This window comes from Cololabis saira, chromosome 4 (assembly GCF_033807715.1).
Source record: "Cololabis saira isolate AMF1-May2022 chromosome 4, fColSai1.1, whole genome shotgun sequence".
In the NCBI taxonomy this organism is placed as follows: Eukaryota; Metazoa; Chordata; class Actinopteri; order Beloniformes; family Belonidae; genus Cololabis; species Cololabis saira.
In genome coordinates this window covers 31,081,915-31,152,805 of record NC_084590.1, presented here as the reverse complement: position 1 = coordinate 31,152,805, position 70,891 = coordinate 31,081,915, and the positions used below count along the sequence as shown (strand labels likewise).

Genomic DNA, 70,891 nt, shown 5'->3' with positions numbered 1-70,891 from the left:
ATGTTTCGGACGCACTAAAAAATCTCACATACTGTTTTTGCATACTCATTAGGGTGGAAGTATGCAATTTCGGACGCAATAGATCTCATATTACACCTTTTTTTCCTACGATTCTTTTCTACAGTCGGTGACGTCACCCTGTATCCATCCGCGTCACTAATTAGTCTTGCTTATTTTTATGATTTTTATCATCAGTGGTGCTTGAGAACAACTTTTTTGAGACATGAGAGGGATTAATAAAATGCAATGGTCTGTTCCTGTCCTGTCACTGACCTGGTTGCATCCGTTGCTCGGTCTCTTTGGCGGCGGTTCTTGAACCAGTTGCTGACCTGGGTGGTGGTGAGGCCGGTGGCCGCGGAGAGCGCCCGCTTCTCCCGCGTGGAAGGATACGGATCACGGTGGTACGACTTCCGGAGTAAACCTCGAGATTTCTCCTGTTTAGTTCAATCAAATGAGTTAAATCAGAAGCAATCCGAGTACCAGAGACATCTCTCGCCCCAAACAACAAAGTCATAGGCCTACTGTGCTGTCAAAACACCTTTGGCCTTATCTGATGACATTTTAAAAAATAATACTAAGAATTTATATGAAGTTTTGCAGTTTCATGTCCCTAAAATACTGAAATATCATTCAAGATTATGTTTGAAGTAGCTTTTAACATGTAATAAAAAGAAGTGGTGCCCATTGTTGGGGTCCTCTAGAGTAACCATGTGCAAATGTTTGTCTTGCAAATTATAGATAGATAGATTTATTTATTGTACCCTTGGGTAAATTTGGTTTACAGTGAGTGCTTCCTCATACAATCCAAAACCATACACTCAACAACACAGGACAAGATAAAGTGACGACAGTGCTTTGGCTTAACGAACAAAGAACAAAAAGGACGGCCCCAAGATAAGAAGCAAGATAAGTTAAAACATCAGTAGATAAAAACACTAAAATATTAAAACCAAGCCAAAGGATAAAAAATGTGTCTTTTCATGAAAACAAGATAAAGGAAACAATACTAAACATAAATACAAGGTTATGTTGCAGTTTCTCTCACTTGTTAATAGCTTATAGTCCCCTCTTTCATATAATTGTTCTTTGGGTGCAAGTATTGTGGGTTGTTTTTATATATATATATATATATATATATATATATATATATATATATATATTACTATAACTAGGCCCGATATTCAAGCAGAATTAAAAGTGCTGATGTTATAGTGATGTTAGTGCACAGATGGGCAAAATAAAGCCCGAGGGCAGGGTGTAGCCACCAAACCATTAGTCCAGGTCCTACCTTATAGAGTGGATATAACAATCATAAAAAAGACAGACATTTTGTTATAGATTCTTTATGACAAAAAAGTCTACAATTCATATGGCCATTTAAGGTGACATACGCAAATTACAGAAAATGGACTAATAACTGTCTCTGCAGTGAAGCTCGGTAATGCTTGGAAAGGCAGAACTCCAGCAGGGATGAATGCTTTAGAAAAGAAACAATATTTACGCAGCAGGTTGCAACGTTATTCACTATTTGTCATAAGCAAACCTTCATCTGACTGAACTTTATAAATAACAGATGACAATCAGCTGGTTAAATGAGCCCCATTCGGGATGCATGACCATTTGTCTACTTTAATTGTGGAAATGGTGTGAACAAGTCGAGCAAAGGACCTGCACCTGAAGAACATCTGATGTAAAAGTACAGCTCAAGTTCTCTGAAAGCACCAACCAAGATATTATTTTACGGTTCCTGACTGACTTTTTTTTTGAAGAAGATGATCATTTTAAAAAGGAGCAATTTCAAAGATATAGCCTAAAATAAGTTCTATAAAAAGTTTAAGCAATGTATTATATATATTGAAGTCATAAAGAAGTCAAAAAATCTTAATAAGAAACAATATTTACATACATTATTTGAGAAAAATGCTTAAAGGGGACCTATTATGAAAAATAGGTTTTTTCTTGCTTTAACATATATAAAGTGGTCTCCCCTCAGCCTGACAACTCAGAGAAGGAGGAAAGCAACCAAATCCTGCAGTGTCTGTACAGCCGCCCGGATGAGCCATCCAGTGTGATGTGGATCTACGAGCCGTTCAGATTCTGCTCCCTTTCCTTACGTAACCAAAATGCGATTTACATAGGTTGGTCTCCGATGCGTGAAACCACGCCCACAACTAACTCCACCGGCCGGAGCTTCCGCCATTTTTTCGTAGCGGTGTATCGCGTCATTCAGGCAGCCAATCAGCACAGAGCCTCATTATCATAGCCCCGCCCACTCAGAATCCCTCATAGAGAATGAGGTTAGAGAATGAGATGATAAAGACATGGCTCAGAGGCTGAATTTCTAATTTATTTAGCAAAAACTATCAAAAACTTGTCTTTAAGACATTCAAGGCCTGTTTAAAATAGATATTAGATGCCATAATAGGTCCCCTTTAAGTTAAACAGTAGTGGAGAAGCACATTACTTGCAAAGTGTCCTACCTTGAAGCAGTAACTTGTCTCCTCTCCATCCCAGATGGTCTTCGGTAGAGGAAACTTTCTCCTCACACGATACTTCCCCACAGCTCCCAGGGCTCGGCCCTTCTGCCTCTCGGCCTCTGTGTAGTGGCCTCGCAGCCAGAGCTGCTGCAGGAACGAGTGGCTGCGTGGGGAGAAGGGGAAGCCCTCCAGCAGGGTGTAGAGGTCAGAGAAACGCCCCTGGTGAAAGGCCACTGCGGCCTTAGCTTTCAGCACACTCTCCAATTCCCCAAGGCACGAGGCCGAGGAGCGGGAAGAGGGAGGAAGAGTTTTGAGGAAGCCAGCGAGACGATCCATGTATCCGCCATGCAGAAGGACCTCGCACACACAAATGACCTGCTCCGCTGTGAAGATCATCGCATGGGCAACAAGTCCAAAGAATCCTGAGAAATGTGGAAAAATCTCCTAAAAACGTCTGAGGGTTGTGCAGCAGATGGCTGAAGCCTCTGTGGAGCATTACAGATGAACTACTAAGTGAGCCTGCATGTGTGTTTAGAATTACTCATTATCATATCCTGGCACAGGTAACCTGACACGATCAGGGTTATAATAACACAACTTCCATCCCTCCTTCTCTTGTACAAACACATGTTTGGACACCTTCACTCATGTATTGGGGCTTTGCTAACGAGGCTTTACAGCGTCAGAAGCGAATGTATTTCAATAAAATATTCTTGTCAAATTTAAAAAAGGCAAGATCTTTTGACAAATCATTACCAATGTGTTAAATAACCGCCAGCTACAAAGCATTGATGCATGAGCAAACAAGGTAAACAGTGCATGTATTTGTAAATGTAGTTTATTACAGTATCATGTAATATAAAAAATAAAATGCATTTGAATACAAAATATGAGAAAACAACTTTAACATGACAGATGCAAATGATCCCTTTCAAGACTATTTTAAAAAAAAGTTCATGAACATACAATATCTTTGGTTAAATGTGGAGTCATATATGTTACATGTCGGGTAGGAGAGTAACAAACAAACAAAACAATCCCAAGATGCAAACAAATGTGGGGAACAAATTAAAGGCTTTCACAGGCTTTAATTAACATACTTTGGTAAGAAACATGGACTCCAACCCCAACCTTTAACTGATATAAATGATCAGCAAAACCCAGGTTAACAATCATTTACCTAAAAGCCAGTGAAAACAAAATGTTTACAAAACAATGTTAACAGGTCTTGACCTATTTCAAAAATCTTTTTGGCCTTGATACATAATCAATACCTGGAGGTTGAGACTGTAAAAATTCAGGCTTAACAACAACGTGACCTTTCAAGTGAAAACGAATATTCTTTCCAATCCATTTTCTTTTACTTAAAACCCCAAAAACTAAAATGGTACATGCTTTAAATAGATTAAATGTACAAAAGAGACAAACACACTAGCAAAAACAAACAGACACAGGCCATTACTGAAACTAGATATAACTCTGAAGTGTATATTTGTGTACCATAAATGGTCGATGGTTTGACCGCTGCCCGTGTTATGACCGTACAAAGCGCATACATTTCAGGGTTAACCCGAGATCTCGTTTTTTTTCCAACTTGCATCTTCAACTCATTGAGAAAAAAACATGAACTGAAGACCGTTAAAAGTCCAGCTATGGTCATAACAGCATGGCAGCGCAACGTAAACATAGTGGGAATGAAATGTGCAAAATATACAAAAACATAAGAATGAGCAATGACTACACACCCAAAAAACGTCACATTGTGTTCCACTGAAGATCAAACTGACACAGAAATCCTGTTATCCAATAAAACTCCATAGAAAGTGAGTTCAGGAATTTGGTCAGTTACATAGAAATTTCAAAATAGTGTTAAAAGACCATTTTTGTTTCATTTTGTTTGTTTTTTCTCCACAAACATGACGCATATAAAAGTTTAAAATAAGGCACTTATCAGTATCAATATACTGAGTTTTTGGATACACCGAAAAAGATATACCAATTTGTGGATCACAGCAAATGTTTGAGTGTAACACATGTTTCATTTCAAAAAACTCCTTTTTCATCTCCCAAGTGTGGTGGCCTTTGTAACTCGGCCACTGTGCGATAAAATGTCCTATAAAAAGAGCTAAACACATATTGCATAGAGTTTAAACCCTTTCAAAAACCCTTTTAACTCCTGTTTTTTTTTAAATCATTGGAGGGCAGCATGCTTGCTTGAAAACTGCAGAAAGTCATTAATCAGTTACATTTAAATAAAGTCAGTCTAAATGCTTCAAGATAGACCTTAGTAGCACTTACAGCTTGTTATAAAATATTGTTGTGTTGCCCTTAAAGCTGAGGCCTGTTGTTCTTGTGTTGAATATAATCTTCACTGCATTCTTGGAGTGTTGGTCAGATAACATATTCAGATAAGAGTATGAATAAAGACATTCTGGAGTATCTTGTGTCCTGCCACAACTGTTTTCAGATGTGTCCTCTTTAGCAGGTGCACTAGTGTACGTAGTGCTACTTCCTTTGCCAGCAAAACCTCTAGATGTAATAAAAGGGACTTTGGTTATCAGAACTCAAAGTTACAAAAAACACTGAAACCTGTACATTTGCCAAGCTGGCAAATTCAGGTTTGTGCTTCTGTTTTATTCTTGTGAATCATGTTTTAAAAAAAAAGACAAGAAAACCTAAGAGATGTAAAATTCTCCCTTTAAAAACCCAGAGAAATCATGTTGTATTGACGTAGCAGGTGAATACCTCACGTAACCCTGCTTATTCCTGCGAAATAGAGGTCCAGAGGACTTTTCTCAAAGATGCCCACTAGGACCATAAAGGCTTTAGAAAGAAAGTAGATAGCAGACAATGTGTCAGGTGGTTAAAAGAGATAGCAAAGTCTGGTGTAAATGTTCTCCAGTCCACTTCTTAAAGACACTACAAGCCTAACTCCTCATCCACAGGGACAGACTGGAGCTGGGTGAGGATCTTAGAGTCCCCTTCCATCTCCTCTGGGTTCCCCAGCGGTGAGCCGGCTCCTTCGTCTTGCTCCGGCGATGGACTTGCCAGGAGTAGCGACTCTCCGCCAGGTAAGCCTAACAAAGCTGGGTCTACTGGCAGATCCCCTTTGCTGCGAACGTCGAACAGAGTCAGGCTGGCCGATGTGGAGAGCGGCACGGGGCTCCACGCTGGCTGGGACAGCTGGATGTTTGGTGTCAGCCCACTGTACATGGGACTGAGGGTGAGCAGGCTCTCCGGGGTGAGCGTGCTTGGCGTTGTGGCGGTGACGGACTGGTCCAAGGTGTGAGTGGTGGGAATGGCGAGCGTCTGGCTGGTGGCGATAGCGGTCTCTGGAGCACAATACGTCGGAGACGAGTTGATGAAATTCAAGGGAGATGTAGTGAGGCCACTGGAGGTTGAGCATGAGGTGGCTTGAGGCTGAGAGGCCAATGTAATGGTGGAAGGGTTGAGAGCTGGACTCAAACCATTTGCAGAGATGGGTGTAGCATCTGGAACCGGTTTCAGGGGCAGACTGGTGAGCTGAATGCCCGCTGGGATGGTCAGGATCAGCTTCCCCTGTTGGACACTCAGGTAGGGGCTTCCACCGAGGAGGAGGTTACCTACAGCGTTCAAGCACAAAAGGACCGCAATGAAGATGTTTATCGAACCAAACATTTATAACAATATTTTAAAGCTGGAAAAAAAATAATCAGATGATCAATCAATGTAGTGAAATTTCTACAATCAGTTTATATTTCTGGAGCAAAAGAATGACAAATATTTTCCTTTCCGTCATTTGATCATCAGTCTTCTTTCCATTTGTATAATATGCAAAAAAAGATCTATTCGGAAAATAATCAGCAAAATCAAAAGTCAAAAATTAGAATAATGTTTTCGGTTTAACATAATATTTTTCTGTGAACTGTTCTTATAACATACAGTTCAGGTTCATCTAATTCATTACCATAAAAAAGCAAACTAACCAATCATCACAAATGAGAATCTGCAATAGATTTATTTTGCTTGAATATTATTTAATTAGGTTTCTAGTAGGGCTGGGCGATATATCGAGATTTTAATATATATCGATATATTTTCAAACGTGATATGGTACGAGACAATATCGTTTATATCGATTTAAAAAATAAAAAAAATATTTTTTTTAATGATTTTAATATAGCTTATTTTGTGACAAATTGACTTGAATGTTTTATTTGAGATTTGCACAAATGTTTTGTTATTTGCACAACTGTCAACCTCAGTGGAAAAGTCTGCCTGTTACTGTCTACATTGTATTAATTGCACAGTGTATTTTAATTTAATTGTTATGCAGGAAAGGGATATTTGTTTTATTTTATTCAAGAAGCATTTTTATTCTATATATGCAGGCAGTTTATTTTTATTTCATTTGTTTTATACATTTTGATATTGTGCAGACCTCTGTTAATAAAAGGTACCTGTGTGACATTTGGCACGAGGCTTTGTATTAGTTTTTTTAAGGGTTTGCCTCAGAAAAAAATGAAGCTAACAGAGATGCTATGCTATAATGCTTTGGGGGAAACCCCAATTAAGGCGCAGAAAAAATATCGATATATATTGAGTATCGCCATTCAGCTAGAAAATATCGAGATATGACTTTTGGTCCATATCGCCCAGCCCTAGTTTCTAGCACATTTTCTCCTGGTCAACCAATCTTAAAGGGGACCTATTATGGCATCTAATACCTATTTTAAACAGGCCTTGAATGTCTTAAAAACAAGCTTTTGATTGTATTGATTGTTGTTATATATGTTAAAGCAAGAAAAAAAAACTTGTTTTTCATAATAGGTCCCCTTTAAATCTCAGATAATATAAAAAAGATCATAAAAACCGAGTACCTTGAGGAGCAGAGGGCAGCTGAATGATTCCTGGGTTTAGGAGCTGCATTGTCGGGGCCACGCTGGTTGGGGTGACGCTCTGAAGGGGTCTCACCTGGTTTATCCTGAGAGGGCCCTGCGTGACCCCACCAGTTGCCGAAGTCAGAATTTGCAAAGGTACCCCAGCAGAGGGGATGGACAGAGAAGGGCTGGGAGGAACAACTTGGGGTAAAGAAATGTTGGTGGAAGTCTGGATGGAGGAGACTGGGACCAGCTGAGGCATGGAGAGCGGGACCAGCTGTGCAGCCGTGTTTCCTTTGCCCTGAGGGACTGGAACAACTTGTGTTGGGGAGGATATGGAAATAATCTGGGAACCCTGGATTTTGCTGGGCGTAGAGTTCGAAGTTTGTTCTCCCAGCTGGTGCGCCAATTGCTGCGGGAAGTGACTGTTACCAAGTTGTGAGATTGAAACTATGGTTCTGGCACATTCAGACAGGGTACTGGAAACATCTTGCTGCTGATGTGCAGCCCTGTTTCCTGCGTTCAGAGCTTGGAACTGAGGAGCCGGGGAGGCGAGCGGAGATACTGGGACCAGCTGAGGACACTGGGACGCCTGGACTCCTGAAGAATGCTGGACCAGGTGGGATACTGGCGTGCCCTGGATGGAGGGAACAACCTGGGGCAACGAGATGACCTGAGAAGTGGAGTTGCTGGAGGAAACCACAGAACTAGAGGGGTTGAACTGGGAGCCAAAAGTGGCACTGACAACATACGCGCCATGCTGACTGGGGAGGGACACGGCAGAGCTGGAAATGACCATGCCTGAGCATGACAGAGAGGCTGGAAGTGTCAGGGACTCTTGTTGCTGGGGGTTCTGTGTTAGGACAAGTGAAGGGAGACTGGTTGGGGAGGGTAGAGTTGGAGAAGTAGGGGATAAAGACAAAGAAGAAGGCGATGTTGTCTGGCTGCTGCCTTCTGATTTAGAGACACTGATGAAATCCATTTCATTTCCGCTCTCCGTTTTGGGTTGCAGAACAGGAGAAATTATGGCTGGAGGGTTTGAGGCTTGCATGGCGTTAGTGCTCAAAATAACTGGCTTGTTCTCCACGTGTGAGACCTGCGGTTCTGCCAAAGGAACAGCTTGCTGCGGGTGCTGCACACCAATGCCAGATTTGGTTATTACTTGAGCTCCGTTCAGGATTAAAGAAGAGTTGGTCGCAACCGGACTCAGTGTGACTGTCTGACAGTCACTCAAGCTTAGACCGTTAATTATGACGCCAGCACCGGCACTGGAGATCAGCGAATTTCCATTGAGGAGCAATGGCTGGGATGCTGCAAGGAAACCACTGGACCCGTTGAGGATGAGCTGGCTTCCTGTGTTACAAGGGACTGCAGAGACGGAGATGATGGAAGGGGCGCTGGCGGCCTCCTCTGGTTTGTCAGCGATGTCATCCATCGCACTCGCCTCATCCTCTGTACTGTGGTTCCCGTCAGACTCACTAGAAATCAGAGGAAAACAAATAGATTACAAAAAGATACACATAAGGAAACTATTGGATGGTACTGTTTTTTTTTACCAATTAATTATTATAATTATTATTATCATTATTATTACGACTACTACTACAGGTGGAGTGTAAGACAAGGGAAGTTTATTTGTATAGTACATATAATGTACGAGACAATTGAAAGTGCTTTATATAAAACTTTTTTTTTTAAATGCATTAAAAAATAAAATAGTTTAAAAATAGGATTAGACAGACATAAGTGGGAAAATAATAAAACAAATGAGATGCAAGAAATAGAAGTTACAGTGCATTGTGGGTAGTGTTATGAACTCGAATGAATCTAAGGTTCGAGATGTTACAGCCACTACGGGCATCCAGTCAAGGATGCTGCATTTTGAATCTTTTTTCTTTGATATCTTGAACTTTGCCAAGCATGGTCTGCAGATACAAGAAAGATCAAATCAAACATTATTTCTAGATATCACTTATAGGTCATTGTATGTGTCTGCAATCCAGTAGAGGGCATTAAACGTCACAAATTGCTATTGAAACGCTCTCTCTCTACAGAGTTTCTGAACTACGTTCATTCTTTCTTTATCTTGAAATGTATGAACAACATAACATGGTAGTTGACTGACAACATTATTTACAGCTGCAATTACTTGGTTTACATGCACACAATCTTGGCATGAAGTCAACCAAGTGAAATATTACAAGCAGCCACACCGGACTCCTTTGTTGTTGAGCTAAATTACCCCTATTAACAGGTGGCCGATCATTGGCTGGCAGAGAGATCACATGAAACAATCAGAAAACTTACAACTCTTAAGGGGAACACACTCTAAATATTTGTTGCATTTTCAACAGGTAGATTACTGTTACCGTGCTAATGTGGGTGTTAAAATTCAGGTCTGAGTCCAGATCCCCTCCCTTAATTTACTTGACTATTAGTTTTTAGGTTCATTGCTTGAAGCTGAACGCTAACTTTTAATTTTTCTTCTTTGGCTCCAAACACTATTATTATGATATCACTATGATTTGTGTCATCTGCATTGTTAAGGCATCATATTTTGTTCTGTTTTATAATTTGAGGAAAAACAACAGAGGCCCCAGAACTGAACCTTGAGGACCTCCACATGTCATTTTCGTAAACTCCAACTTGTAATTACCTAAAGACACAAAATAGTCCCTGTATTTTAGATAGGAGTCCAACCAGGTAAGTGCTGTGCCAGAAAGTCCCACTTAGTTCTTCAACTGGTCTATCAAGATGTTATGGTCGACCGTGTCGAATGCAGAACTGAGATCCAGTAAGACCAAGACTGAAATGTTGCAGCTATCTGTATTGGAGCAGATTTTATTAAGGACCTTAACTGGAGCTGTCTCAGTGCTGTGATGTGGCTGGAAACGTGACTGGAAACATCAAAACAGTCCTTTAGTGTCAGGAGATTGTACAGCTGTTTAAAAACAGCCTTTTCTATGATTTTACTAAGAAAGGGGGGGTTTGATACGGGCCTAAAGGTGTTCATGATTGACCTGTCTAGACTATTCTTTTTTTAAAGTAGCTTAATGATGGATGTTTTAGGCACTGAGGAGAGATACCTGAATACCTGAGAGATGTATTTATAATCTCTAAAAGATCTGAGGACATACAATGTGCCACAAAAATAATTTACGTGGTAGAGTATCAAGGCAGCAAGTGGTGAAACTCAGGTGATGAATGACATCATCCAGGTTCTTATGAGTGATTGGACAAAACTGTGACTGGTTTCTCTCAGTGGGCACAGAGGAAGCACATATCCTGCACCTAGTATAGGAGCACTGACTGACTGACTGATTATGTCAGTAAGAAAGAGACAAACTCATTGCAGGCGCAGTTGTTGCAGTAGCTTGTCAACAGTAGTGAACAAAGTGCATTATTGTTGTTTTTGGCAATAATATCAGAAAATATATATATATATATATATATATATATATATATATAGTAGTCATGTAAGTGGAGGAATGCAACACCCTTGCATTCCTCAGCTCCATTTTATATATGCTCAGTCTCTCTTTACGTTTTTACACCGTTACTACCGCGTGGTAGATAGTCTGTACAATATAAATACTTTGGGGTTCAGTGTAGCATGAATAGCTCAAAATATCAATAAATCTATTAAAAAGAAAAAAAAGAAAAAAGTAATCACAGCTCACAAGTTTAGAATGTACAGCTGCAACTGACCACCCAATTATTTATATTAATTGTCTGTGAAATTACTTAAAATACAATAATAACTGCATTAATAGTTGCCCCCCTGATATATACAGCTTTTAATAGATCAAGAAATGTTCCCATCCAAGGAAGAACATATTTGATATTTGTGCACAAAAAAGTAAAGATAATTTGTCATTTTGGTTTTCTGTTATTAAGGCTGTATTATAAGTATTATATGGTGGAAATATACAAAACCCTGAATCTGAACAGGCATCAGCTAATACAGAACCAGAAGCACGACTGACAAATGGATAGATGCACAGATGTAGAGTATTATCATGTACATCTCCTGATATCAGCAAATATAACAACTTTCTCTTTTTGCAGAGATGCTCCAACTACCTTTCCCATGCTTTATATTCCAGCCACACAGAACTCATTCCACCAGAGGGACGTTACGGCTGAGCTGACTGGTGGAGTCAAGGTTTTACACTAACTAATTCTGTGAAATCTCAGAGTAAACTGAAGTGGAAGCAGCATCCTGTTTGTATAGAATATGCATTTTTTTCAACCTAACTATTTGGATATATAATTATTTTTCAAAAAGACCAGCAGCACACTAATCAGAGGAGCTAAATGTAGTTATTTACACCTTATGATGATTAGTTTGAATAAAAATGAATAGACTTATTTTATGCGAAGATAAACTAAATAATTCGTTTTTTACGAGTTTTAACGACGGTTACTGGTGGCCAGATGTTGTATGGTATCACTTCTGAACTGCTTTTATTTTTGACAGTGACTACATCCATCAACCCAAATATCCAGTAGAACCCAGCAGAATATTCATCAGGCCAAATATCTGCGTGACTTAGTGTTTCTATATGGATTTATAACTTTAAATCCATTTTAATGGTAATTTACATCAGAGAAAATAAATACTACACTTAACCATTGATTGGAGGTTTATTATTAATTAATAATAATAATAATAATAATAATAATAATAATAATTCATATTAGCCATTGTCTTATTCTAATTATTTTTTATTAAAGTCCGCTGACAGAAGTTGTCTGTCACCTTTTTTTTTTTCTTTTGGCATTTTAACTTTCACGTCATACTTGAGTCTGAACAGACAATCACAGAACTGCCCAGCATTTGTTTTGTTTGCTGGAAAAACTTTCTGTAATAAACACACTTATTCTCCATCTACACAATCAACGATGTAAAGCTTTTAAAACACCCGCTTAGATTCTTAGAAACTCTTTTTATGGCCTCTGTTACATCATGCGAGAACATCTTACCATAGGAGCCGTCTGCCAGACCACTGCAATCCCTGAAGTGGGATAAAGATAAGATTTTCCTCTTATCACAAACTGCCTCCCTCTGCTTGGAGAATCCATTTGCAAGAAAATCTGATTTCAGCCCGTGTGAAAGCATGTTTCTTGGGCTTTTTTTAGTGAATGCTTTTCGCCCTACCCTCTGTCACCCTGACTCTGCAGCCAGCCGTGCAGGGTTTCACGAAATCTGAGCTGCTGTAGGTTCTCTGATCTCACATTTCACAACAAAGCAACATGATCCTGGTCACAGACATGTGGCTTCACTGTTGTCATAAGTCACAACTGTCCAGCTTATCACCTAAATATTAAACATACATATAATAGTTTTGTTTATATACTTATTCTGGCTATTTGTGCTTTGCCCGTCAGGGTTTGTTTGCCAAGTTTTAATGTTTTACTGATATCAATAAATCTACTAAAAAGACAAAAAAGAAAAAAGTAATCACAGCTCACAAGCTTATAAGGTACAGCTGCAACTGACCACCCAATAATTTATATTAATTGTCTGTTAAATGACTTAAAATACAAAAATAACTGCACTAATAGTTGCCCCCCTGATATTTACAGCTTTAATAGATCCAAGGAAGAACATATTTGATATTTCTGCACAAAAAAGTAAAGATAATTTGTCATTTGGATTTTCTGTTATTAAGGCTGTATGATGAGTATTATATGTGAATGCTTTTCGCCCTAACCTCTGACACCCTGACTCTGCAGCCAGCCGTGCAGGGTTTCACGAAATCTGAGCCACTGTAGGTTCTCTGATCTCACATTTCACAACAAAGCAACATGATCCTGGTCACAGACATGTGGCTTCACTGTTGTCATAAGTCAGCAACTGTCCAGCTTATCACCTAAATATTAAACATACATATAATAGTTTTGTTTATATACTTATTCTGGCTATTTGTGCTTTGCCCGTCAGGGTTTGTTTGCCAAGTTTTAATGTTTTACTGATATCAATAAATCTACTAAAAAGACAAAAAAGAAAAAAGTAATCACAGCTCACAAGCTTATAAGGTACAGCTGCAATTTACCACCCAATAATGTATATTAATTGTCTGTTAAATGATGTAAATTACAAAAATAACTGCACTAATAGTTGCCCCCCTGATATGCAGCTTTAATAGATCCGAGGAAGAACATATTTGATATTTCTGCACAAAAAAGTAAAGATCATTTGTCATTTGGATTTTCTGTTATTAAGGCTGTATTATGAGTATTATATGTGAATGCTTTTCGCCCTAACCTCTGTCACCCTGACTCTGCAGCCAGCAGTGCAGGGTTTCAGGAAATCTGAGCCACTGTAGGTTCTCTGATCTCAGATTTCATAACAAAGCAACATGGTCCTGGTCACAGACATGTGGCTTCACTGCTGTCATAAATCAGCAACTGTCCAGCTTATCACCTAACATTATATATACATAGCATACATATATATATTTTTTATTTTAATTTTTTTAATAATTTTGTTAATTCACTTATTCTGGCTAATTGTGCTTTGCCCGTCAGGGTTTATTTGCCAAGTTTTAATGTTGGCAAAAAAAAAAAAAAAAAATCTGCTTTCAGCTGCAAATGATAACTTTTGAATGTAATCACTTTTGCCGCACACATGTTGGATAAAAGGCTGATTTATGGTTCCGCGTTACACCAACACAAAGCCTACGGCGTACGGTGCGCGTCGCCGCGTAACCCAACGCCGTCGATTTAACGCAGAAGCATAAATCAGCCCTAAGTGTGTGCAGTGCTGGCCGCTCTTGCCTCTTGCTGTGCGTCCCGGACGGCGTCCTGTCCCTCTGCCTGCGGTTCTTGAACCAGTTGCTGACCTGCGTGAGGGACAGCCCGGTCACTTTGGCCAGGTTCTTCTTCTCGTCCGGGGTGGGATACCTGTTGCTCTTGTAGCACTCTTTCAGGGCATTGCGGGACTTCTCCTTGAAGCAGTACACGGTCTCCTCCCCGTCCCAGATGGTCTTGGGCAGGGGGAACTTCTTCCTGAGCCGGTACTTGTCCACGGCGCCCAGGCTGCGGCCCCGGGACCGCTCCGCCTCCCTGTAGCGGGCTCTCAGGTACAGGTCCTGCAGGAAGCCGTGGTTGCACGGCTGGAAGTCGTGGCTCTCCAGGATGCCGTACAGCTCCTTGAACTCCTCCCGGTGGAAGGCCACCAGAGCCCGGGCCTTCAGCAGGGTCTCGTTGCCACGTAGCAGCTCGGACGAAGGAGGAACGGTGGAGAGAAATCTCCACAGGCGATCCACATTGCCCGCCTGCAGAAGGGCCTCGCACAGACACGAGACCTGCTCAGTGGAGAAGCTCAGCGCAGACTTTTGGAAACTTTGGAGTAACTCTTCCGAAACCTGCTGGGACGGATCTCTGTCTTGCTTGGACTCAGCTGCCGATGATGGCTCCTCTGGACTGTTGTCAGACTGCTCTGTAGACTCTAAAGAAAAGGAAGCCATTTTCACTTTAACTTTTTTTTTTCCACTACTAGTTCCTCCTCCCCTGTCCCTCCCTCCCTCTGGTGATTTCCATCCTCCTCCAGCCGTCCAGACCTCCAGCAGCTCCGCCTCTGCTTTAAACACACCTACCTGCAGCTAGACCGGGGTCTGCAACCAACATGTTGAAAGAGCCATGTTGGACCAAAAACACAAAAAACTTATATATATGAAAGTCTTGTACAAGCCTTGGAATGAAGGCAACCAGGGGTGGAAAGTAACAAAGTACATTTACTCACGTTACTGTAATTGAGTACTTTTTAGGAGTAATTTTCTAAGTAGTTTTTTAAATATATGTAATTTTTACTTTTACTCGAGTACATTTTGACCCAAGTATTTTACTTTGCTACATTTGAACCCCCTCACGTTACTGAGTACAAAATGTATGGTGAAAAAATTAAATGCGGGCAGAAACCAGCCACGAAAACAACCAAAACCCTTGGCCAAACTTGGAAGACTTATTCGCATTCAAACGCACAAAAGGCAACAACATTATAATGCAGTGTAAAATGTGCCTGCCCGGCAGAGCGGAGCTTTCAGCATTCAAGACTTCAACATCTAAAAAAATGTACTCGAACAAGTGTGGATGTGTACTTTAATATGCCTCCAAGTTGATTAATTTGATTCGTGACTCATCCTTTTTTTTGCATTAAATAACTGAAAGTAACTTTTACTCAAATTACATTTTAAATGAAGTACTTTAGTACTTTTACTCGAGTAAATTTTTAGATGAGTACTTTTACTTTTACTTTGAGTAGGATTTAAGCAAAGTAAAGATACTTTTACTCAATTACAATTTTTCAGTACTTTTTCAACCTCTGAAGGCAACACATGCTGCATGTATCTATATTAGTATTACAAAGTATATTTATACTCTGCTGAGGCTGCTGCCCCCGCGACCCGGTAACGGATAAAGCGGGAGAAGATGAGTGAGATGAGATGAGTGAGAAGTATATTTATAAGTATATTAAGTATATGTATTAGTATATAGTGTAGTGTAGTATATAGTGTTGTGGCCATTTGTAGACGAGAAAAAAGATAATAGAAAAAGAAGTTTCTTCAAAAGTTACAAAGGGCTACAAATGCACCAGGTCGGTTTGGCTTACTGAGGCAGATAAAAATCCAGTTTCCAGTCAAGATCCAGTTTAAGATGATTTATTTTCCATTGTTAACAGCAAACAAACATGCTTCAAACATGCTGCTGCTGTCCCGCTGCCTCAGGTAAAAAACATTTTCCCTCCCAGTGCATTACCTGTCTTGACACACCTGGGCTGCATTACCTTGCCCTCAATTAAATGATTGAACTACTTAGTGCCCCCTAGTGTTGACCCATAAATGGACAATAATAAACAAACAAAATAAACTAATGAAATAGCTCCTTCATATAGTATGTAGTATATAGTATATTAGTATATAGTATATATACTAGTATATAGTGTATATTAGTATATATATTAGTGTATATTAGTATATTAAGTATATTAGTATTACAAATATATCTAAAAGTCTTGTATAAGCCTTAGAATGAAGGCAACACATGCAAATGCACGTCGAGAAAAAAGTCGAAATTCCGAGAAAAAAGTCGAAATGTTGAGAAAAAAGTCAAAATGTCGAGATTAAAAAGGAAAGGAAAAAGAAGAAAACAAAGAAAAAAGAGACAAAAAGGAAAAAAAAGAAAAAAAGGGAAAAAAAAAAGGTATTTTTTTTACAAACCTCCAGGGAGCCACTAGGGCGGCGCTAAAGAGCCGCATGTGGCTCTAGAGCCAGAGCTAGATCATCAACATACACTGCAAAAACTCAAAATCTTAACAAGAATATTTGTCTTATTTCTATTTAAAATGTCTAATTTTTAGTCAAAAAAATATCTCATTACACTTAAAACGAGACTCATCACTGGAAAAAACAATAATTTTCACCTGTGTCAAGTAGATTTTCCCTTAAAATAAGTAGAAAAATCAGATCTGCCAGTGGAACAAGATTCTTTTGCTTGTAATGAGAAGATAAATCTTGTCCCACTGGCAGATTTTTCTACTTATTTCAAGTGAAAATGTCAAGTGTTATGAGATTTTTTGACTAAAAATTTGATATTTTAACTAGAAATAAGACAAATATTCCGGGTAAGATTTTGAGTTTTTGCAGTGTATACAGTTGTGTGAAAAAGTGTTTGTCCCCCCTCCCGATTTCTTATTTTTTTGCATGTTTGTCACACTTACATTTTTCAGATCATCAAAGATAACACACGTAAACACAAAACTTTTGGTTTATAGACATGCAAAAACAAGGCACGTGTAGGCAAAAATAACCAAATTAAGAAAAAGGCAAAAGTTGAAATGAAACAGCGAAACTCGTAAAACAGGATATCTGAACACATACATAAATTTGACTCTTTTGTGAAATTTTATAGAACTAGAGGTTTAACTACACGTATAGTTTTTTTTTTGTTTTTTTTTAGAGGTCACATTTATGATACAAAAAGTGGGCAACAATTTAATTATGAATAAATGTTTTATTTTTTGGATTCATATTTTATTTTTGTTTATTTTTTCTTTCTATATGAAAGATGCCAGAAATTTGTTTAAAAGAGACTAAAAATTTTGTTTTTTTAGTCCAGCTGTTTGTTTATTGAGTTCAGGAAATATACACAGTACAACTGTACAAACCAGTGATTTTTTTTCCTTTTTGTTTTATATTTAGGTAGATTTTAATTAATAATAGGAAGTAATCTTCGTGGAACATATTTCACGTATATTTAACATTATTTGTAAAAAAAAGTGTCTCCGTGTTTGTTTGTATTTTGTTTGCTGTGTTCTTCCAGTCGAGTCTGAGGTAGTTTATTATGTCAAATGATATTAGTACAAAGATATGCAAATGTCAAGTGCAGCAGGATTCAGTTTGTAATATGCTGAAATGTTCTATACAAATAAACTTGCCTTGCTCAATATGGTATTTTCTGGATATTTTTTTTGCTAAAGTTGTCAATTAGGCCAACTCAACTTGAGTTTTTTCTTTGTCATATGATTAAAAATCAAAGCTTTCATTTTAATGTACATGCCTGAACTAGTCAGAGAGGCCAGGTGTATAGGACAAGTAATCGGATCTGATCTTTGTGATATAATAAGACATGTGACCTGCAGATCAGCTGTAGGAATGTACATTTTCACTGTGAGCTTGCTGATTGAGGGCTTGTCTCGGTTCCCACAGCTTCTCTGCTCTGCCCAGCTGGCCTTTGGCAGGAGGGTCCCCTATTATGAGCCAGGTCCTGCTCAAGGCTTAGGGTTTTTCTCCCACTAGGGGAGTTTTCACCTGCCATTGATTATGTTTATGTAATAATTGCTCATGGGTCATGTTCTGGGTCTCTGGAATGTGCCTAGAGGCAGCTTGTATTGTTATAGACAAGACCTAGAAGAACTCATTACTCCCCAAACCTCTACCCGCACCCTCAGATCTACAAACTGCTGGCTCCTCTGGGTTCCCAACACCAAGCTCCCACCATGGGTATAGGAGGCAAATATGTTGTTGTTCACTCTGGGTGTGTGTGGGTGGCGCTGTGTTGTTACCTGAGCCACAGGTATAAAGGTGATTACGTTACATTTGTTTGACAGATGTTTGGCCCGGAAGGGCAAAAGGTTTTTGACCGCTGTGGCGCTAAAACTTACAAACGATATGCTTTGTCTGATCAATCATAATGAAGTCGCAATAAATTCAGTTCTAATTGCATCAGAAGAAAAGCGTCCTGGCTTGTCCGTCACTGCCGGGGAACGTGGGCAGCAGCAGCCAAAAGCGCGTCGACCAGGTTCTAGGTCAAACATTCTCAGTAGCCAAAAAGCATTAGGCTTGGCTCCTTCAATGGGCGACTGGGCCTTTTGCTCAGTAGCACCCCGCTTATGGAACAGTCTCCCTGACCATCTAAGGGCGGCACAGACACTGGACTCTTTTAAGACTGGCCTAAAAACCTTTTTATTCAGGAAGGTGTTTTTGAGTTGGGTTTTATGACTTATTATTGTTAGTTTTAACTATGTACTGGCTCTGTGGTACTCTGAGATTTCTGGATGAAGAGTGCCTTACAAATTTAATTTATTGTTATTATTATAGATGCATAAATACATACATAAAATCGAATTAAATTTAATTATTTTCTGTATTTGGTCATTTGTTGTTGCACTCATTTTTTTTCTTCTGTTATATTGCATGCGAATAACTGAGGAAGAGTCTTGTCTTGCGAGGTGTGTGTGTGTTTTTAAACTTTATTTTTAAAGATTTTTATATTTTTGACATTACAACTAAAATGTAACAATGACATAAAATTAAAAGCAAAGCAAAATAAAAGAGAGAAAAATAACAAAAGTGCACAGAAAATTGTATCAGGTCAGTGAGCCAATCTGATATCAACCACATAGCCACATAGCAAGCATTGGAAGTGCTCCTCCATCAAAAGTCCCAAACATAAATCCCAGGCCATCAATTACACATATGTATACACCAACACAGAGGGATGTGAAGAACCTGTGCAACTGTCTATCTTCATAAACATCTGCCTCACATTCTCACAAAGATGTACACACAACTCCACACCCTCTTCTTCACCCATCAAAATAAGATGACCACTTCCACCAGTAAGTATTAAATTTACCCATATTGAGGTTCAAGGAGAAGGTTATTTTTGTGATTTATCTTTTCAATCGTACAGTGAAGAAAGCAAATTAAGCGAACTGAGAAATTCACAGTTCCAACTATTTCCAGTCCTCACAAACACATTTACTGTCAAAAAATATTTTCAGCTTGCTTTAACTTAATGACACCTCATCTCTAAAACTAACTATAAACAACAAGCGTCTATTGTTGGCTGGTTTTACAGCCGCTAAAAGGATGATAGCCTGTCGCTGGAAACCACCACATGCACCATTGGTGAGGGAATGGCTTTTTACTTACAGTGTTGTGCCGTATTCAGCACCCCTGCCATGAAAAGCATCCCCTCGTCCCTTGTTACCTCTGCCAAGGAGATTGTGTTTTCACCCACATCTGTTGATTTGTTTGTCTGTTCAAAGGGTGCATTCTGTCATTTTTTTTAAAAACTATTTTTTTTTTTTGCATTTTGTGATAGATATGCAGGTATCAAAACCCTTCTGGTTTTGAAAGTATTTATTATTTTCTTATTATTATTTATTATTTTCTTATTATTATTTATTATTTCCTTCTATTTATGTTATTGGTTATTTTCTATATTATTGTTTGAATATTTAATTTATTATTGATATATTTATTTTATTTATGTTTTTTCTAGCAAGACTCAATTTAAAAAATGTTTTTGTTTCGTGTGATGTTGAGTGTTTTCAACATGTTGGTTTTATGACAATAAATCTGTAAATGCTCTCAATTAATGAGTTTGTATACACATATCCCAAAAGAAGAGTTGATGTGAACAACTTACACTAACCTATTACAAGACAGGGGGTGCTTTTCACGGCAGGGGTGCTGATGAATACGGCACAACACCGGGATATTGCACAGCTTGAGCTTTCTACAGCTCGCCTACATTATGCCAAATCATCAAATATCAATTGCTGGTCAAATCTATTAGAGAAAATGTCTGATAGGTTATGAATGTTTGTGGTCCAACTCGTCCATGCTTTACATGTTCTTTGTCTGTTTGGTTTTATGTTTAGAATGGCTTATTTAGTGAATGGGAATGTCATGGATTCCTGGATGGCAAGGGGAGGGGGTTGGGAATGGTGTACGTGCTTTGTGTTTTGTTGCTGCTGTTGTTTTTGCTTTGTGTGTTCTGTTTTTTTTGTTGTTTTTTTTTGTAAGATATGTATAAGTACTTATTTATTTTTTATGGCTCTCTGCATTGGATCCATTATTTGGGGGGTTATGGGGTATGGAGGATTTTTTTGTGCCAAAATTAAATAAATAAATACATCATTAATTAATTAAAATGGGAATGAAATATATCATTAATTAATTAAATTTGTAATTAATTAATTAAAATACAATTCATTTTAAGTAAAAAAATATATTTATTATTTCAGCATTTAATTAATTAATGACACATTTAATTAATGATTTCGTGTTGTGTGTGGATCATGAAATGTAAAACTGCATTTAATTAATTAATGACACATTTAATTAATGATTTCGTGTTGCTGCGTGTGAATCATGAAATGTAAAACTGGAGGGGGAAGAGGAAAGAGAGGAGAAAAGTTGATCACAAAAAAATAAATAAATAATTCAGTTTTAAAGGTATTGTGACATGAAAAACACATTTTTCTTGATTTTTTGTGTTTTGTTGGGTGTCTTGACATCAATTACACCCAAAAAACAACAAACTTTTAACATTCAGTGTATTATGTGCTTTCTGGGATTTTCCGCATAACTGTGCAAAAACGGCGCACCTGGTTTGGTGGCGGGCCGTGACGTCAGGGCCCGCTAAATCACCGCCCCCTCCACCCAGCTCCCTGCCTCCTCTCCTCTCCAGCGCACCATAAAGGCTGATTTATGGTTCCGCGTTACACCGACGCAGAGCCTACGGCGTAGGGTTACGCGGCGACGCGCACCGTACGCTGAACCCTACGGCGTAGGATCTGCGTCGATTTAACGCGGAACCATAAATCAGGCTTAACACAGAGCAGTTTAGAGCCTCTTTTGTTCTAATCACCGGAGGAAAACTGCTAAGAAGACCCGCGGCCACTGACTGGACTTAAGATAAGGAGACACTGCTGCTTGCATGCCTTTATTTTTATGATTGTTTGCTGTGGACTGTCTGCTTCGCCGTGCTGCTTTTCCGTGCATGCTTCGCCTGTCGCTCCCGGCTTAATGCCGCGTTCCATTTACCTCGGAAATCGGAACTGGGAACTGGGAACTCGGGGGTGGTGAAGATTCTCCCACTTTACCAGTAGGAGATCCCACTTCGAGGGGCGTTCCAGTTGAAAATTCCGACTGGGAACTGGGAAATTCCGACTTCCGAGGACAAATGGAACGCGGCATAACTCTCCGACGCCGCTGTGAGCGTATTGCTCGCGAGGAGCTGTGGTCCCGGTCCTCTGGTCCCGGTTGGACTTCATCCCCGGGCTGTAGTCGCCCTGTCTGGGCTGTGTGTCGGTGTTTGTGGTCGGTGTGCGCGCGTGTGTGTGAAGACGGCAGAAGTGTGTAGCGGTTGGTTGGAGGAGGTTTGGAGGAGGAGCGGAGCAATGATTGACAGGAAAGGGGAAAAAGGACCCGTTTTTCACGGCGCAAAAAAACACTGTAATAAAAAGCCAGGAATGGAGTACTAGAGTGAAGTTTTTCTTGTTACACTCTTTTAGACACATTTGAGGGATGTTGGCCAAGACTTTTAATAGTGTTAAAAGCATGTTAAAAATGATGTCACAATACCTTTAAAGAGGAGGCTTTTGCGGGGGGTGGTTTAGATTGGACGTCAGCGCCCCCGTGTGGCCGTTAAAACAATCGTTCGTCAGTATGTCACGTCACGTTGCCCGGTGGTTGGGTGCAGTTCCTGTCAATCAACTCTTTGTGGGCGGGGCCACCGTGTTTCTTCCTGCGTACCTCGAAGCCTATTGGCTGAACGTGTTCAGTCTCGCAGCCCATTGGCGGGTTCCAGCCGAGGCGGGTAGAAGCTTCCAGAACAGGGCGTTGCAGGAACCGATGTTACACATTTCTGGCATTGTCACAAAACGAGACTTTGTGCACCGCATTCACCGTTGTGAATGTACGGTAAATGCCTCTTTAGGTTAATTGGGGACAACAATACTAGCTGGTCGTTTTCTTAGAGATTGTGGACACTCCGTCGAAGGAAACACAGGGATTTGCAGGTAACTATGGTAACGTTATTTTAAAGCTGCTGCTGCTAAAGCACACACGCAGCTAGCCCATCTACACCAGCCGCTGGTAAAGCGATCACAGCCTGATCGAGGAAAGGAAAAGTTACTTTGCATTTCTTAAAATTAGAATATTGTGATAAAGTCCTTTATTTTCTGTAATGCAATTTAAAAAAAAAACAAAAATGTCATACATTCTGGATTCATTACAAATCAACTGAAATATTGCAAGCCTTTTATTATTTTAATATTGCTGATTATGGTTTACAGTTTAAGATTAAGATTCCCAGAATATTCTAATTTTTTGAGATAGGATATTTGAGTTTTCTTAAGCTGTAAACCATGATCAGCAATATTAAAATAATAAAAGGCTTGCAATATTTCATTTGATTTGTAATGAATCCATAATGTATGACATTTTTGTATTACAGAAAATAAAGGACTTTATCACAATATTCTAATTTTCTGAGACAGTCCTGTACATGGACGTTGGAACATGAAGCGATTAACATTTTGCATTGTTTTGCCCTGGTTCTTGTCTTCAGGTATTGTATCAGCATCATGGCAGATGGATACATATGTCACTTTTATCTTATTACTTTTTTTAGGTTTTGACTGGTCATTTGAGTCCAAACGCAGTGAAGGATGGAGGAAGTGACAGTAATCAGCAACCCCATTGTGTCTGTGCGTATAACAAACAGCCTGTCGAGCTTTGAAAAGAGCACGAGGTTCAATCGAGGAATTACAATAGCAGCACTCAAGGTAAGATGAATTCACTGTTATTATTATTGGGAATTGTTGGCCTTCTTTGTTTGTTTGTTTTATTCGGTCATTTCCAAAAATAAGAATTCAAATACAAAAGAAAAGAAAACAACAAATACACATAAAGTTAATGGTAATATTGCATTAGAATAGAATAAAATAGAATAAAATGTTATTAATCCCCCAGAGGAGAAATTTGCTTGTGCAGCAGCAAACATACACACTCAACAATTTTACAAAAAACACACAAATTATGAAAAGGTATATAAAAAAAAAAAAGTATATCCTAAAAATAACCAATAAATAGCTAAGTAATTTAAAAAAAAGAGCACTATAAAAAATGAGCAATGTACAAAAGAAATACTAAACCTGAAAAACGAATTATATTTACATGTGCAAAAATACCAGTGAGGTATTTAGAGGGAGAAGATTATTGCACTATCGAGAAAAAAAAAAAACAGGTTATTGCACTCGAGTGGCTAGAGTTGGTTATTGTAGAGTGATTGCTATCGGGATGAAGGACCTGCAGTAGCGGTAGACCAAAATATATAAACAAAACAAGACCGAAAAGGTGTCGACTGAAGCTTAGCTTATTACCCTTTTTATAATCAATTTCTGTCAGCTCCTACATAAACCGATACAGAGCAGTAAATCAGTTAAAAGAAAAACATTTCATATACTTTTTGTATATTGAAAACATTCAATATACTGCGTAAACCTATTATCTATTTAAGTTCTGACACTTACATAAACACTCATACAATATGATCATACTTATTAAAGTAGTATTAAAGAGTATGTACTGCACTCTTTAATTTCCATTTCCAAAACATTCCACAGACCATAAACATTCCCATAAACTGAAACACATCTATGTTTGACATCCGTTCTGTCATACAGCTTCCTCTCAGTTCATATACACTTTGTCTTTGCTGAAACAGCTTCTGGATACAGTGTGGTAACAGATTATTATAAGCCTTGTACCGGTACATCAACAGTGATGTTTTGAAATAAACAAGTTCATTGAATTTGAGCATCTGACAATTAATAAATAATTTATTTGTTGGTTCCCGATAATCAGCTTTGTTGATAACTGATTGTTCTTTTTTTAAGCAAAATAATTGGATTTATGATTGTTTTGTATGAATTCTCCCAAATCTCCACACAGTAAGTAATCTATGGTAGTATGAGAGAATTATACAGTATTTGTATTGAGAAATTATTTTGCTTTATACAAAATAGCAATAGACTTGGATATTTTCTTTTTGAAAATCAATCAATATGCGGGTTCCAAAACAGTTTATGGTCAATGACCACTCCCAAAAATGTATTCTCGTAAACTCTTTCTATTTCGATTTCATCTATCTTGATTTGAACCATTTTATTAACTTTACAACTACCAAATATTATATATTAGTTTTATTTACATATTAATGACAATTTATTAACACTGAACCAATGTTTCAAAACGACTAACTCTTTTTTCACTGTATCCAGCAGCTTTTCAAGATGATTAGCGGAGCAAAACAGATTTGTGTCATGCTGTTTCTAAGTGAATGTACTATTTTTAATTTGTGTTCAGGCAAAACTGGAGATGATTACAGGAATACCTCTCTCCTCTATGGACCTGGAGATTTTCAGTGTTGCAGATACGTTTTTACAGAAAGTAGAAGACAACGATTATTTGCTGGGTTCTTATCCTGTAGATGATGACTGCCGAATACATGTAAGTACTAGATTAGTTTGTAAATACTTGAAATATAGTGGCTAGTGATACGCCAGGTAATAATTGAACTGTGAAATGACAGATTATTTGTCTCATTATACAAATTCCAATGAACTTGGAACATTTTGTAAAACGTAAATAAAAACAGAATAAAATGATTCGCAAACCCTTTTAAACCCATATACAGTTGTATATGCTGCAAAAAATATATATCTTATATTTGAACTGATAAATAATTGTTTTCATTAGCAAATGTTCACTCATTTTGCATTTGATGCCTACAACACGTTCCAAAAAATATGGCACAGGATCATATTTATCACTGTGTTACACAACGTTTTCTTTTATTAAGACTCATTAAGCATTTAGGTGCTGAGGACTGTAATTGTTGAAGCTTTGTAAGTGGAATTTTTCCTTGACTTGCTACGACTTCAGTTGCTCAACAGTCCGGGGTCTCCCTTGCCTTATTTAGCATTTTTCTTCATAATGCGCCACACATTTTCAGTGTGATACCCCAACTTTTTTCCTGCAAAGTCATGCTGTAGTAACGCCTGCAGAATATGGTTTGGGATTGTCTTGCTGAAATAAGCAAAAAAAAAAAAGTTGTATCTTGTTGTGTGTGAAAACACACAACTATTTTTAATTTGAGTGGTGATTTGATCTTTTAAAATAAAACTAAGATGAGGCAGAAATAATAGCATTTAAATGTGTGTTTTTTTTTTTGTAGGATTTGAAATTGTCTGCCTTGTATGATTGAAATAAAAATATCATAATAGACAGCATTGCATGTCACATATACCTATCTACATAATGGAGTGATTAAACAACAGATTGAATTCATCAGCAGAAAGACCTGCTCAGAAGGTCATTTCTAGCCTGGCCACTCTGTCTTTTCATCTCTCTTACAAAGAGTTAGTCTTTTTCCTCTGGATTGGACTTTGCTTTCCAGGGGCTGTTACCAATGGATACAGAATAAACCACCCTTGAGAAATGAAACATTGGTGATAGTCAGAGTGCCAACCACACTAGTCAATAAAAGACTTCCAATTTTTCGTGAAGTGAAGGCATATGGCTTAAAGTATTATTGAATTCAGTTGGTTTTAGTAAATTATTGCACTTAACTAAACTAAAGCATCATGAAGAATCAGCAGAGAAGAAAAGCCTCATGCTTTCTGTGTAAATACAGTAGACACCAGCCGGACAAACAATAAAAACACTTCAATCTGCAAAGACCATGTACAGCTGCCAGCTGGAGGCAAAAGAAATGGCCAAATAGGAAAAAAAATATATGTAAAGCGACCCAGGCCATAGTGAATGAGTAAAATGCAGACAGCAGCTGGTTTTCTAAGTGATGTTTGCCTCCCAGTATAGGTTTTGTTGTGTGCAGATGAAAACAACTATAGCCCAGATAATACAATATGCATATTACTTTTTTGAAGTAGAAGCTTTTTGTTGTGAAGAGTTTTTAATAAAATGTTGTTGTTGTTTTAATCAGGTTTGCAAATGAGAACCATGCTATAGTTGTAATGAAAATAAAAAAGTAATCTTTTTTCCATTTAAATTGACAAACATGCGCATAATATCCTTCAGCTGATACAGGAATTGTTATTCTGCAACAACATAAGGCTACAACAAAGAAACAGCATTGCAGAACTGGTGTGTGTCTGTCTCATTTTAAATACTATTTCTTGCAGGTTATTGACCGAAGTGGAGGTCAGCTGGACCTGTTTAATGATTCCACAGTGGAGAAGTTTGAGCTCACAGATGACGTATATGATAAAAAGACAGGTACTGCTTTCCCATGGCCTGTCTGGGAATAAAATTCATATATAAATGTATTTCCTTGCTTAGGGTATGAAAATATTGTGCATATATCTGAACATTGTGGATTTTAGTTGAATTGTTTAGTGGATAATTGTTAAACATCTGAAAATTACGCATTTACAGTCGATTGATTCAAACACTAATTGGGTTAATGAACTGATGGTTGCAGTTAGTTTAGTTCCTGTTTATTGGTTTTCTAGCGATTGACACATTTATAAAATGTGGATGTAATACTTTTCATTCAGATTCAGCAAGGTCATTCATGAAGAAACATAATCTCGGTCAGTTCAATGAGGAAGAAACGGCCAAGAAAAACGCTGAGCGGGCTGCAAGGGACGAGAAACGGAAGGCTGCCGCTGATTCCATTTCTGTTGGCAACCGCTGCAAAGTGGAAGTGGCCGGGCAACCTACAAAACTTGGCACTGTCATGTATGTAGGTAAGTGAGGATAAAGCCCAGTGAAATCATTGTCTTTGGAGACACAGTATAAGCCCCTCAGACATACATAAGGTAAAGTAAAAAGGGGAGACAAGGGAATCTTAAAAACAAGGAATTCATGTACAAGGAAAAGGAAAAACAAAATAACGGTGTGTGTGTGTGTGTGTGTATATATACATTTCTGCCTTTATTTTTAACTATGTCAGATTTGGTCCTCCATAGTCCACGAGATCCTCACCCTCAGAGCTGTGGACGTCGTAAATTAGTATATTTCAGAATCCTTAGTATGCAGCTGACTACTAAAATAACAGACCACGGCTTAGTAAGAAACACAACTCGGATCATTAATAAAATGAAGAGCCTCAGAATGAAGTTAGACGGCAACAACACACCAACTTGATCAGCACATATTAAACATGCGTTCTTCATCCAGGGATAACAAGCTACTCTAAAAACGCCTGTAGTTTAAACTCTTAAGGCTTTTCTCCAAAACAGAGAAGACTGTTGTTAATTATGGAGACTAAGGCCTGTTAACCAATCTGAGTGGGTAGTAGAGGAGGAATTGTAGATTTGTATTATTTTACCAGTTAAAGGAGACTAAAAATTACCCATGACACAGTAACTCTCCCTAGGTTGATTAATGGAAGTCCTTTAAACGTTTTGACTCTGAAACACAGCGTTTATTTATAACAGTGTTTATTGTGTTGTGACTGGATGGTGCAGTAATAATTATATGTGTTACCCAAACTGTGTTGTAAACTATGTTATACTATATATTAAAGTTTATTTGCAACATGTCATTAACAAAAATGGAGCACTCATTGAGGAACACAACAAATTTGGAAAAAAGAGATTGCAGGAAATTAGAATGATGATAAAATCAAGGAACTCCTGCCAAAGAAGAAATTTCTCTGCAGATTAATTGTTGAAACACTCTGTGAAAGAGGCGTTTGCAGGAGCAAATCACAAGTGATGAATAATCAAAATCTTAAAAAACAAAAAAACATATAGGACCAGAAGCTGCTGGAGGACGAGCTGTTGATCTGTGGGATGGGTACCGGACTGAACTGCCTGTCTCAGTCAGTCAGTAACACCGCTGACTGTTGCTGGCAGTTCAACAAATGATCAGAAGAAAACAGTCTCTCTTGGTTCAGAGGGTTACTTTGATACTTTGATGTGTGTCATTCCAGCAACAGCTGGAAGGCAGGTCCTACAGATGAAGTGAGCAGCTTGAATGTAGTATCAGAAATAGAATAATGGGAGACATAAGGACCCAGCTGGACTCAGAGTGAAGAAGAGGTTCTGAAGTCTCCTCTTTAGTGCAGAGGACACTGAATATTGACTCACATTAATCTATGAAAAAAAAAATATATATATATATTCAAATGTTCTGTCTGAATGAGTCCATCTTCTCTGTAGTTGCCATGGTACAAAGTGTTAGACATCACTGAAACCAGTATGACGCTCTCACCCATTACTCACTATAATAGTGCACTACTCAACGGCCAATATGTATGTTACTATTTACTACGAAGTGAACACATGGGCAGAATTAAGTGACCATCAGTTGTACCCTACTTTTATTGATGTGTTGTGGAATACACTGAGTAAACTTTATAGGTTTTAACAGTTCTCACTACATATTGGGAAGTGATGGCCAAACGAAGCTTCTTGAAGCCTGCCAGCCAAATCGTTCATTCATTTCTCAAGGCTTCATGTGCTGGCCAAAAACTGTTAAACGCCCACATGAATTATAGGTACTTTTTTTTCAGTTTGTAACACACTTAAGTCTGTAATGCACCCACGGGAATGACTGCCAAGTAAAAGCAATTCATTGATCTTAAATGCATTTCATGCATCATTCATTGATATGAATAAAGTTTCTATTTCTTTTCAGTATATTAGGGGTTAGCAACATGACACTATAATGGAATTTAATAGGACCTTTCAAATGTTTATTAATACATATTGTTAAAGTTTGAATAATCCATAATGTCAAGGAAACAATTGTTTTCAAACTGCTACAGTGTTTAAACAGGTCAAGGGGGGGTGAATGTGCTTATGATCATTGAGAGGAAATTGAGCATCTATGTGCAACATGAGGACTTTATTCATCTTAATTCAGGAACAAAATCGGTTCAGATGATTTCTTCTTTCAGAAACCACTTCAGCCAGTTGGAAGAAAACTCTTCCACAGGTTACCGACAATGCAGGTTCCACTAGGAATCCATAGTGAGTCTGTGCAAACTGGGATAAAGGCTTTATCGCCTCTCCCAATATTGAAGGGGGTCCACTGTCCTGGGTGTGCTGAGTTCTGACAAATATCTCTGGAATTCAACCATGGCATCAGTAAATGGATTGTGGGTTGTCTGGATCTCTTTCATTGTGGCATCAAAGCAACGTCAGCACAAACCCACAAAGTGTTAGATGATCCACTGTGGTTCACATATGTTCCATTTCATGTTGTACTGGAACAAGGCGAGGCATCAAATGTCCTCACTGACATCCCTCACCCGTGAAGACACAGGCCTTGATAGGCGCTTCACTTAACGGTTCCAGAATTACTTGACAACCGCTCTGAACAGTCGGCAAATTAGGAACCATCACTAAAACTCGGAAATGCACTTGAAAAAGGCAAAAGCACCAAATTGTTTGGACACAGTTTCTGACAATAGTTTCAGTTGCTTGGTAGTAACAGTGTTGCATTCTTTGCAGGTACAACAGATTTCAAGCCTGGTTTTTGGGTGGGTGTGAAGTACGATGAGCCGCTGGGGAAACACAATGGAACGTAAGAGAACTCTGTTTAATTTGTTTTGTTTTTTATGTTTTTTTTCTCTCTTCTCATCAAAGGAGCAATGTCTGGAACATTGGTATTGATTTTACTTTGTTTTTATTTCAACAGGGTTGGAGGAAAGCAATACTTTGAATGTGAGAACAAATATGGTGGATTCGTGACTCCCCTGAGTGTAACTGTGGGAGACTTCCCTGAAGAAGATTACGGTCTTGATGAGCTGTAGGACTCTACAAGTAGTATTTGTGTTTTTGTTAATTTGTTTGGTTCTAAATATGATTTCAACCTTCAAACTGTTAACCCCACATTGTAGATTCATTTAATTTTATTTCAAAAAGTATTTTTGTTTTGTTTTTGCATGTGCTTCTCTGTATCTCAAAAAATAAGTTCGGTTCAATAGGGATTAATACAGAAGAGGCTGTTATGTAATGCAACAAAAGTTGTTTTCTCACCTTGTCTTCCTTTGTTGATTTTTGGTCTGCTTACTGTTTAAAACTGTTTTTTTCTATATTCAGTTAATATCTATGTGTTAAAAGTAATTGTATGTACAGGTAACTCCCTGTAATTAACAGTAGTTGGAGCAATTTTGATTTCTGAGAGTTTTGGACATTTGTTTATTTAAGGAAAATTCATCCCAACATGCTTGGACACTAGAATAGAGAGTGGTTTTGTGGATTGTAACACCAAGTACAAATGTCGCTGGAAGTTATACAGAATTTCCAGTTGAAGACTGACGAAAAAGAATTTCACCTGTGAAGAGGAAATGTGAACGTCTCTGTTGGTGCTCCAGCTTAATGTTTGAAGTTTGCTTTTATATTCAATGTATCAAAAGGTTAGACGATTAATTAACATTTCAAAATAATGATATGCCTTATTTATATGCCTTATTTATGGATAAAAAATTAACATTTTTGTCCTGTAAAGTTTATAAAGGCAATGTAGATTGTTATTTTAGTGTCTTTGGAATGAAAGTTTGTACATTGCATCATTTGATAGACTTCAATTGATCTCTGAGTTGCTGGTGTCGCTTTGTGCCAAAAGATAATACATAATTAAAGGTAATTGACAATACACAGGTTATTGGAGTTAGTATGTTTCTTTGATTTTTTTAAATTATTTTATTATTTTTATTGTATATATATATGCAATGTTACCTTATAAAAAAAATATGCCTTAAGCTATCAATGAATGCCATGTCAATTTTTCTTTATAATCTTTTCATTTACAATCCCTCGTTGTGTCCTTTTTGGGAATTTAAATATTATGTATGTGTCCATCCTGATGGACTTAAACTGCCCTTTATTGATTCACCCTCTCAAGTATATTTTAAGAGCCTCGTTAAATGTTCTTAGCTTGGGTTAGTGTGGTTACAAAAATTGTACATCAAAGTAAGTTATTTGTACAGTTATTACTGAGAGTTAGATACATACACAGGTTTAAATGCAAAAAAAGATACAACTGTACCAAGCATTATTGGAAGTTTAAGTATTTAGCATAATATTTTTTGATGAATGATGTCTTCCACAAGTCATTAAGATAAATCCGAGTAGTCTTATTAAAATCTCAGAAACAAAAAGTAAAAGATATGAAAATGATCACTTGACAATTAATATTTATAAAGTGATGGGACTTTCTGTACCTTGTATAAATATGTTGTATACTGTTTTTAGTAATAACATGTAAACAGAACTGAAAGAGGGCAAGTTGAGGGTGTAAAGGTGACAGAATGGGATACAAGCACATCGGAGGAAGAGCCAGGGATGGATGTCTTGGAGACAAAATGAGAGAGTGACTAACATTGTTTAGACATTTACAGAGGAGAGATGTTGTATTGTTGTAGATGGAGCTGCCAGGAAGAAGAAAAAGGGGAAAACCAAATGGAACATTTCTGGATGTGGTGAAAGAGGACAGGAAGTTGGTTTGACAGACGAAGATGCAAAACACACAGTGAGCTGTAATCAGGTGATCTGCTGTGGTGACACCTAAAAAGAGAAAATCTGAAAGAAGATGAATGAAATATCTAAAGAATATTCAAAACTTTGTGCTATCCAGTTTCGAAAAAAGCAATGAACTCACTTACATAAACTACTTAAAACATGTAATTTGATGGTACAGGATGCCAATGACAATTTTGAATCAAATAAACGGAGAAACACATTTGGGCACATAAGAACAAATATGAACAGCTGAGTCTTCAATCTCACTGGGCTAAAAAAATCTTAACAGACTCAGATTTGTTTTAAATCATTCTTAAATGCCTGAAGATTTGGAGAAAACTTGGAAAATCGACATTTGGGTCTAAAAGGTTTCCAATAATCAAAGTATATTACAGAACACCTCAATGTTTGTGTTTTGAAAAACAACACCAAATTATTATAATGATTAAAAACAACCTTATTCAAATTCAGGTACTACACTTTTTGAAGCGAACCTTTTCCAAAAATGATTTAACAATATAAAATCTGAAGAAAAGATGCTCCTGAAATTTGGTATCATTTTGGCAGGATCAGAGTTATAGTTGACAAAAACTACGACTAGAACGGAAATTAACAGTGAAAAAATAATAACGTTAACTGAAATAAAACTGAAAACTGGTGTGATTGTTAAACCAGTTTAAGATGAAATAATCAAATAAATGGGAAAATGAAATGAAAATAGAAACTATTAAAACATTTACAACTATTTAAATTCTGGGCAGGATCAAATTTGATGTAGTAATATTTAGTAATATAAATATTATAGTTTAGTTTAGTAATATAAAAGTATGGATTTTGTATTATTTATAATTGTATATTCTTACCCACATTAACTCTGTCTGGAAGAAGGCTCAGCAGAGGTGCATCAGCTCAGAAAGTTTAACCTGCCACAGCAGCTGCTGACCACCTTCTACTCTGCCATCATTCAGTCTGTTCTCTGCACGTCCATCACTGTCTGGTTCGGATCGGCCACCAAACTAGACAGGCACAGACTGCAAAAGACAATTAGGTCTGCAGAGAGGATAATTGGGACTAACCTCCCATCTATCCAGGACCTGTACCGGTCCAGGACCAGGAAACGGGCAGTTAGCATCTCTGCAGACCCCTCACACCCAGGAACGTCTGTTTGAACTCCTCCCCTCTGGACGGCGCTACAGAGCTCTGTACACCAAAACCTCCAGACTCAGAGACAGTTTCTTCCCCCAAGCTGTTGCTCTGATGAATCTCATCACTCATAGAGTCTCAGAGTAATCAATCACTGTGCAATAATATTAATAATAATAACCACAATCATATGCTGTAACAATGTACCTATTTTCCTATAATTGTATTTAATTGTATTTGTTATTTACTGTTTAATTGTTTCTTGCTTTTAATGTTGATGTAAAGCACTTTGAATTACCTTGTGTTGAATGAATGAATGAATGAATGAATGAATGAATGAATGAATGAATGAATGAATGAATGAATGAATGAATGAATGAATGAATGAATGAATGAATGAATGAATAGTTTTTATTTCGGTCTTAAGCCTTGTACAAGTTAAGCCATTTTTACAAAACAAAAAGTGAAAAAAGTAAAATAAACATTGCTTTTGCCAAAAAAGGTGTAGGCTGAAGCCGTAGCTTATAGTGCCTACCCTTTTTATCTTGTGATCAGCTTAAATCTGAAACATTAGCATTAATCCATGAGAAAAAACAATGCATCAAGAAGACAAAAAAAATAAAAAAAAAATAAGACAAAACATAAAATTGACGTTTCACATTCTAGAATGTTTTTGATAATATACTTTATAGTTATAGAGCTTTATTATTGTTTGTATATTGTGTTTTATTTGTCTATTTGCTGTTTGCAACTATTTAAATCTGGGTACAGTGAGCGAAACAACCAGAGTCAAATTCCCTGTCTGGCATGTTCATACTTGGCCAACAAAGCCTATTCTATTCTATTCTATTCTATTCTATTCTATTCTATTCTATTCTATTCTATTCTATTCTATTCTATGATATCAGTGATAGATACACAAGTAAGCACCATGTTTCATTCACTTTCATCAGCCAATTGTCAAATAAATAAGCTAATGGGTAGATGTATATCCGTTTTAGGAGTAAAACTGTGGAACTCATTAGACAATGACCTTAAATTAGCAAACTCAATAAAAGCACATAAGCTATTATTCAAAGCAAAGGTAATGGATAAATATATAGAAGCAGAATTAGCAAACAAAGAAGAATGTACACATATATGCGTGTAGGTGTGTGTGTGCCTGTGTGTGGATGTGTACCAGTATGAACATATGCATGAATAGTATGTAGGATTTGATGTATAGACATGATACACATGCATGAGATGAAATGACAACCTAAATTGGTTTTGTCGGTTTCTTTAGCATCTTTTTACTTTCTGTTTTCAGAGCTATCATTATTATTATTATTATTATTATTATTATTATTATTATTATTATTATTATTATTATTATTATTATTACTACTATCATTATTATTATTATTATTACAGTTATTACAGCTATTATTATTATTATTATTATTATTATTACAGTTATTACAGCTATTATTATTATTATTATTATTATTATTATTATTATTATTATTATCTTGTGTAGCCTCATTATACTTCATTTGTTCTTTTTGTATATTCTATTATGTTAAAAGGTGGGCAAGATAAGCTTTATGCTTCAAGCCCAGACCTTTTCGGTCAAAATAATCACCATGTTGACCTAAAAAAACCTAGCTTATTGATTTTTATGCTTATAATTGACCGAAATAAATAGATAACTAACTAAATAAATACATTAAATAATAAAGGAGCTTGGAATATATATCCATATTTAAACCTCACATTTTTCATCACAGCCTCGAGACCAATTTGGAGATCCCACGTCACACCAGTGACTGTCTCTCGGCTCTCCGGCTGAGTTCTCGCGAGAGCGGACGCGGTTTCCCGTCCAGCAGTGTGGCGTGTGCGCGACAGAGAAGAGGAAAGATGGCGACGCAGGAGAGTGAATCAACCAAAGCTACCGTGAGCAACGGCGAGGTAAAATACATCACTTTTTGCGGTGGTTTTTCGCCTGACACATTCAGGGGAGATAGGCCGGTACAATCATTTGAACGACATGCGCGGGCTTGTTTTCATTTCAACGTTTTAGCGACTGTTACACGAGCTTCAGTGCCGGTCGGCTTTAAAACCCTCCGATGTGTGGAGGAGAAACCCCGACCGATACAGGTGGAGCTGCGGAGTGGGGGGGGGGTTGACAGTGACATTTTATCTGAAGACGAACATTACATTTATACTGACAAGGGGGTCAATTGAGGACAAATGTTTCCACCTGGACTGCTGGTTACCGCAGCGGGACAGAGCTATCACGAGGCCCGGAGCTGAAGCATGATTTATGCTTCTGCGTTAAATCGACGCAGAGCCTACGGCGTAGGGTACGCGGAGACGCGCACCGTACGGCGCGCGTCCTCGCGTAACCTACGCCGTGGGCTCTGCGTTAGTGTAACGCGGAACCATAAATCAGCCTTAATTGGGCCAGTTTGTAGCAGCACACGCTTATTTATTTAAAACGTCTTGTCAGATCTGTAAATGTCTAATTGACTTGCAGTTTTGGCTCTGGCTGTATATATTTTTTTATCTTAAAGATAGGGAGAGGAAGAGGAAATGAGTTGACAGGGAGTGTGAGAAACAAATAAGGTGGGGAAAAAATGGTATATTATTCTTGCTTAAGATATGTTTAGATATTTATGTAGTATATATTATCTGTTGAGAGGGATAGTTGAAATTATGTAATGTATGTTATATATTTATTGGTATGTAGCACATATATATTTATAGGGGTATTTATGTAGTTTATATAGTGTATATTTATATAGATGTATATAATAGTTGTATTTTCTAGATATTGATATAACATTTATGTAATATTTATATTGTCTATATACTTATATGGATAATTATGTAATAATAGGCATGTTTACAGAGTATTTATATAGATTATATTTATATGGATATTGTGTAGATATAATACTGTAATAGCAATAATGTAAGTGTTATAGAGGGCTATGAACTAGGGAAAAGTGTACACTTCTTCCTACTCCTTTTTTTCGAACATATGTTTATATAAAGATGTAAATGTTTATCTTTTTTATTATTTTTACTTTCATTTTATATACATGTTCGAAATAAAAATTCATTCATCATCATCATCATCATCATCATCATCATCAAGAAGAAGGTTCATCGTGCCGCAGCGCAGGTTATCTAGGAAGTGTCAAAGACATGAACACAATACACCTGAATTAGACGAATGTATTTATAAACTGGAGAAGCGTGAAATCCACCAAAACCGAGAAATTAAATGACCACAACCCGACTCAAAATGGAAGAAATTAATGTTTTAATTTTTACCTTTTTATTTTTATTTTTTTTTTGCATTACAGGGCCCATGGTCTCATAATCTGTGACTTTAGGATGTATAGAAAGAAGTTTATTGCCAAGTAGTCTAACACACACAAGGAATTTGTTGTGGTGATTGGTGCAATACAAAAGAACAAATAATATTAAAAGAGAAAATGTACAACACGTTGGTTTTAAAGTGCCGGAGTAATGAGTCCGTAGCTCTAACCAGGAATTATTTCTTGAATTGATAAACACTCATCACAAGTAACAAGAAGTCACTGATCACTTTCTGAAACCAACCGCTAGTTGTCCTTGTGTTTAATCAAACCCACAAAACTCCCAATTAAGCAACAAGTGGTTATCTTTGCAGACCAGCACAGTGGATTATCTTTTGTTGAGTAGCTTTTAAGATGGTATATTTTTAGGTTTTATTTATTTATTTAAATTTTTTTTATGGATTCAGATGTGAAGTGTTATTTGTATTGAATCTTATTAATATCGTTATTATAGTGATTAACATTGTGAATATGTCTAAGAATTGTCATTACACAACATTAACCACGATTTATCAGACATTTCTAAATGTATGAGTTTTTGTCATCTAATCAGATGTAGCTTCATCTTCAGAATTGTGTGTTTAATGTTCAATGAATTCTCAGATGATCTGATCTCTTGTCTGAATGTGGCAATTGATGTTTTGCAGAAACCTGACCAAGAGTACATTATGAACTAAATGTCTCTTTCACAATAAAACTGGTTGGTTAGGATAACCCATTGTCAGATTTAGTAGCACCATATGTGTAACAATTGAGATGCACTGTTTTTGAATCTTTGAAGAAACATTTCGGATTGGTGTTTTAAGTAGCTTTAAATAACACTGGTGTCTGGTCTGGTTTAAAATGTAATTGCTGTGAATAACTTACCACAACGTTTCCCTCTTAAGGCTACACACATTTACAATCTTACTTTTGGACCCTAAGAATGTGGTTAATTATTAATACTTGTTCAGGGTGTGCAAATTGTAAGGATTATCTTAACTGGAAGACATAACTTGATCCTATTATTAAGTGTGTTTGGGATCTGTCTGGATAATTATTACTGTGATCCCTTCAGGAGACAGAGGGTCATGTTTCTCATAATAGATTTGTTTCTATTTTAATGCAGCAGGACATAGCCGTGAGGATGAAAAGCCCTATTATGAGCCACTCGATGGCCTTGAACTGTTTTGTTTATGTTGCCAGGCCAGTATCATACTACAAAGCTTCACATTTTCTGTGTTTGGAACATTTGAGGTTTCTTTTAGCACATATATAAATGATAACCTGTTTTTTTTTTTTTAAAGAAAAGTAATCATTTCTAGCCTCAGCTGCTGTTTGTTTCAAGGGGCCAACCACTATAGTCTCCCTTGTTTAGATGACAACAGGGGAGATTAGATGTTTAGATAGTGAATGGGTCTCATGACTTGGCATGTGCTTGTCTATTGTGTCATTTCAATAGAATGTGGCCTTGCCAGAGAGGGGGTTTACATGGACACACTGAAGACTGAAACTGCTAAAATGCCTTGAAGGAGGAACTGACTGATTTTAGTGAGCGCAAGGGTTTTTGTATGCATGGTTATCAAATTTAAGATAGAGATGCACCGATCAGGATTTTGAGGGCCAATCACCGATAACTGTTCTCCAAAAGCAGTATCTGCCGATCCTGATATTGCTGATCACGATCACAGCGTGAAATTCATACATTCGTCAATACTGTTGTCTCATGTACAAAACACTGACATTGTATTATTGTATAAAAATTAGGAGATGAGAAAGTATCATGAATTGACTGTTATATTTCAGGCTGAGGCAATATGCAATATTTCACCCTCTAGAGACTCGTAGAGACGACTTGGACTCGGCTTACAAAGAGTAAGTGTAGCTTACTAGCTTAAGCTTTCCTGTGGCAATAATTATGTACAAAATGTGCACCAACACAGACAACAGCAGACATGTCACTCTCTAAAAGTTGATACAAGTTGTAAACTATAAACCTTAGTTTTCCTGTGGAAAGAGGAATTGAAATAAAATGAATTATGAATTATTAAGCCTAGTGAAAGCTTTAGCATTTGCCGCGTGTGAGGAAACTCTTGTGAGTGAAACTCTTCACACTAGAGCTCCAATGTCACTGTCGTCCTGCATGAGGCTTTGGACTGTATATAGTTTGGTATAACTCCGGCGGTCATTCATCAGTGAAATATTTACGACGCGGCAGCGCGTACCGTGGATCCAAGCAATTAACGACGCGTTTAAACCCGGTGTCTTCTAGAACAGAAAGCGGCTGAGCAAAGCATATGAATTCATTACCTTACGATGTAGTTCTTTATTTTTCTTGCTGTTGTTTGTAGGTCTCTGTTACGTTCAGCGGAGTTAGCAGCGTTGCTCTTTTTCTGTGTCTGTCTTAGCGGCAGCCAACTCAATATACTCCTTTGTGTGAAAAACTTTCAAATGTCCTATAAGCTTCGTTGTGTTACAATTCTTTTGTAACATTCCTCCCCAGGGTATCTCCTTTGGACCTTGCAAACTGCAAATTTGTTGTCCTTTTCGGACATTGTAAAACTCCCATACCGGCAACGCCATTTTTAGTGTTGATGTTTTGTAGAGACGGCCACGCCCCCGCAGGACACCTGGGTCTGAGATGTGGGAACGCACGCGTGGGGGGCGGTTTGTTGTTGTAAACGTCATCTGATCGGCCCACTTTGAACTATTATTATTATTATTTTCCGATCAAAACTGATAGGGCCATTATCGGACCGATACCGATCGGGTGCCGATCCATCGGTGCATCTCTAATTTAAAAAGTCAAATTTCAAAAGTATAATTTAAACTAATCTATAATTACAACTCTATCAGGACAGTGGATTATGATAAGACATATTTAGAATGCAGAAAACCTTTCCAGATGCTGTGGTCTTTTGAGGGTCTTAATCTTTCTTGACCTTTCCCATTTCAGCATCAGGAGCCATGCACTACCATAGACTGTACAATAAACGAAGCATCAGTCCCGTTACCCATTGGTTTCTGAAGAGCTGTTTTGAAGCCTTTTTCCTCGTACTGCCATGTTGCCCAGGAAGTTGACAGGAACACACCCACCACATGTCAATCAAAGTTAGTTGTGTTTACCAGCTCCTTCTGATGCCCACCTAAATAGCTGCAGAGCTGCTGCCAAATTTTCACTGCTGAATATCTAATTTCTAAAGCTGCAACGATGCGCAGACGTAATCAATTATTCTGATTATTTAAATACGTTGATTTGCATAGAATGCGTTGCATGCCGCATGTACACAACACCCTGACAATGGCGAGTACAAGTAGCATACACTCATCGAATTAAACTTCTACCTCCCAAAACATAAATTCTAGCATCTAAGGTTTGGACCTTTTCATGGAGAAACCCAACAAAGCGCTATGTAACATCAAAATAGCGTATAGTAGCACAACCGCATATGTGAGCATCTTAAAAGAAAACATCCTGTGGCTCTCCAACATCAAAGTGACGACACTAGAACAATATAATTATTTACCTAATTGACTGCTCTTAAGATGGACATTTTAACATAGGAGTTCATGGAGATTGATTAGCTTTTGGAGCCAGCCTCTATCAGTCAGTCAAGGAACTGCAATGAAACTTGGTTACTCATGACCATTAATGGTTGGATGGTTGGCGCTTGGCTCCAACTTGCACAAGGTCTGCTCTCCTGTCGCCATTTTTGATAAATGAGGAAAGAAATATAGATGAAAAGGACTAAAGGATTAAATAATCTGCACACACAGCCACAGCCAACAATGTAGAAATATTATCGCCAGTGACAGCCGTGCATAAGCATAAATGAGGCTTTAACGTCCAACCTATATGGTGGACCCTTAGAGCTAAAGATTGACAAACTCCTATCTGCTTCTTTAATCTCTGCCACTTTTTAAACCTGTTAACTTCGACAGATTTAGCTTTTTTTTTTTATTTGTAAAGACAACATTCAAACGCAGTCATTTATGTCCACTTCAAACGGCTGAGAAGACACGGCACACTCCAGGCTGAGCAAGCTTAAGGATGAATGAAGAGTTAGAGCTCAGATACAGATGAGGAAAAGCAGTGAATCAAAGCAAAACATATTTAAAATGGGTTTAATTTTATGGCAAAAATAAAAATACTCAGCTAATGTAGCTAAAGCTCATTTCATGGTTGGGCTGTTTTGTAGGTTTATGTGCAACCAGTCCTACAGAGCCGAAACTCAGTATAATGATTCTTTCACATATTATGTAATAAAAAAAAAACCAACATTTTATAATGGTGGAATGATTTTATTCTTTAACAAATCACCTCTTCGCATTTATATGTATACACTGTCCTCATTGCACCTGGAATAAATCATTGGATTCCTTTTGTTGGAGATTAGCTGATGCTCCTGACTTGGAACTTCTGCTGGATTGTCATCGAGGATTTTTTTCCCTCCCCTTTTTTTTGGCTCTCAACATTGACAATGTTTTTTTGTTTTTGTTTGCTTGGTTGTAGGTTAGCAGCAATGGGACTCCTGCAACAACAGATGGCCAGACTGTGCAGACAGCTGAAAATGCGCAGGAGCAACAGCAGCAGCAGCCACCTAATGCATGGCAGGTCATTAAAGGAGTCCTCTTTAGGTGAGTTGGTTCATTTAAATGTTTTAATTTTTGTTATTTTAAATTCTGATATGCTCTCTGACTCTTCGTAAACACATAGTCAGCCCACAGATAAGTGAACTCGGATGCCATTAATGTAATGCTACATTATATATCATAGTGGTCTCACAGCCTAGGGCTGGGGGATATGGCAAAAAAAGTGATCACGATTTTTTTTCCCCATATTGAATGATCTCGATTTTTAAACACGATTTTTTTAAATCAGAAGATCCCCCCTCCCTTCTGGAATAAAATAGAAAGAAACCAGAGATTAGTTTTTTTTTTTATTAACAAATAAAGCAAATAGCATGTTTTAACAAGAGCCATATAGAAAATGGCTCAACAAACAGGTAGTTTTAAGCAGTTTAAAAAAGTTTCAAGTAGTTTTAGCAGACAAAAAAAATTTTCATGATCATTTAAAATGTAAACCAACCAAAAAAGTGCAAGTGAGTGAACTGTAAAACCTGCAGAACTGTGAACAAAAACAGTGCACAGAATATCAAGCCACTAATATTGTTCACTCAAAATTTTAACAAGAATATTTGTCTTATTTCTAGTTAAAATGTCTTATTTTAGTAAAAAAAAATCTCATTAGACTTAAAACAAGACTCATCACTGGAAAAAAACATCGATTTTCACTTAAAATAAGTAGAAAAATCTGCCAGGAACAAGATTTTTTTGCTTGTAATGAGAAGATAAATCTTGTCCCACTGGCGGATTTTCCTACTTATTTCAAGTGAAAATTTACTTGAAACAGATGAAAATTGTCAAATAAGTTATTTTTCTGGTGATGACTCTAAATGTTGAAATAGCAGTAAAACCACATTCATTTTTATTTCAGGGGGGATGATTTTGACTGTTTTTATTTCAGGAGGGGGGGGGGGGGGGGGGTTTTTGATTTTGATGGACAGCTTTCAGCAGAGGCTTCAGAGCTTCTGGTGTCCGGGATCCCTTCAGCTCCTTGTATTCCCCAAATCCTTGAATACTTCTCCTCCTCTCCACTTTTAAAGAAAGATTAAAATATCTTCTTTGCATTCTTTCTATTGCTTTCTCACACTCTCGACTCCCGGGACCTCCGTAAACTGATTTATGGTTCCGCGGTACACCAACGCAGACCCTACGCCGTATGCTACGCGGTGACGCGCACGTACGTTGCGCGTCACCGCGTACCATACGGCGTAGGCTCTGCGTCGATTTAGCGCGGAACCATAAATCAGGCTTTATGAGTGAACGTCTCACGAGGGGCAGTCGCGTTGCGACGCCACTGTAGCCAAATCGCAAGGAGAAAACAGAGTACTGTGAGCTCATGAGAAGTCCCGGTACGCCGTAAAAAGTCCCGGTACGCCAGAGGCTAACATTGAGAAGTGGGGGTACTCCGTACCGTTGCGTGCCGGCCCACTTAAAGCACTGCCTAAAGCCTGAATTATGGTTCCGCCTTAAATCGACGCAGAGTTCTGCGTTGTTGTAACGCGGAGCAATAAATCAGCCTTCACCCGGTACATACATAGGTTCCTCTAAACATCTGTCCCCACTACAGTTTTAACTAAAAGAAAATGTGCTCCTATGGTCATGCAACTTGCAGCGGCATGTCATGCGCATCATCAATTAATGCAGACAGCGCGTTGCCAGGAAAGCGGGTTGTGATTGGTTGTCGTGCACTTTGCTGCAGCATGTTTTGCACGTGATCGAGAAAGTAGACCCACAGCTGATCACCGTGATCGAACTTAATTTGATCGCGATCACAAATCGAGATCGTATAATCGCCCAGCCCTATCACAGCCCTAATGAAAGAGCCAAGGAGATGGGTAAAAGTGAGTTGAGCCGGTACCTGTGACCCCAGCTGACCCTGTTTCAGGTCTTTGTAAGGAATTTTCACCCCATGTTGCTACTTCTGTCTTTATGACCATTCAAGCTTTTATGTGCAGATTGGAGCATAAGTGATATAGGCAAAAAGCAAACAGACATTTTGTTGTTGGACTTGAAGAGTTGACAAAATACAACACTCTTAAAATTCCCCATCCATAGAAAACACATTTTTCATCTTGTCAGCATCTCCATTTAATATTTGTTACATGTGACAATGCATATCATTGGCGCAAATGTCCATTAACTCCATGGCAGTGGATGTCAGACCTGGAGTGTGCAGCAAATGACTTGCAGCCTCATTGTCAAACAAGGTCAAACAACCCACATGTTTTGTGTAGAATATTGAAGGAACAACCCCTGACTACATGTGGGATGGGGCTTTATGGCTAATTTACATGCTATACGAGGAGTGGACACAATGAGAGGCCAACTCAGGTTGTGAGAAGTTGATCACTGTACAGTGCTGGCTGCATAGCAACTTCCACTTGGATGTGATCTTGTATAATTTGACTTTTTCTTCTTCTTTAGAAGAACATATACAACTGAATTACCCCAACATTAGAATTTGTCATTTCTAAGCACGGCAGAGACTATGAAAAACAGTATCATCTGCTGTTTGGTGGACATATTGATCGTGCCAGATTGTCATATTCATAATGCTCCATTCACTAAATATGGAAAAGGGTGTCGAGTCATAGCCAAGTGACTCAAATAGTATGAAAATTTATACCAGTAGGGGATTTTTATTTATTTATTTTTTTCATTGTATTTTATTGTCATACATCAAAAAATGGAGGACATTTAATGAACACAGTGCAGTATTTATTTCAGTTAAAAAAGTGTGACAACTGAAAGGCAATCAAGAGTTGTTTACCCAAGGTATTGCAAATGTTGTGAGATGTTTTATGTTATTACCCAGTTCCTCTGAGGCAATGGTCATTCCTACGTATCATGCTCATAAGCATGTAGAAATAGAAATAGAAAGCCTTTATTATCATTATACTTCTACAATGAAATTAGGCAGCAGCTCTGTCAAAGTGCAAAACAAATTCAAGACTATATAAGCAATTAAACTGTACACAACAAAAATGAACAAAGAAAGTAAACATAAATATATATATATATATACACTATAAGAAAAGAGTGAATGGGAGAATAAAATAAAAATGTACATGAATGGGTGGAGGAATATTGCACTTGGATGGGTGGAAGAATATTGCACTGAAAGGATGGAAGAGTATTGCACATAGATAGGATAGATAGATGTGTGTTTGAAGATGGGACAATTGTAGTGTTTCTGTGGCACCTACTTTAAAAACACCATCTTTAGGCATTCAGTCAAATATTCTTACCAATCAGCAACCCAACTGTAGAAGAGCAGTCTTTTATTGGACCAACTATATAATTTCAAATGTCATTCTTTGGCACTAGACATTTGATTTCTCATCAGGATCAGGATTTAGAGTGTACATGTGCTAAACAATTGTATGATATTCTATTAGCACAGATTCTGCTATTATATAAATGTCCTATGATTAAGAAAAATGAATTGAAAGAATCACCCCCCATCCAGTTCATTCAAACAATCCCTGTACGTTACATATGTCTGAGGCGCAGTTCCAAATGTTATTTGGGTCAGATATGTACTGCAATAAAATAAAAAGGGAAATGGGCACACAATTTTCAACAAACACTGATACTCAAACACTTAAATTCAAAAATAGGATCTTGATTGATGCAGTACAAACATGAATTAATGAGTGATAGCCACTTTTTTTTTTGGTCAAACGTCTATGGTTGTGATTAAAATTGTCCATAAACCTGCATACAGCAGATGGTAGCATTTGCAAAGAGAGTAATTCATGGGATTCCAGATAATTTTGAAGTCCCGAGTCCAAGGTGTGTGAAACTGAGATCTTATCTAAAGTGAATGTCATTTTTTGTGAACATGATGCCTGTTCTTCACTTAAGTCACTGATCTATAAGTCAATAAAAGTCTATAACACAAGATTTAGAAAAACAAATCTGTGCCAAAGGGGTAGGTATACAATGAAGATAATCATAAGTCCTAAAGTGGACTTCAGAAGTAACATTGAGAAGCTTTTACTGTTTTTTTTTTATTTCTCTTTTTTTGTTATTACAACAAATGATGGCTTCTCTTTGCTACAGACTGTTTTTCTCATTTGACCCCTCACCTGTTTATCATCCATGAAAGGCATGTCTTTTTAAGTCTGCGTGTATTGTAGTTTGACTGGATACAGACAAATCTCACTAGCCTAAAACAGGTTTCATTCACCTGTAGCAGGTATTTATCAGATAATGGCATCGAAACCTTGTCTGAGAATTTTTGTTTGCTATTGTAACCTTGCTCAACTCCCCTTCTGCTTGCTTTTTTAATACTTGTTATTCTTTAATTCCATTTCTCCCTCTTAAACTTTATATTGACCCAATCTCCCCATGCCTCTCTCTTAATCTGAACGTGTTCCATCAGAATCTTCATAATCTGGGCGATCAGTAGCTGGTTCCGCCGAGGGCCGTCCACTCCTGACCCCAACACACCTGCAGGTGCACCCAGAGTTCCCAGCAGGAACCTGTTCTCCAAAGACACCCTCATGGTATTGCTCATATCTTTTCCATAGATTTCCATTATGAGGTATTCAACCTTAGCAGTTCAATTCAAGGTCATAATTCCTAAACAATTGCCAAACTCTTATCCCCTTAAGTAATTAAAATGTAAGCCAGTGTTCTCTCTCTTCCCCTGACTAACTGGCTGTATCTGTTCTAATGCTCTAATATGATAAACACCTTTTATTTTCTCACCGTGCCTGCAGGACCTGTATGTGTACGTGTCGCAGGAGGAAGTGTTCTCTGACTTCAACAATACAGACGACCTGTTCTGGTTCCACAGAGACCTGGTCTATGGAGACTGGACCACGGGGGAGGAGGGCGATGGCTGCTATGAGTTCAATAAGGAGTTGGACATCCCAGAGGTACGGTTGACTGAGGATGGTGGGGACGTACAATGTTAGGGCAAAGCATGCCAGAAAGTAGTGGGTTGATGATAAAGAAACTGGTTTGATCTTAGGAAACAAGAGCTTTATGTTGATGGACAGGAACAACCAGTTAATAGTGAAGTCGATGTTTAGTGTTTTCATGTGGCTGAAACATTAATACAGCCTTCTGTTTGATGTGTGATTGCAGAAAGTACTGCAGAACGGCTCTCTGTACATGCACGTGTACTTCACCAAAAGTGGATTCCATCCAGACCCCAAACGTAAGGGGCAGTATCGCAGATTGGCAACAGTTCATTCAACGCGAAGTAAGAACCTGGATATAAGTTATAACGATAAAATGCCTGAGTGTTTCAAGCGCTAATCCCCCCCCCCTTTTTTTTTAAATTTTTTTTATTTAAACTCTTTCAGGGCTGAATAAATTCAAACGGAGAAAGTTCATGAAAACCAAGAATCTGCTCACAGGGGAGACGGAAGCAGATCCCGAGATGATTAAGGTTAATATCTTATTTTGTTCTACATGCATCACCCAAAGAGAATTTGGCGACTTTGTATTGCTCCAATCTATTGCAGCAGTTTAAAATAATTGTATTTGTATTTTCGTTTGCTTGAAAAGGAAAGTCTTTGTCCCATTTTTCAGCAGGAGAACCAAAAAAGAAAAAAAAGCTTTCCATTTGTTGTTGATTACCGGGAGTGTCTGTTTGCACTGACATGTCTGACATATATTTGTTCTTCCTCACAGCGGGCTGAAAGCCATGGTCCAGTGGAAATAATCTCACACTGGCACCCCAACCTCACCATCAACATGGTAGATGATCACACAGCCTGGGTGAAAGGTTCTGTTCCACCCCCTCTAGACCAGTGTAAGTTTCTGTAAATATTTTTCTAAATATCTTAAGTGTTTCAGAATGTAAATTTCTCACTTAATTAACATGCTTTTCTTATCTATGTTTTGTTTTTCGGTCTATGTTAAAAGTTTGTCTAATAATTCTGTTTTTCTTAAAAAAGATGTTAAGTTTGATGCAGTCAGCGGGGACTACTATCCCATTGTGTACTTCAACGACTACTGGAACCTTCAGAAGGACTACTACCCGATCAATGACACCCTGACAAAACTCCCTCTACGTCTCATTTACTGCCCGCTATCTTTGTGGCGCTGGCAGCTGTATGCTGCGCAGAATGCTCGCTCACCCTGGAATTTCCTCCCTGAGGACACCTATGAGCAGTCGGATGAAGACCAAGACTCTGTTAAGGTAAGTACTCATGGGTCAGAAGGCTCAAAGGAAAATATTTGCTGCAAAGATGAGTTCTTCCCTGCCAGCCTGTCCTTAACATACATGTGCCACTTTGGCTATTGGTAGTTCTGTGAGTATCATCATCACTGGTGCAGAGGCATGTCAGCAGTGCAGCACAAAAGTGACAATTATTGTTTTGCCTTCCCAAGTTGAAGTTGTTCTTATTGTTATTTAAAAACAGGTTGCTCTTTTGGAAACCAACCCATACCTGCTGGGGCTCACCATTGTTGTCTCCATTGTGCACAGCATCTTTGAGTTTCTCGCCTTCAAAAATGGTAAGATCACAACAATCCTTAAGCAAGTATTTTACTTTAAAACATTAATCAGATTTTGCACAGTGCTTCAGCTCCCAACCTTACCTTACCACCATTTTCTTGTCAGATATCCAGTTTTGGAACAGCAGACAGTCCCTAGAAGGTTTGTCTGTGCGCTCCATCATATTTGGAGTGTTTCAGTCTGGAGTGGTGCTGCTGTACATTCTGGACAATGAAACCAACTTTGTGGTCCAGGTCAGCGTCTTCATTGGTCTTCTTATTGACCTGTGGAAAATCACCAAGGTCATGGATGTCAAAGTAAGTGGAAAAAAAATCCCAACTTGTTTTGGATATATGGACATGCACTATCTAGATTAATGTTGATGTTTTAAGATTACCTGCTTAAAGTAAAGAAAAATAACCCAATTTTAAAAAAATTATTAAGAAATGCCTGGTCAATTATTCCAAGAAAATTATTTCGTATTACATCTCTGACGCGTTAGTTGTTTTCAGTTAATGGGATGGAAACCCTGTTTTTAATTAACAAATAAAAGGACCTGTCAAACTCTGATATTTTGAAGCACTTTTAGGAAATGTGTCATGGTCCAAACAAGGGAGTTTTTTGAGTTATTAAGAAAAACCGTAATTGATGTTGATCAGGCTGGATACTTTAAGAAGTCATCTCTGAACCGATTGAACGTCAGATCTGTTGTCAATCAGAAGTAACCTGGGTCTTTGTATAGTGTATTTTTACATACTGTTGTCATAGTAATGTCAAACTGGCTATTCGTTACTGAATAAATAATTGAGAATAATAATAATTTTGTCATAAGTTTAGCTTTGTTTAATTGGATGAATTATTATTTATGTAGAACTTGCACTGTACTTTTTTGTTTTGGCTTCTGTTATACTCGCCATATTCCCATAATCATGTATTGTTGTCTTCCCTCTAGTTGGACAGAGAGAACAAAATTGCAGGGATTATTCCAAGATTGGTATTCACAGACAAGTCAACATATGTGCAGTCTTCAACCAAAATTTATGATGATGTGAGTATATTCAGTACTGAAATGTAACTATCCAAACACTAGCCACACTGTCATTTTCTAATGTACGTTTAGAGCACATTATGTTATGTAAAACATGAAATGATAAACTCTTATCAAGTAACGCAAGCAAATCAATAAGAATGTCTGTCCTTCATTCTCAATTTTTTTAACCGTTTCCTCTTTTCCTATTTACAGATGGCCTTCAAGTACTTATCGTGGCTGCTCTACCCTCTGTTTGGCTGCTATGCTGTCTACAGTTTATTGTATGTAGAGCACAAAGGCTGGTACTCATGGGTACTCAGCATGCTTTATGGCTTCTTGTTAACTTTTGGTAAGTTTGAAGCATTTAAAGGCTACATTAAAAATTATTTATATATATATATATATATATATAATGACAGAAATACGCTTAATGCATTAACTTTAAATCGAAAGTCATTAAAATCTGTAACATGTAGAAAACAAAAACTTTCTAAACAAAACGTGTTGAATATAGACAACTTGTATCCTGACAGATTTGGACATCATTTATTTGTGAAAACACTCACCTGCTGTACTTTATCCCAAATAGACAAATGAAATGTATTATCTTTACGCTTTTTATATTCACACTTTTCCAAGTCACAACCTCCAGTTAAACAAAAAACAAACTTGAGTCATTCACCTCAGTGGAATCTGTATTTAATTTTTCTTTACTAACCAAACTCTATTCTGTTAAGAAAATCTTGAATTTGATGCAGCACCACACACTGGAAGAGAAAAATGATTACAATAGGGCTACATCCCCTTTCGGTTATTTCAGTTTCAAATTGTTTCAACAGAAGATGTTAATTGTTACTGTTGTCATTTCTTAGCAGATTCAAAATGTCAGGTACTGAACGGTTTGTGGTCGTCTGACTTGTTCATGGTGTCCCATGTATTTTCAGTAGGTCACAGATCTGTACTGCTAGCCTTCCAGTCATTGTCTTTTTGAAATGATCACGTGGGAAAAGAGATCCAGTTTACACATCCTGGCGATAATACCTTTGCATACATCTAAGTCATCATGACATACTGAAAATCAATAACTTCCTGTAATTTTCTGTTGCATAAAGGTTTTAATTAACAATTAGACTGAGATTTCTGTTGAATTTTAGAAAACAAAACAGGGACACATGTCCAACAGATTCTGTCCCTCTTCTGTCAAACCTTTGGGCTTCAAAATGTTTTATTATTTGTATCTGTCTTATTTGCCTCAGATGAGTGTTTACACATACAGCTAATGTGTTTATCCTTGCATCATAATTTCATACCCAACTCCCAAAAGCCTCCACTAATGTGCTAGATATTATTAGCCATGCAGGCAGACAGTCATGTTGCCTGTTGATTATTTTACTTGTCAATGAAAATGTTTATATAACCAGATGCTTTCTTTGTCTGTTTTGGCTTTAAGGTTTCATTACAATGACGCCACAGCTATTCATCAACTACAAAATGAAATCTGTGGCCCACCTCCCATGGAGGATGCTCACCTACAAGGCTCTTAATACTTTTATTGATGACCTGTTTGCCTTTGTCATCAAGATGCCCATGATGTACAGGATAGGATGCCTCAGAGATGGTGAGTCTGTCCTGATCCAGAATCTTTTTCAGAGGAAGTGAAATAATCGTCTAAAACAACTCCATTCACTGCTCTCTACAGTCATTTAAAAGACAATTTTGAGTGTGTCAGACGAGTGCAGTGTTTTGCTGCAGGTATGACCTGGGCAGCTATGAATGTTTCCAACTCCTGCGGGTCAAACCCACTCTTTCAATGGCTTTTGTAACTGCAGAGAGAATAAAAATGTTAAAATCATGAGGCTGGAGAGAGAGAGAGAGAGAAGGGTGAGGAGGACGATTAGGCTTTAGAGAAAGAGAGAAAATTGTCTCAAACATTTCTCTGTGAGTGAGCAAGAAACTGCAGAGGATAATAGTATTCCCATCCACATAAGTGTTTTGAAGTTGTGCATTGCCAAAGGTTGATGGAAACAGCGAAAGTGTCAGCCAATAATTCTAATGAACATTCATGGTTAATTCTCATTGACTTTAAAGAAATATCCCAACATGACCAATTGGAAAAAAACCTTTTATTTTGCGTTCTCTCATGTACGGCCATGGTGAGAGTTCTTTGTCATCTCTGTAGGTTTTGGTTTTGTCTAGCACCCACTACTGTGTATTACAGCCATGCATATGTAGCCTATAGCGCCACCTTCTGTTGATGCAGCCTAGTTTACGCGTTCCAAGCTGGTTAGTGGATACGGGCCTTATGTGTGTTTTGCATCCAGCAGTATTTTAGAACTTCAGATTTGCTTGGCGTTTTATCATTCAGTGAGAGTGGTTTGGTGAAACCACAACTTATATCTGGAAAAAACAAAATTGTATCCACTTTATAAAATCTACTGCAAGGGCTTGGTTTCACGCATGCTTTACTGTGGTTTGCCTTTATGAACTTTGTTTTGGTGCACAGTTTAGAATAATTTGAGTAACTGCAGCAGGTGGGCGTTACTGTCTTGATGTTTCATATGTGTCTTACCAGAGTTACTACTGCTTGCAGTTTTGGCAGCTTAACAAACTTTCTGAGAGCTGTGTATTTAAGTTTAGATAATACAAAAGATAGGTTGGATTTTAAAACAGCTTCTTGAAACAGGATTGGAACTGAAAGGAGACACACATGAGGAAAAAGGATCTGAACTGTATTAATTTCTCTCTGGACTAACCTCAGTTTATCTCCCTGCAGATGTGGTTTTCTTCATCTATCTTTACCAGCGCTGGATCTATCGGGTCGATCCCAACAGGGTCAATGAGTTTGGCACCAGCGGAGCTGACCAGACTCAGAACGGCACAGCAGAAGTGGCCGCCATCACAAATAAGCCAGAGGAGGAGAAGAAGAACGACTAAGCCAGACCTCGCACTTATCTTCCCTCGTACCCCTGACTGCTGGGGTGAAGAGGACTTGTAGAAATTGGGCAGGGAGGGGCATGAGCGTTTAGCTGTCATGGACGCCGCTTCAAAAAGGAAAAAAAAAAAGAAGAAAAAATACAGTTTAAATCTTCCCTCTGATTTCTGTGTAGATCCACAGAGAATCATCTTCAGTGTAGACTTGGTAAATTTTTTCATTTTTGTTCCCCACCCAATCCAATCCTCTCATTTTGCAGTTCAAGTGAAGTAAAACAAAATGTGATGTACTGTATTCTGTATTTTTTTTTTTTTCTTTTCTGAGGGTAAAAGTGTCCTGGAGTAGATGTTTGGGAGGGGAACAGGTTGCAGTAATATTTTTTTTTTATACAGGGAAGAAAGAGGCCAAGTGCAACTTGTGTTCTTTGTGTAGGTTTCTTGTGAATTTTTCTTTTCATTCCATGTGAGCACCATGTTCTGGTTGCCTGGAAACTGGTGTGTAGTGCTGGAGGGAACTGGAAAGATCCTGAGCCAAACTGAAGGCTGAGGAAGAGACGTGACATGATGGACAACACTGCGGGGCACTACCCACAAAACAATGACTACTACCCTCAATTTTAAACAAATGCTTAATGTTCTAAACTTGAACAAAAAAAAGAATAACAGCCTTGTTGGTATTAATATAAATATATTAATATTGTCAATGATATACTTTTGTTTCCAGTCACTGAAACATTCTTTTGTATGTCCTCAAACTGTACAGACTCCTGTTAATAATACTGATGTCAAAACTGTCTAGCAATGAATAATTGATTATTATCCCCCCCCATTTCACCGTGGCTCTTTGATTTTCAAAATCATCTCACCGTCATGATCCAGATTGGGTCACCTGACAGACAGGAGGCTCTCAGGTGTGTGATGGAAGAATTAGTCTTTCTTTCTCTTTTTAATGAGTGCTGAAAGTCCTGAAAGGAATTGGGTTCTGTGTTGGTACATATTAGATTTTTGGACATTCATGTTTATAGTAAAACTGAGTGTGATTTAAAATGTCTATGCAAAGCTTTTTTTCCCCGTCAAGTTTAATCATAATTTTTCTTAGTGTTCGAAAATGATATTTTTGCATGAAACTCACTTTTTCACACTAGTTTTCATTGACAGAATGCTGGAAATGCAATTGTTGTGCTTTTACAGGATTTACATTACTGGACTATGATCCCATCTGAATTATTCATTATTACACCAGTTTTGTTTTTTTTCCTGCCCCTTTCCGTGGGTTATTTACACCTGAAGAATGACAGAAAATTGTGAACAGCTATCACAAGCCTAAAGATGAACGTTTGAAGACATTCAGTTTACAAATAAATATAAAGCATAACATTTAAATATTCTTAAACAAAGAAAAAAAAATCAGCTTAGTGTAAACGTATCTATTTGTGAATTTACAATTTGAAAAAGACTCTGGTAGTGTACAGTTCTGAGCAAGAGTTGAATAAAAATACATGATAGTTTATATTTTGCTTTTAACTTGGAAAATCCAGCAAAGTAATAAAACGTTCATCTAAATTGAGCCTCATCTTAAACATACATGGTTTTCAAGGCACCTGGCAGATAAGACCTTCCAGTAGGAGCTTGCTAGAACTCCTCTGTGAATATGCCTCATCTTGTCACATGTTCCTACACCAACTCTGATGTCAGGGCTGAGGCAGCTGGTGTAGATGAAGATAGAGAATGGGAAGAATGCCACAAAAAGCAGAATAAAGTTTGTGTGCATGAAATGGACAATGGCACAAATATTCTGTTACCTGCTTGAAAACCTTATCCATTCTGACAGACTGCGGGGAGGCCACAAAAGTCGCATTTACCCATATTTAAGATAAATCCAAGTGTGTGGGTGATTAAATAATCCCCTACAAATACATGTGCCTGATTCTTTCGTTCACATTTACATCAGAAATGTAAACACGTCGGTTTATGCCCATTAATGGAGAAGCAAATCCTACTATGGGGACTTGTGTGTGACAGAGCACATTTTAAAGGTATTGTGACATCATTTTTAACATGCTTTTAACACTATTAAAAGTCTTGGCCAACATCCCTCAAATGTGTCTAAAAGAGTGTAACAAGAAAAACTTCACTCTTAGTACTCTTTTCCTGGCTTTTTATTACAGTGTTTTTTTGCGCCGTGAAAAATGCTTCCTTTCCCCCCTTTCCTGTCAATCATTGCTCCGCTCCTCCTCCAAACCTCCTCCAGCCCAACCATACGCTCACAGCGGCGTCGGAGCGACAGGCGAAGCATGCACGGAAGAGCAGCAGGGAGAACCACAGCAAACAATCATAAAAATAAAGGCATGCAAGCAGCACTGTCCCCTTATCTTAAGTCCAGTCAGTGGCCGCGGGTCTTCTTAGCAGTTTTCCTCCGGTGATTAGAACAAAAGACGCTCTAAACAGCTCCGTGTTAAGCCTCATTTATGGTTCCGCGTTAAATCGACGCAGAGCGTACGCCGTAGGGTTCAGCGTATGGTGCGCGTCGCAGCGTAACCCTACGCCGTAGGTTCTGCGTCGGTGTAACGCGGAACCATAAATCAGCCTTTATGGTGCGCTGGAGAGGAGGCAGGGAGCTGGGTGGAGGGGGCGGTGATTTAGCGGGCCCTGACGTCACGGCCCGCCACCAAACCACATGCGCCGTTTTTGCACAGTTATGCGGAAAATCCCAGAAAGCACACAATACACTGAATGTTAAAAGTTCGTTGTTTTTTGGGTGTAATTGATGTCAAGACACCCAACAAAACACAAAAAATCAAGAAAAAATTGTTTTTCATGTCACAATCCCTTTAAAGTTTTGAAATGTATAATGACAAAATAATTTACAATCTGCATCTCAAAAAAGGATTTCATGAACCACACTGTTGCAGCAATTTATGAAACCTGAAACTGCCCCCATGATGATTTATCTCTGGATGTGGGAGTGTTTAATCTGCTGTGTGTCTCTTTGTGGTAGCATGTTTAGGAAGTTTAAATTTGCTTTGCAGGTAGATATTTCTTGATGTGTATGTCTATCAGGCTACAAATTTGGCTGAGTCACTGCTTCCACTAAACGCCTCAACTTCCTCTAAATGGCATTTTCTCCAAGTGACCAGCAGGTGTCGCTGCTGCATGTAATATAACTCCATTCTGAATGACACTGCAGGGGTGTTACTTACTACACGTGCAGAGTTGGTATTGGTGAGGATTCACCACTGCCCTCCTCACGAGGAAACCTTTCTTTCGCCCTGGAGAGGTTGGATAATGGGCTAATGCCACCGGGACAAAAGCTTGCCTTTGTCATCTAATGTATGCGCGAGGGGACGTGAAGGCTCATTTTATTATTTGCAAATTATTGTGCATGTATGGGTTGCCAACTCCCTGTAAAATAAATAAGGCACACCTCATCGGCAGCTTTCACCCTTCCTGGCGTGGTGAATTTTTTTAGCCCCTTTTTTGTGAGTGAAACGATTTTTTAACTGACTCGAACCTGAATTGAATTAGATGCATATTTTTGAATGCCAATGGAAAACAAATTATTATCCAGCAATTCACTTTAATACAAAATAACAAAATTAACTGAATAAAATAAGTATCTTTCTTAAACAGAAACCTGTCCTGCCTAACTTAAAATGGTATACATGAATATAAAACAATAGAAAGAAAGCAGGACATCCATTCTGTAATAGTGCACATTTTTTGTGCTCGGTCCAGAGCAATCCTCTCAATCAGCTCTCCTAAGAGGAGACAAATGAACATACATTACACATTAGTTCATTTGTCATAAAACTGTAAAAGCAGCAGTAATACTAAAGTAACACTTTACTGTTTTTATATATATATATATATATATATATATATATATATATATATATATATATATATATATATATATATGGTAGTCTTGAAAATGTCACAACGACAGAGACAGCACTTCATTGTGTATCATTCTATACAGGAAACATTGTAGTGGCCACTCACTAGCATGACCTATAAATGACATTTATGTATATGACAGTAAAGTATAACGTCTGAATATTAGTTTATATAGCTTAACTGCACTTTTGTAACACCTAGTTACAAGCACACCTGTGCCTCCAGCATGGCCGCCGCGTCCCAGAATGCACCTTGGTTGCCACTCTCTATAACAAAAGTAAAAACAGAAAGTCTGTAGAAAACGTGTAAGGATATTTGTGCATCAAAGGCCACGACTGTAAGCTACAGTTAGTAAAACAGAAAAAAATAAGTTATGAACTCAACAGCTCAGAATCAGAATCAGCTTTATTGGCCAAGTTTGAACATTGCCCGACAAGGAATTTGACTTTATTCCGCTCACTGTACCCAGATTTAAAAGTAGCAACAGTAAATAACAAATGTACAGTAAATAAACTATTATGTGGCACTTATTAACATATATACAATACAATTTAAAAAGTGAAAGGTGCAGCAGTAGCCTACTGGGGTAGACATGGTAATGACAGCTCTTAATAACAAATGTACAATTTTTAAAAAGTGAGAGGTGCAGCAGAATGAGGTAGATATGATAGATTATTGGGAGGTGCGTTGTTACAACATATTGCACTGTAATTGATTCTCTGAGACTCTATGAGTTAGCTCAATGCCATTTTCCATTGGCATTTTATGACTATTCTTTGACTCTCCCAGCAGGGGTGCAGACCCGATGTCAGGATTGGGGGGGGACACCAACGTGATTTTAATTTTAAATTTTTTGCCAATATGCAACTCATACCATGCCATAAATTGGTAATGGCTCGCCAAAAAATACTGCACAGCCCGTCTCTGATCAACCAATTGATTATTGAAAAGGCTTCGTTGAAAACAGACGCATACGACCGGGAGGAGGCAGGAAAACAGCGGAGAAGTGAGCCACATGTTGGCTACGGGCAGGTACGAATGTAAACAGAACGTTGACAAAAAGTAATTGTCGAGCCCGTCAAAAATGTTAAAAATATTAATTCAGACTAAAAAAAAAATGTATGGAGTAGCAATACTTTCATTCTGTACACCTCAAAACGCACCGTGGATGTATTATTTTTTTAGAAATATATTTTTAATAAATATTCTACATATTCAACCTTTAAGTCTGAAAATACATTTGTTCAATTTTTAATAATTTAGGGTATTTTTTTCCCTTTTCATTTCAATTCATGTTTTTCAGAAATTGGGGGGGACATGTCCCCCCCGTCCCCCCCGGGATCTGCACCCATGTCTCCCAGTAATACGGGACAAAGTGCGTCCCTTTTCAGCTCAATACGGGACGATTCCGTTTTTCCAGGGACGGTTGGCAACCCTATGTGCATGCGATAAAGCGAAAGTCTAAAAACTAAAAAGCAACGAGGCCTGCACTCAGATTACGTATTGGAAAAAAAAAAGATATCACCTTTTTTGGTCCGAGACACCCCCCCGAGGGGTGTGTGAATATTACATAATAATAACCTCAGAAGGCTCGTACCTGCAGCAGAAGAGCTGGAGCCCCGTGGGAGTTTCCACCAGAGCTGACGTGACACTCGGGGGATTTCCACTTTCTAGGCGGCCAATCAGAGCTTTAGAGGAAACTAAAGTGAGGCAAACTTCACGACGGCTATCATTGTACACATGGCTTGAAAACGGCGTGACAGCTCGTCGGGTTAGAGAGCCAGAGCCGCTCCGGAGCTGCAGCTTCATCTGAGAGCAATAACAAGTGGAGGAAACCGGTTACTGCGACGATTCAGCGACTTTAAAAGGTTTTAAGAAGTCATTTACATGCGATGAAAGACATGGAGATCTTTACCGGGGCCCCTGGTAGGTTTTTTCTTCTCTTTTAAGTGTGCGTGTGTTGAAGATGACATCACCCTGAAGTATGTGGTTCTGTCACAGCAGAGGAGCCAACACCCAGTCCCGGGATAAACACCCTCCTGTCCGCGGCTCAGGTACACTTTCCCGTCCCCCAGGACGAGTTTGGTGAGTTTGATTTGGTGCCGTTTTAACTCTCATAAAGATACTGTAAAAGGGTCATAAATTTCTAGACGCATAGCGTCATTGCAAAGTTTGTCCCGAGCTGAACCATCATGGATCACCAGAATAATAAGCGATGCTGCGGCCGCTTCCTTGTTTTGAGATTGTGTCATAATTATTAAGATGGCGCTGAGGTCCAGTGAGTAGTTTTGCTCTATGTGTTTCATTATTGTTGGCAGTACTGGAGTTGAGGGGGGATGAGGGGGGATGGCATCCCCCCTGAAATAAAAACGGTCAAAATCATCCCCCCTGTAAAACTGCCATCCCCCCTTTCCATCCCTTATGTCATTTCATCAATGAATGTGGTTTTACTGCTATTTCAACATTTAGAGTCATCACCAGAAAAATAACTTATTTGACAATTTTCACCTGTTTCAAGTAAATTTTCACTTGAAAAAAGTAGTAATGTCTCATTACTAAAATGAGACATTTTAACTAGAAATAAGACAAATATTCTTGTTAAGATTTTGAATTTTTGCAGTGATCCATTTTACTTATCCTGTGAAGGACAGAATCATATTGATAAGTTCAGAAAACTGTTTTTTATTGTTGTGTTTTGATGTATTTGATGTAAGCCCAGTGGATATTTAAAGCTTACAGAAGGCTGCATTTAACTGCTGCTATGTCATTCCTGCAGTATTTTGCAGGTGTTTTGGTCAGTGCTATTATTTGTAATATATTATATTATTTGTAATCAGCACAAATTATCTGTCCCCATATTATAAAATCCACCATCCCCCCTGATTTTTTTTTTACAACTCGAGTACTGATTGTTGGTAATGCGTAATCACATTCCTCAATGGTTGCAACAGCAGTTCAGAAGCATGAGGAGAAGTTAAATGTAAATCGGTACTAAGAAAGCCATCTCATAATTGCAAAAAAAAAAAAAACCCGAAAAACTAACTTCTAATAAAGATACCGGTTTAAACCATAACCCCCTTGTTAATTGCATTAGGCATCTTTCTGAGCTGGTTTGTTTATGTTTGCACATCATGGCTGCAGGAAACCAGTTTCTGACAAGTGACATTCATGACAGCTCTCAAGTACCATAGCAATCCAGTTGAACCTATTGTGGAAGTGACTTAAGAGGCTCAGCTTGAGCTGGAAACGGAGGACATACTGTGTTAATTCTTTACCTTATTGTTTAAACATGTACATGCAGTAATGTACGTCTGCAGAAGCCTGAAATTAACTGAATGAAATATTTCATTTCATTTCATTTCATTTCATTTATTCCATTCATGGTATATATTCTCAATAATGTTGTACAAAATTTCATAAAGTACACATTATCACCATGAAAGAAAAGGAGCAGCAAGAAGAAAACTTATGATACCTGCCCCTCTCCGTTAATACAGTTACGTTGACTTACTGAACACCAATCTATCTATCACATATTTATAACATGAAAACAAACAAAAAATACCACTCTATCTATTATTTTTCTCTTTCCCCTTCTTCTTTTTTGTAGGCACTTATCTTCTCCTTTTTAAACATTTTCTTAAGTTGATACAAACTTGTGCAACCTCTCAGTTCCTTGCTTTGTCCATGCCATAATGTTACACCTGTAACAGAAATACACCTTTGTTTTATGTTTAGCCTTGCAAAAGTATGTTTGAACTCATGTTTAAGTCTGTTGTCTTCATCCTCCAATCTGAACAAATTTTGCAACTGTTCTGGTAACGATCTATTATAATATTAAGAAACTTGTAAACTACAGTTGTGTATACCATAATTTGCCTTTATTTATTTATTTATTTATTTATTTTATACTTCTGCCAGTTGCAGCTTCATTACTCCAACTAAAAGGAGCATTTATAGGATTTTGTGATTTTGGATTAAGCAGTGAACTAAAAATAGATCAGCTTTCAACCACTTTCAACCATTTGTTTCAGTTCACTTTTAGAACTAGTATTCGTCTCTCATCATAATAAACACATATGTTATATGAATTTTTTCCCCTCCTAATGTAGACCTTATTGAAGACATTATCAATGAATACCGTCCGCCAGAAGGCCGAGTGGTTCTCCCCGAACCGCCCGCTCCCCCTGAGCACCTGGGCTGCCAGCGCTCCTTCAGCGAGGACCAGCCTTCCCTCTGGCAGAACTCCTCTTCCACCTCCAAGCCTGTACTGGTGCCGAGAGGCACAGCATGCAAGGTGGGGATGTTTTGGTTGTGTTATTACTGTGTAAGTGTTGTGCTTTGTGTTGTTGGTTTTGCTCTGATCTTGTCTGGTTTGCACCTCACGTTGTGGTTTTCCGTGTTGCCCAGAAAAAGACAGACTAGGAGAGCAGAGTTCATTTCAGGTGTGTGTTTTGCTCAAAAAGCGTCTGATCAGTCAGTGAAGGGTCATTTTGAAAAAAACAAATACTAAATCTCACTTAATTAGATAGTCAATTCTAGTTTGGTGTATTCAGTAACATTAGTTATTGAAAACACTGATTTGTCATTGATTTCTGTTTTACTGTTGCTTTATCTTAAACTTCTACTCTGTTTAACATATGGAACATATTTTTGTCTACTTCATGGTAGTGTTGGCAACTCATACCCACTAGTCTCCATTGATGCGTCATATTTCAGCAAAATCTTATAGTTGGTGGTAAACAGGAGTGGGTTGCAAAAATTATTTTGAAGCCTACAAATAATGCACATTTACCCCCTGTAGAAATATTTATATATTAAGCCAATCTTAGCCCTTGGAATCTGTAAGATATTTATCTATATATCTATACTTTATTTAAGTTAAACTGAACACACATTCAGAGCTGAGCTATTATATTTGTAGGTCCCAATTGTTAAAGCATAAGCAGAGATGTCTTATTCCAATATCTACATGAATGTGAGAAGCTTGGTAATTGAGCTTTAACTTGACTTTGATCTATCCCTTAGGCAAAATTAGCAAACCTAATGTGATTTGAAAATGTCACCTTGTTTCCCACAATAACTGACATTATAGAGACTTTTAAGTACTGCTTTTAGTGCTCACATTGTGCTGCTATCGAGCGAGAATGAAACTCAGCAGATGCTGTTCCTATCACATTTCCTCATGGGTGACTGCATGTTTCCTGAAGAGTTTGCTTTTTAAAAGCATGAAAAGCTGGAGGAATCAACTGCTGTGTGCATGTGCAGCTTGCTGATGGTGGGGTGTTTTGCACAGAGCAGCAGTTAGGCAGCCGGGTAGGTCAGACTCTTTAGCAGAAACCACGTGGTTTACAGGCAGCAGGGAGATCAGGGATGTTGTAATCTGATAAGACTGGCGCAATGGCCTGGCCTGCTCACACAGGTTATAATGAAAGGCACCATAAAGTAAATGTATAACAGGTGATCTGTATTTGGGTTTTGTTGCTGAAGTTTGTGGGTAAATACAGCTTGTTGTAAAGTTCAGAATTATTGTGACACACCTCCACAGCATGCGTTTCTGTGAGAGGAGGCAGGGAGGAGGGCGTCTTGGAAGAAATGTAATCTGACTCCTGCTTCCAGTTTGCCGTCTCTTCTGTTTTGTAGCCAGACCAACCAGAGGTGAAAAGTCGCATTTTTCCGCCCCATGTCGCTTCTGCTATTGGTGCATCCGTGTCAGGCAGAGCCGACTTCCTGTTTCTTGTCCGCTGACTCGCTCCGCCAGGCCTTTGTTTGGGTTTAGTGTTTTATGGTGAACAGGTCCTCCCAGGCCTACTTGTTCTCGGGAACTCAGACACTCCTGACAACAGACATCTGTGGCTAAGTGGGAGATTGTGAAAGATGATCTAATGCAGGGCCATCACAGAGATGCCTGCTAGCGACGCTTTCAGCTTCCCACGCTGATGAACAGGGCCCTGGCTGACAAGGACTCGGCTTCTTTGACTCTTTGCTTCCTTCAGGTTTGATCATTAATCTCACGTTGGATCGTTACTTTTACATAGAGTTAAAATTATGCCAAAAAAATAGTTCCTTCTTTCTCTTGGGGCCAATCTGGTGCGTAACTTTAGAAATCAGGTTTAGGTTGAATATATTTCTCTTCTGCTTTTATTGGGTCTCTCTGTCTTTCTGAACTAAGCGTGAGCGCAAACGGAAAGACTCGGTGGTCTGTGGTGTAACGGAAAATAAGACATCAAATGCTGGAGGAGGAGTCAGAGAGCACATGGTTAACACTGTGCAGTGATAGAAAGCACATGTCAGTCAGATTTGCTGCTGGTTCACAACACTGTTGCTTGACACAGTACCTGACAAACATCTGGTTCTCTCTTACATGACCAGAAAGCTAATTTGGCTCAGTTTATTTTCTCTGATGATTTGTTTATGTCATTGAAGTATGAAAATGATCTGTTTATATCTGAAAATGCTAACATCTAACATGTGCAAAGTAACTTATGCAAAGATGCACAAAGCACATCTGTGGATCAAGAGGTTTTCTGAACAGAATTGGGGATAAAAAAAAGAAATCTGCTACATAAGTCATAAGGCATTTTTCTCTCGTTACTTTTGCTGACTCGTTGTTTGATCATACTGCTACCCCTGCCTAATAACATTTACAGACAGTATGGAAAGTGTGTGAATGTTTATGGGCTTATTGGATTTTTGTTCAGTGGGTAGGGGGCTTTTTTTAATCTTTTCTCTGGGCAGGGGTTCAAATAATGTTAAAACTTGTTTTTAAGAAAAAACATTTTTTTCATCCCACAGCCAAACTTCCTCCCTCAGCAACACGCAGGGGGAAGTTCAAAGGAAATGGCATCGACTCACCCCTCCCGGGTAGTCTCCTCTCCTGGTCGATGTCGAGTTTCTTCTTATTCACTGCCATCCAAAAGCCCGTCGCAGAACTACGACACCGAAAAACTGGAGCAAATCCTGGAGATGCCCACACTGAAGGTGTTGGAGGAGCCCAAAGACAGAGGCATGAGGTTTCGGTACGAGTGTGAAGGGCGCTCGGCTGGAAGCATCCTGGGAGCCTCCAGCACTGACAGCAACAAGACTCAGCCCACAGTAGAGGTGGGTGTTTGGTTTGGGTTTTGGACACTGGAGGGGGTTTACAGGCTCTCCGAGACAGTTAGGGAGCTTGTAACCGCAGTTGGTTGTGGTTGATGTGTACCCCTGTGGAGGCAGATGCATAAAGGGTGGAGTCGGGGGGACGTGGGTTGTTAGTGTTAATTAGAAAGTCCCCACAAATCCCAATGTGGCTGTGGTTAGACACAGGAAGTTAATTACCTGCCTGAATACTAACAAACTCTTTCAAACTTATCCTCAAGTCCTATAGACTCAGTCACAATAGTTTTTTTTCATTCATTTATTCTTTATTTCATAAAAAAAAAAACAATTCAATACAAATACAAATGTTCTTAAATTGTGAATGAAAAGGGAGCAGAAAGAAGAAGAATCTTATCTGATTTGCCCCTTTTTCCAAGAAATAACTTCACAAATAACATAAATTAAATATAAAAAAAAAAAAAAAACAACTAAGTGAATAAAAAACTAAAATAAAATAAAATTACCGCCATGTATGGGTATGTCAATCAAACTTAACTAACATATTTCATTATATTTACTTAACATACAGGCTTTAATTGTTCTTTTGAATGTAATGTTTGATTTGGATTCTTTGTTTTCTTTATTCAGATTGTTCCATAAACTGATTCCTTTCACAGAAACACAACGTTCCATCAATTTTGATAGAAGAAAGAAAAGAGACGGTACCATTAGAATTACAAAAGTGGATGTTTCATTCTACTGAGGGCTATCACTCATATGCATGAGACAGAAAAACAGCCTTGATCAGCAGGTTTGGATTGAAGCCGCAGAGATTAAGTGATTACAGAGAATGAATCAGTAAATGTTATACCCTTCAACCACTTCATCCCATCTCAAACAAAGGTTGCTGTAAAGTTTCTCAGTTGTAATGGTTTTTGCAAATGCATGATGATGAATAAAGAAGGTTTTTGCTGCTTGGACAAACAACGTTAAGAGCCTCTAATGGTAACTTCTGATCAGTCACTGACCTCCATTACTGTGTGCAACTAATAAAGTGGTGGGTGAGTGTACTTTTCTTTAGAGAGAAAATAATAGTTCCTTCTTTTTTGTGCATGTATAGCAGTGGTTTGGTCGTTAGCACTGTTGCCCCACCGCTAAAAGATCTTGCTTCACAAACCATTTCAGGTTTTTCTGTGTGGTTCTGCATGTCCTTCATGTGCTTGCCTGGGTTTTCCTCAGGTATTCCAGCGTCCTCTCACAGTCCAAAAACATGCATATAGGTCTAGCTGCTGATTCTAAACTAGTCACAAGAATGAGTGTGAGTCTGCGTGGATGTTTGTACACGTGTGGCCCTTGATGGACAGGCAACCTAAACACAGCAGTTCTTGCTCTTGCTCATTAATTTTTTTCTTATACTCTCTTCTCTTACAGATTCAGGGTCCTATTGACCACTTAAAGAGGACCACAGTCACTGTTTCCTTGGTGACCAAAGACTTCCCACACAGGCCTCACCCCCACTGCCTTGTGGGAAAAGACTGTCAAGTTGGTTCGGGAATCTGCAAAGTGTCATTCAATCCTCACACCAGCAGACGTCACAGGTGCACTTATATCGTCAGTTACACAAGTCGTACCAGATATTTTTTTGTAGTTTTCAGACGTCAGAATGTTCACTCAAAGATCTTTTTTTTTCATGTCTGATTTCATCCTGCAGTTTTGCCAATCTTGGCATCCAGTGTGTGAGGAGGAAAGAGCTGGACATTTCACTTCAGAAGAGGCGAAGCCTAAATATTGACCCCTTTCAAAGTGAGCTGGAAACACACACACACACACACACACACACACACACACACACACACACACACACACACACACACACACACACACACACACACACACACACACACACACACACACACACACACTCTGGCTCTTCTTTCCACGCTCTTTACATTTATGACAGTTATGACAGTACAAAGCAGACGCCGTGCCTTACGTTGTGTTTCCCGTCTCTCAGCTGGTCACTCAAAGGGCATTGAAGACATGGACATGAACGCAGTGCGTCTGTGTTTTCAGTGTGAGCTGGAGTGGGAGGACGGCAGGAAAAATTCTCTCGCCCCAATCATCTCCAAACCCATTTATGACAAAAGTAAGATATTTCCAAACACACTCTCATGATTTCAGCCACAACAAAACCACTTGCACCAACGAAAAAAACGACTTCCTAATTCTCACACTTTGCTGTCTATTTTTTTAATTTATGTTTTTAAGAGGCCACAACTACGTCAGAGCTGAAGATCTGCAATTTGAACTTTTACAGAGGGTCCTGCACGGGCAAGACGGAGATCTACATGTTGTGTGACAAAGTCCAGAAAGGTTAATAGAAACTTTCAGAAGAGTTTTTGTGTGTGGGCAAAATAAACAGATGGGTGGCCAATAAATACATTTAAAAGAGCAGAGTGCAAGGAACAAGCTCTTTTTCCACTGAACCATAAATCCAACTCATGAACAATTTTAATAGCAGAACAAACAGAGTGAGAGTTTATGATGTGACTGTTTCTCTCTGATCTCTTGGACTTTAGTTATCCATTAAACAAATTGTTATTGATGTAAAAAATTGGACACCTATGTTATTCAGTGAAGTTGAAATTCTTTCGGTCGCAGATACAGTGGACAAGAGTGTTTTTTGAACTTAAACATTTTGAAACACTTTCCATTCAAGCAACTGCAACTTTATTCACTAAATTAGTAATAATTTGGTCTGTTAGCTCCTCTGTAAGTTCTGTGCTGTACTGGAGATGTGTTGCTGCTTTGTTCTCAACCATCATTGAGGTCTTTATTTGCTCTTCACTTGTAGATCGTGCAATGGCATAGTAAATGATGGTTAATGCTGATGAAATCAACTTCAAGCTAAATTAGAAGCATCAAAAAATGTTCATTCAAATATTGAAGTTAGGTTTTAGACAAATGGCTCAGTTTTCTGGAATAATATAGTTTTGTGGGTTCTTGTCTGTAATCTACAGACGACATAGAGATCCTCTTCAAGCGAGGGTTGTGGAAGGCGAACGGGGAGTTTGCCCAGACGGATGTGCACCGGCAGATCGCCATCGTGTTTAAGACCCCTCCCTACCAGGACCAAGACATCACAGAGGAGGTTGAAGTCAACGTTGTCCTGCGTCGTATCTCAGACCAGATGGAGAGCGATCCAATCGCCTTCACGTATCTGCCGAACAATCGGGGTCAGTCAAGACTAAGCTGTCACTGTTTTGTCAAACACAGAAAACTGGAAAAACTGGTCTCAGAGGTTGCTAATCCAAATATATCGGACCTGTTTATCTTTCAGATCCGTATGAAGTGAAGCGGAAGAGACGTGCAATAAAAAGGGACGTCAGCCTCTCAGAGGAACCTTATACGACAGGTGAGGCTTCATATTTCATACTGTTTACTCTTTTCAGGCACCAGTAGGGCATACCATTTTTTTTTCCTATTGTCAGCATTGTTGTTAATAATTTCAACTATGACTCGGTTTCTTGGCAGCTGAGTGACTGTGTTTGTCACAGAGGATGATACCGTTCTCTCTACGTTTTACTGAACTTTGTGCTTCGTCAGAACTTGACATGCTTTTGCTCTCGGACCAACTAACCATGATGGGGTTGTTCACTTTAAACTAAAACCTGAAATCCCCAGCTGCTGTCAGCTTCATGGTTTCAGTAAAGCTTATTCAAATCAGACAACCACATTCTCGCAATGTTGGCGAGATGGGGAATGTGGGCGGCTCCTTGTGTTAGAAAGTAAGAGACGTTCTGTAAAGCAGTGAACAGCACATACTCATTTGGGAGTAAAATACAGTAAAAATAACCTCACTGCAATCTTAAGTAGCTATTCAAAAAAACATCAAAAACAGCCAAGATTTGACACATTAAAAAGGTTACAAATTGTGATTGTGTATTAATCTGATGACATTTAAAACGATGGCTTCGTCAGCTGTGACAATTATGCTGCCAGTCTTTTTCTTTTCTTTTTTTTTTGAACACCTGTTATTCCCAAAGTAAAAGCCCAGTGCTCATGTCTGCTTTAACAAGTGGGGGAAAAAAATAATCTTTTTTAGAAAAAATCTGTCGATAAGGAACCTTACTCATTAAACCTTTGCATTCTGTTGAATAGGGAAGATCAGCTACATGTAGCTCTTTTTCCTCCCCCATATTGATCACACAATGATCCATAATGCTAACAACAAATTCCCTTAATGATAATTGGACATTTTACAAAACTGACCAGATTGCTGGAATGTACAGTGATGTAAATGCAGAAGTCAGGAACTGCCACATCTGTGATGAAAGCATCTAACAGCTTCAGAAAGTTCATACGTTCTAAGTGGAGAGTGTTGTGTTGGTAAGGCTGTTTTTTATTTCAGGCAATAATGTAGCACATTTCAGCAAATAGGCAATTCAAGGTGCTTTACATCGTGAAAACATGAAAAGTAGAGAGGAAAAAAAGAGATAGAAATTAAATGAATTACACTGCACCACAGAGTAAAGAAAAGTTAAACTAGAGTTACAGTGTACTACTCTAAATAATCCAGTCAAATGCAGCTGTAAACAAATTAGTTTGTAATCTTGATTTTAAAGGAATTGAGGGTTTCAGCGTTCCTGCAGTTTTCTGAAAGTTTGTTCCAGATCTCTGGAGTTAAAAGCTGAATGCTGCTTCTCCATGTTTGGTTCTGTTTCTTGGAGTACAGGGTAGACCTGAACCAGAGGACCTGAGAGGTCGGGATGGTTGATATTACAATAAGAAGTCTGTATTTTGATCCTAAACATTTCAGGGGTTTAATAACTAACAGAAGAGAACCCGGGAAGCAGCATTCTGGATTAGCTGTAGCTGTCTGATTGGCTTTTAGGCAGACTGTTGCAGTAATCAATTCGACTGAAAATGAACGCATGTATGAGTTTTTCAAGGTCCTGCTGAGAGGTTAGTCCTGGAGATGTTCTTCAGGTGATAGAAGGCAAACATTGTAAACGTTTTAATGTGTTTCTGAAGGTTCAGGTCTGAGTCCATGACTACACCCAGATTTGTGGTTTGTAGCTATAATAACTGAAGCTGTGTGCTGACTCTTAAACGCTCTTCTTATGGTCCACAAACAACTATTCAGTTTTGTTTGTGTTTAACTGAAGAAAATGATCACATCCACTGATTGATTTGTTAAATCCATCTACTCAACACTTGTATGGAATCATTGTCTCTGGTAACATTTGTAATGTAAAGTTGTGTGTCATCTACGTAGTTATGGTAACGTATCTTGTTTATTATTTGAGTTAACGGAAGCATGTAGATGTTTAATAGGAGGGGTCCTAGAATAGAACCTTGGGGAACCCCACATGTCATTTTTGTTGATACCGATGTAAAGTTACCTATTGACACAAAGTAGTCTCTATCCTTCAAGTTAGACTCAGACCAGTCAAGTGCTGTGCCAGATTACAGACCCTTTTGAGATGGATCTGTAATTTTCCCATTAGCAAGGTCTCGGTGAAAACACCTGAGGAAAGAGCTGAGTTTACCATTTTAATCAGATCAGATGACATGAAGGGTAAAACTTTCTTGAAAAAACTGTTGATAAAATATCGAGTTTGATCCAGGTTTTTCTAGTTGATTGAGTGAAATTGTGTAATTTTGTTCGCGTTAGTTTTGATTGGACTCAGCACTGTTCCTGGACTTGAGACTGATGCACTGACTGCTTTTCTAATCTTCTTGATTTTCTCAATAAAGAAATTGCCTGTTTCACACGTTGAGTCAAACCAAAACTTTTTAGCACATCCCATAGTTCTTTATCCCCTGAGGGTTTTCAACATGGATGTCAAAGTCTCCCACGATGATTAAACAGTTGGCATTAAGACTTGTGACAGACAGCAGGTCATTGAAATCACTGAAAAAGTTAACATTGTGTTTTGGAGGCCTGTAAACATTCATGAACATGGCTCAAGAACCTTTAGCTGAACAGCCAGATATTCCAAAGAGTGAAATTTTCCTAAAAAGATTGAAAACATTTTCTTTTAATTAATCAATCGTCATAATTCCAGTGGGACATTTTCTACCTTACAACTGAACATTCCTTATATTTCCAACACTTTTATTCCCTCTGTAACATGATCAATTTCTTCTTTTCCTTCAGAGAGCGTGTCTACTTGTGACCAAGCCTCCCGATTCCCCCTGGAGACTGAAAACAGGCTCACACCGGACGACCGGCACAGTGCCACCGACGAGGCAATGATCATTAATGAATTGCTCGAGTGTCCTGAAATTGTAAGCGCACTCAATGACCCCAACTTGGCCATGCAAGGGGGTTTTGACCAGGGGATCGACGCCAACGCAGCCTTTACAAATGTGGATGTGTGGAACTATTTATACCCAGCAGACTTTTCCCAGTTTAGTGACATGCAGTTCAGCATGCTCGTCAATGAGTCCCAGAATATTCAGCCGGAACCACAGGACGGCGGGCTGCAGGTGAAAATAGAAGAGGAGCTATGAGATCAGGGCAAAGTGGGAACAGCTGGCTCCAGCTTTATCAAGTGGACATCGGATTGTTGTTGACTGTAATATGCAAGGAACCAACGAAGTGCACAACGTCCAGACTATGATGGTGCACAACTCCTTGTTTTGCTCCTGCTGCTTGCGCTGTGTAATGTATCCGTGATTTCCTTTCATCTGCTCTGCTGCCCTCCTTTTAACCTCATGTCTTTGCATCAAAGCCTCGCTGGTCGAGGCTTCGGACACCAGAAGCAGTTTAACATTCCTAAATATTTCCTAAAAATTCTACATGTATTGATTTTAATACTCGCTGGTCGGGGAAAATAATTTTTAAAGTCGGCATGGAGCTAATAATAGTTTTCTGTTTAACCTGGGAACTTTAGAAAAGGTCTTTTAGTACATTTTTATTGAGGACAGACTTCTCATGAAAGCTCTGTTTTGTTTCTTTTACATACATTTTGGTTTAAAATACCAACTTCTAGAAGTTTTTCGGAGCATAAAAAGCGTAAAAAGATTTTTTTTATCACAAAACATTGTGTGAACTGTAGTTTCAGATCAAGACTTAGCATAGTTTTCTGTTGTTGCTCTATAATGTGACTGCTGCTCTTAATATTTAATCGGTGCACTCGTCCGTCTAGCCACACCTCTTTGTCCCAGTTTCTGTAGTTCAGCAGTTTCACTCTCGTGCTAAAATTCCAATGACCACCGACGCTTGTCACATGTCTGACTCTGCCACCTTATTGTCTTGTAAATATGTCAGAAGGAAAAAATAAAACGTGTTTGCTATTTTTGGTTTGTCATTACTCACCGAGGAACTGAAAGACAGGCAGGGTTAATAAAAAGGGATGTAGGAAATTCCAAATGTAATGTGTCTCCAGCTGCTACTCGTGCATTCCTGACCTTCTCTGTCACTTGTGAAAACAAAAACGCTTGGAAGTGTTTTCTTTTGTTTTGTGGGTGTGGTGTGTATCATTTATAATCTGAGCTTTAAATATGCATTAAGAGAATTGTGAGTGACTTGCTTGTCCAAGAAATTATAGATATAATGGGTCCCTCGTCTTACAGGAATCAGACACGTGGAGATCAATCACGTCAACCGAAAAACTACTACGAAAAAAAGTACTCTAGGGCGAGAAGCTGCCATTTCAGCTTTTTTCATAAATGTGCTGAGTCATCTGGTGTTTTGAAAAGGCGCTTGCTTTTGGGGAAACTTAGGGCTTGGGAAATCATTTTATTTCAAAATACTAAAACGTATCGTCTTCCACTTCCGAGCTAAGCTCTGATGTGCAAATATTAACTAAGATTTTCAATAAATCAAACCTTTTGGATACAACCTATAGTGTTTTTTTTAGGCAACTCATGTGTTCTGTAATTGTAACCTGGTTTTAATTGCAACCGTTTGACTTTCATGTCTCAGAGTGAAACTGAAACCATTTTTTTTTTTCAGACTTTTTATGTTAATCACAAGTATATTGTATATGTGGTAGATTCAAATCCACTTGTTCCCAGCAGTCCCAGCTGCTGGACGGCTGCAAAGACAACGGTGACTGTAATTACAGTATTAAAGTGTCTCAGGTTTCCATCTGGATGTCCAGTTACCTCATATTTTGGAGAATGTGTTATCTTAAAGCTCCCGTCACTGTTGATCTGAACCAAACACACGTCTCACATCCGCAGGGAAACTCCACACCAGGTCCGTTGCCAAGACCTTTGATCTGGTGTAAAT

The 70,891-nt window shown here is 38.4% G+C and overlaps 5 protein-coding genes across 6 annotated transcripts in view; 3 read left to right on the top strand and 2 right to left on the bottom strand.

Annotated features, from left to right (window-relative positions):
* six9 (SIX homeobox 9) overlaps nucleotides 1–2,996 on the bottom strand; it is a 4,111-nt gene extending 1,115 nt beyond the window's left edge. The window contains exons 1-2 of the mRNA XM_061719406.1: nucleotides 2,481–2,996; nucleotides 274–434 (exon numbers count right to left, since the gene is read on the bottom strand). Of these exons, the coding sequence (XP_061575390.1) occupies nucleotides 274–434; nucleotides 2,481–2,873 (554 nt within the window). The 5' untranslated portion in view covers nucleotides 2,874–2,996. The remainder of the gene's footprint in view (nucleotides 1–273; nucleotides 435–2,480) is intronic.
* Nucleotides 2,997–4,656: 1,660 nt separating this feature from the next.
* On the bottom strand, nucleotides 4,657–14,856 carry six5 (SIX homeobox 5). The gene is made up of 3 exons (XM_061719404.1): nucleotides 14,120–14,856; nucleotides 7,337–8,814; nucleotides 4,657–6,079 (listed from the first exon to the last, which is right to left on the bottom strand). Exons 1-3 carry the CDS (start codon nucleotides 14,809–14,811, stop codon nucleotides 5,397–5,399), a joined length of 2,853 nt encoding a protein of 950 aa, XP_061575388.1. The 5' UTR covers nucleotides 14,812–14,856; the 3' UTR covers nucleotides 4,657–5,396.
* A 7,629-nt stretch (nucleotides 14,857–22,485) lies between these two features.
* tbcb (tubulin folding cofactor B) lies at nucleotides 22,486–31,311 on the top strand. Its single transcript, XM_061719403.1, has 7 exons — nucleotides 22,486–22,655; nucleotides 23,270–23,423; nucleotides 25,006–25,149; nucleotides 26,844–26,937; nucleotides 27,219–27,410; nucleotides 30,126–30,198; nucleotides 30,313–31,311. The coding sequence occupies exons 2-7, from the start codon at nucleotides 23,307–23,309 to the stop codon at nucleotides 30,425–30,427; spliced, it is 735 nt and encodes a 244-aa protein (XP_061575387.1). The 5' UTR covers nucleotides 22,486–22,655; nucleotides 23,270–23,306; the 3' UTR covers nucleotides 30,428–31,311.
* A 3,823-nt stretch (nucleotides 31,312–35,134) lies between these two features.
* Nucleotides 35,135–52,719, top strand: clptm1 (CLPTM1 regulator of GABA type A receptor forward trafficking). The gene is made up of 14 exons (XM_061719402.1): nucleotides 35,135–35,231; nucleotides 41,142–41,266; nucleotides 45,642–45,765; nucleotides 45,982–46,140; nucleotides 46,352–46,469; nucleotides 46,573–46,658; nucleotides 46,904–47,024; nucleotides 47,170–47,414; nucleotides 47,638–47,731; nucleotides 47,838–48,028; nucleotides 48,664–48,759; nucleotides 48,955–49,090; nucleotides 50,192–50,359; nucleotides 51,515–52,719. Exons 1-14 carry the CDS (start codon nucleotides 35,181–35,183, stop codon nucleotides 51,673–51,675), a joined length of 1,875 nt encoding a protein of 624 aa, XP_061575386.1. The 5' UTR covers nucleotides 35,135–35,180; the 3' UTR covers nucleotides 51,676–52,719.
* Nucleotides 52,720–57,426: 4,707 nt separating this feature from the next.
* relb (v-rel avian reticuloendotheliosis viral oncogene homolog B) lies at nucleotides 57,427–70,062 on the top strand. 2 transcript variants are annotated; one of them, XM_061719401.1, is made up of 11 exons: nucleotides 57,427–57,495; nucleotides 57,574–57,654; nucleotides 59,682–59,866; nucleotides 62,365–62,670; nucleotides 64,078–64,244; nucleotides 64,358–64,449; nucleotides 64,661–64,792; nucleotides 64,915–65,019; nucleotides 65,667–65,882; nucleotides 65,987–66,061; nucleotides 68,810–70,062. In XM_061719401.1, the coding sequence occupies exons 1-11, from the start codon at nucleotides 57,462–57,464 to the stop codon at nucleotides 69,163–69,165; spliced, it is 1,749 nt and encodes a 582-aa protein (XP_061575385.1). In that variant the 5' UTR covers nucleotides 57,427–57,461; the 3' UTR covers nucleotides 69,166–70,062. The 2 variants fall into 2 exon arrangements, with proteins under 2 accessions (XP_061575385.1, XP_061575384.1); XM_061719400.1 differs by having other exon boundaries at nucleotides 57,571–57,654; nucleotides 68,810–70,061.
* Nucleotides 70,063–70,891: the final 829 nt, after the last annotated feature.

What these genes read in the sequence shown, in the direction of transcription:
- six5 (XM_061719404.1), bottom strand. Translation starts at nt 14,811, where the DNA reads ATGGCTTCCTTTTCTTTAGAGTCTACAGAGCAGTCTGACAACAGTCCA. An exon ending in TCCGGGACGCACAGCAAGAG is followed by an intron (nt 8,815 to 14,119) that starts GCAAGAGCGGCC and finishes TCTGATTTCTAG; the next exon opens with TGAGTCTGACGGGAACCACA. An exon ending in GCTGCCCTCTGCTCCTCAAG is followed by an intron (nt 6,080 to 7,336) that starts GTACTCGGTTTT and finishes TGAACGCTGTAG; the next exon opens with GTAACCTCCTCCTCGGTGGA.
- relb (XM_061719400.1), top strand. Translation starts at nt 57,462, where the DNA reads ATGAAAGACATGGAGATCTTTACCGGGGCCCCTG. An exon ending in GATCTTTACCGGGGCCCCTG is followed by an intron (nt 57,496 to 57,570) that starts GTAGGTTTTTTC and finishes GTTCTGTCACAG; the next exon opens with CAGAGGAGCCAACACCCAGT. An exon ending in CACACCAGCAGACGTCACAG is followed by an intron (nt 64,245 to 64,357) that starts GTGCACTTATAT and finishes TTCATCCTGCAG; the next exon opens with TTTTGCCAATCTTGGCATCC.
- tbcb (XM_061719403.1), top strand. Translation starts at nt 23,307, where the DNA reads ATGGAGGAAGTGACAGTAATCAGCAACCCCATTGTGTCTGTGCGTATA. An exon ending in ATGATGACTGCCGAATACAT is followed by an intron (nt 25,150 to 26,843) that starts GTAAGTACTAGA and finishes TATTTCTTGCAG; the next exon opens with GTTATTGACCGAAGTGGAGG. An exon ending in TGGCACTGTCATGTATGTAG is followed by an intron (nt 27,411 to 30,125) that starts GTAAGTGAGGAT and finishes CATTCTTTGCAG; the next exon opens with GTACAACAGATTTCAAGCCT.
- clptm1 (XM_061719402.1), top strand. Translation starts at nt 35,181, where the DNA reads ATGGCGACGCAGGAGAGTGAATCAACCAAAGCTACCGTGAGCAACGGC. An exon ending in AACAGTTCATTCAACGCGAA is followed by an intron (nt 46,470 to 46,572) that starts GTAAGAACCTGG and finishes AAACTCTTTCAG; the next exon opens with GGCTGAATAAATTCAAACGG. An exon ending in CAACCAAAATTTATGATGAT is followed by an intron (nt 48,760 to 48,954) that starts GTGAGTATATTC and finishes TCCTATTTACAG; the next exon opens with ATGGCCTTCAAGTACTTATC.